This window comes from Xyrauchen texanus, chromosome 3 (assembly GCF_025860055.1).
Source record: "Xyrauchen texanus isolate HMW12.3.18 chromosome 3, RBS_HiC_50CHRs, whole genome shotgun sequence".
NCBI lineage: Eukaryota > Metazoa > Chordata > Actinopteri > Cypriniformes > Catostomidae > Xyrauchen > Xyrauchen texanus.
Genome location: NC_068278.1, coordinates 6,954,014 through 7,014,961, shown reverse-complemented (window position 1 = coordinate 7,014,961; position 60,948 = coordinate 6,954,014). Strand labels below are relative to the sequence as shown.

At 38.6% G+C, this 60,948-nt stretch overlaps 1 protein-coding gene across 2 annotated transcripts; it reads left to right on the top strand.

Annotated features, from left to right (window-relative positions):
- The first annotated feature begins 5,717 nt into the window (after positions 1-5,717).
- Positions 5,718-52,352, top strand: ephb4a (eph receptor B4a). Of its 2 annotated transcripts, none has more exons than XM_052101752.1 (17): positions 5,718-6,755; positions 29,968-30,038; positions 30,402-30,683; positions 31,417-31,807; positions 36,570-36,725; positions 38,629-38,964; positions 39,065-39,189; positions 40,667-40,835; positions 41,090-41,186; positions 45,393-45,457; positions 45,571-45,684; positions 45,890-46,137; positions 46,258-46,473; positions 46,631-46,780; positions 47,661-47,854; positions 48,698-48,856; positions 51,069-52,352. In XM_052101752.1, exons 1-17 carry the CDS (start codon positions 6,677-6,679, stop codon positions 51,175-51,177), a joined length of 2,961 nt encoding a protein of 986 aa, XP_051957712.1. In that variant the 5' UTR covers positions 5,718-6,676; the 3' UTR covers positions 51,178-52,352. The 2 variants fall into 2 exon arrangements, with proteins under 2 accessions (XP_051957712.1, XP_051957703.1); XM_052101743.1 differs by having other exon boundaries at positions 41,087-41,186.
- Positions 52,353-60,948: the final 8,596 nt, after the last annotated feature.

The window sequence follows — 60,948 nt, the reverse complement described above, 5'->3', positions numbered from 1 at the left end:
GCTCTCATCAGAAAAGAGGACTTTGGACCACTGAGCAACAGACCAGTTCTTTTTTTCTTTAGCCCAGGTAAGACGTTTGACATTTGAAGCCCATGTCCAGGACCCGTCTGTGTGTGGTGGCTCTTGATGCAGTAACTCCAGCCTCAGTCCACTCCTTGTGAAGCTCCCCACACATTTGAATGGCCTTTTCCTGACAATCCTCTCCAGGCTACGGTCAGCCCTGCTGCTTGTGCACCTTTTTCTTCCACACTTTTCCCTTCCACTTAACTTTCTATTAATGTGCTTTGATACAGCACTTTGAGAACATCCAACTTCTTTTGCAATTACCTTTTGAGGCTTTCCCTCCTTGTGGAGGGTGTCAATGATGGTTTTCTGCACAACTGTCAGGTCAGCAGTCTTCCTCATGATTGTGAATTCAACTGAACCAGACTGAGAGACCATTTAAAGGCTCAGGAACCCTTTGCAGGTGTTTAGCTGATTAGAGTGTGACACTTTGAGCCTACAATACTGAACCTTTTCACAATATTCTAATTTTCTGAGATTCTGAATTTGGGGTTTTCATAAGCTGTAAGCCATAATCATCAAAATTATATCAAATAAAGGCTTGAAATATCTTACTTTGCTTGTAATGAGTCTATATAATATATTAGTTTCACCTTTTAAGTTGAATTACTGAAATTAATGAACTTTTGCACGATATTCTAATTTTTCGAGTTTCACCTGTATATTTGTAATGGTTTTGAAATATAATGGCTACCTTCATTGTCTTGTTAAGGCTAATTTCATAACTAACATTTAATGCATCCTAAATTCTCACAATTAATTAATATTTTCACTCTTTTTTGGTAGAAAATTTCAGCTTGATTGGAAATGACGACAAATAAAAATACTCTGCTCACAGGTAATATTTACTTTTGATTTTGTTTTCTTTCACGTTGTTTTACTTGGTAAACAAGTACACTTAATATCTTGTGAAAAAAAATATTACGTCAAAATTGGTATTTTTAAATGGTTTATGTTCATTTAACCCTTCCTTTAGATTTTCATAGTTTTCCAAAAATTTAACTAATTATATTTATATGGATTTTCATAGGTTCACATTGAAAGTCTGGGTCTGGGACAGCATTAAAGGCATTTGAAAAGTACCAAATATATATATATAATAAGGGCCTTGTAAAATGTTTCCAAAAAAAAAGTTTAAATCTGTTTGTTTAATAAAAATCAATGTGACATGAAAGTACTCCAGTTTTAAGAAACACCTCTATAGAAATGTGCCTTGCAACTGAGTGTATGTGTATGTGCACGCACAGCACACATTATCCTTTGTGATTTGCTTTTAAAAGTCAGCTTTCCCAACAGACAATTCTGTGGTAAATGGCGATACCATAGTACAGAGTTGGTTTCAGATGGTAAAACCACAGTACTTTGTTGTATATACCATAGTGACGATTGACACCTCCATGTACCATGGTATTTAAATGGTATTTCACAGTACTTCAAAGAATACAATGGATTTTCATGATAACACATATACAGAAAACATGGTATTATTTATTTGTCAGTGTTATAATGTATGCCTCAGTGTGCCCAATTCAATTTCAATGCTCTAAAATAGACCACAACAGATAAAACCGGCATTTTGTTATTTCTGACTATTGCTCATTCTGTCTGCTCTGATAGGTGTCTATACTGGTGTGTTTAAGTGTAATCAAAAATTCACACCCCTAACATATGACATGCCTTTCCTTATCCATGTTCAGCCTTTTTTATTTACTGTAACAGTCATTTCTGTTTTGTACCATCGCAGAAGGTACATTATGTTAAAAGGAAAAACTCACATTTTGTGAGGTAGCCTAAAAATTCTCACATTTGATAGTATCGTCCTCATCTGCATTTAAACGGCTTGTTAAACATTAAATAAAACATGCCACGGCGTGATTTTACTTCCTTTCCAGTGGCTCATCTCTCAAAGGCCCTCAGCATCTCTCCCTCCAACCTTTTCAAATCTCACACTTTTCCTCCATGCCCTTCCTGCAGCAGCTAATGGTTTACAGCGAGAAGACAAGTGCCTGAATTAGCATGACAAGAACCTGAGTGAATGTGCAATCCTTTAGCCAATAACACACCAATCCACATAGGTGTGATGAAGGGGGCTCCAGAGAAGCATTAGCATGTGTGGGGGGTGGGGGGTCTCAATGTGTGGTTTCTTCTAACTTTTGAAAGAAAAAGGGTTTGCGACAGCTAATTTGAACCTCTCATTCACTGATTTAAAGTCAGCGGTTGCTGTAGTCTGGGTTTTCAATAGAAAGCGCTGATCAAAGCACGGTTAAAGGCGCGGGTTTACTTTGGTTTTCCAGGTGCCTCACCGTCTTGTTCATGGTCGAGTGTTCAGCCTTTTAAAGCAGTGGTGTGCACAAACAATAGAAGGGAGGGGTGAAAGGATAAAAAAGGGCGCTGATTATATATATATATATATATATACAGTACAGGTCAAAAGTTTTAGGCACTTGTGAAAAATGTTGCATAGTGAGGATGTCTTCAAAAATAATGACATAAATTGTTTTCATTTATCACTTAATGTCATACAAAGTCTATTAAACATAAAAAAGCTAAAATCAATATTCAGTGTGACCACCTTTGCCTTCAAAACAGCACCAATTCTGCTTGGTACACCTGGACACAGTTTCTCTTGGTTGTTGGCAGATGTTCAAAGCTTCTTGAAGAATTCACCACAGTTCTTCTATCTATTTATTCTCAATTAATAGATAGGCTTTGTGGGGGCCATGACATCAGTTGTAGTGCTTCCTGTTCTTCTATTCTAATCTTTTCTATTTTCATAAGTAATGTTTGAGAGTATAACATTTATATTTCCTATTGACACACTAAAGCTGAAGATATAAATAACCATCTTAAGACAAATGCTTTTGTGAAACATCTTATGTGCCAAAGACTTTTCCACAGTACTGTATATATATATATACCACCAAAAGTTTGGAATCATTGGAAATTGGTACTTTTATTCACCAAAGTAGCATTCAACTGATCACAATGAATAGTCGGGACATTAATAACATTCAAATTTACTATTACAATTTGAACTTCTTAAACTACTTCAAAGAGTTCTCATCAAAAAATCCTCCATGTGCATCAATGACAGCTTTGCAGATCTTTGGCATTCTAGCGGTCAGTTTGTCCAGATACTCAGGTGACATTTCACCCCACAATTCCTGTAGCACTTGCCATAGATGTGGCTGTCTTGTCGGGCACTTCACACACACCTTAGTCTAGCTTATCCCAAAAAATTAAGTGGGATTCCAACTCTTTTCCAATTATCTGTTGTCCAATGTCTGTTTCTTTGCCAACTCAAATCTTATTTTTTTGTTTTTCTGTTTCAAAGGTGGCTTTTTCTTTGCAATTGTTCCCATAAGGCCTGCACCCCTGAGTCTTCTCTTTACTGTTGTACATGAAACTGGTGTTGAGCGGGTAGAATTCAATGAAGCTGTCAGCTGAGGACATGTGAGGTATCTATTTCTCAAACTAGAGACTCTGATGTATTATCCTCTTGTTTAGTTGAACATCTGATCCTTCCACATCTCTTTCTGTCCTTGTTAGAGCCAGTTGTCCTTTGTCTTTGAAGACTGTAGTGTACACCTTTGTATGAAATCTTCGGGTTTTCTGCAATTTCAATCATTTATAGCCTTTATTCCTCAAAAAAATTATTTCTAGAGAAAGCTGTTTCTTTTTTGCCATTTTTGACCCAACATTGATCTTAAGACATGCCAGTCTATTGCATACTGTGGCAACTCAAAAACAAACACAAAGACAATGTTAAACTTCATTTAACAAACCAAATAGCTTTCAACTGTGTTTGATATAATGGCAAGTGATTTTCTAGTATACCACATTAGCAATTTAGCATGATTACTCAAGGAAAAGGGGTTGGAGTGATGGCTGCAGGAAATGGGGTCTGTCTAGATTTGATCAAAAATTACTTTTTTCAAATAGTGATGGTGCTGTTTTTAACATCAATAATGTCCTGACTATACTTTGTGATCAGTTGAATGAAACATTGTTGAATGTACATATTCTTTAATTATACACATATCTAAATAAGAAAATTACATTGTTTCCATTATTACAAATAATAGCCTATTCTGTTATCTTCCTCAAAAAAGCATCACAGTATAAATTGTTTTAGACATGGTCTGTGATTTTGCGATGTTTTTCCATATTAAAGCCATGGTATTTTTTGAAGTACCTTGGAGTACCACAATACCATGAAATATAAAATAGTAATCATCCATTACCATGGTATTACCCTAGCAACTGCACAGTGGTTTTTTGAGAGGGTTCTAATGTTTTTCTTGTCTCATCACTCTTTTCACTTTCTCACATCTCTGCTCCCTAACTTCATCCTAACATCTCTGATGCCTCCACTCTGACCTCATCATCCTCTTTATAGAACTGACACTTATAGTACTCTCTCTTCATTTTGTTTTATATTAATATAATGTTATTTTGCTGTTATTTATATTTAGGACCTTACCCCAATAATGTGTCTTAGCGATGGTACAATGATGGTGTCAATCAGGGCTGGATTGGTAATCTGGCATACCGGTAATTTTCCCGGTGGGCTGACGCACTTTGGGGCGATCAAGTGAGCACTGGCCATCGGGAGAACCGGGCCGGCTGCGAAAAGCTGAAATGAGCTGCCGCGTTATGCAGAACAGGCCACAAAACAGCACCGTGATATGCCGAAGGGGGCAGCGATTTGCAGAAAAGGACTGCGACACCCAACCCCGAACCCCCGAAAATAAAAAATAAAAATATATCATCCATTTTTCCAGATTTCTTCTAATTCTACCTCAGTACATCAGTAACATCCGGACAATCTCAATGCTGATAGGCTTTCGCAACAACGGTGCATGCGGAAAAATTTCAACTTGCGCGAATACGTGAATGAAGCGTTTTCGCGTGTTCGAGTCACGTCATTAGGTTCATGCGTCTGTTTGCTTCTATTCGCATCTTTGCTTTGACTTTGTATGTAATTGTGCTGCGGGAAACGCTCGCTTCGTGTTGTATGTGAACACACCATTAGGGGTTCAGTCTACTTTGGGGGTGGGGGTGGGGGGTATGGGTTGGGGTAAGGCAGGGCCGTTCCTAGGCGTAGGTGAAGTAGGCGGTCGCCTAGGGCGCAACCTGCTGAGAGGCCTCTGCCATACCCCAACCCATACCCCCATGTTGATTTAAACTCAACATGCCCAGACCATAGTACTTTTTTGTTTGTGCGACCCATGGGGAAGTCGCAATGATAAGCCAGATAAGACACAGGAAGCAAAAATGAATTTCAATATTTGTTCATATTTTATCTTTACCAGCCGTAGCTTATCTAGACAGAGGACTGACTTTTTGTCAAAATGAAAAGTGCATTTCAAGGTAAGACTATTCAGATTTCTAATCAATTAAGGAAGAAAAGAAAAAAAATCTTATCAGAGTTTCCAGAGGAACAAATAAGCGACTTCCCACAGCTGAAATAATAACGTCCCATATCTAATTGTTAAGAGAAAACAGAGAAAATGCTGTAATAAACAGATTCTGTTTTTCGGTCCCACATTACCTGTTATTGACGGGCAGTCTGAATGAGCCTATAATGGAGGGAGTGTTTGTGGAGGAGGTGCCCAGAGAGGAGGAGACTGCTTCTCCAGTCTCACCGACCACCTCACATCCACAGCGAGCGCCTGGAAAACTCAATGCATCGCATCAACTTCTAGGAATTCCCGAGATTGTGTTCATATCGAACGCGCACGCTGCGGTTTTCGTTATTATTTAGACGAGTTCCTCCTCTATTCGCCTGCATTCGCTATTGGATAAACGCGCAATGGTCGCACGTTGAGTTAGGGTTTGATCGTATTCAAGCATCGCTTTTATTTGGCAGGATTTTCATATTTTTTAAAGATACAAAGGACGCGCTGGGTTCACTGGCGGAAATCAGAATTCGACCGGTGGAAGAGGACGACGAGATGATTTAACCCCCTGTAAGCAGATACAGATATTTTCGTCCAGTCGGTGTGTGTATGAAGTGGCCTGCAGGACTGTTTAATTAGGTGGGATTTAAAAGCCATCCCATTTCCGAGTGGAAAAATTAGGACAAGTCGACCTACTCCCCTCACAAAGGGGGTCCACGCAGCCGAGCGTACGGCATGTTGCCGCTCCGTATGTTTTGGGCAAATCTGGCACATGCTTGCGTGTGTAGTGGGGTCGTTTTGGAGATTGTATCTGGTTTTGTTCTCTAAAGATACGGACATTATTTTTGACATTCAGTGTGCGCACTAAGTTTTTGCAGATTTTCAAAACTTTTTGTTGTTGCCTTTATTTATTTATTATTTATCGCTTGACTTTTTGACCTATAATTCCTTATAGCAAACTTTATTCTGCTACTTGTTATTTTTAAATATATATATATATATATATATATATAGCCTAATACTGTTCATTTGAGCAATCGTTGAAAGTTGATGTTTCTCAAGACTTGGTGGCTCCCCTCTCTCCTGTGACGACTCCCACCGCGAGATTGAACATTCCTTATGGGGTCAACACCCAGCTGACGATCCTTGCACCTAACTCTGTTTGTCCATTTTTGTAAACATTCATCGCAAATAACACTTGAGAGTCCGCGATGGAGCTCTTCTCCAGGAATGTGGCCGCGCTGTGGATTATCCTGCTGGAGTTCCTGTTCAAATCGTTGGCGGAGGAAGGTAACTCCATCATTTTATTAACACAACTACCTGTTTGCTCATTAAAGAGGGGGACAGGAAGCCAGTTTGCTACATACTATGTGGAAAAACAATATCACCTCATGACATGTAGGATCAATATATATTTTTCTCACTATACAATGTTTTGATTAGCCATTAAGACCAATGCTCTATGCTTTCACAAGTTAAAACTACTCAATGGCTCTTACTGAGCAATCATTCAGGAGTCGTATGTATTATTTCTGAGGTAATGGTACTCTGGGGTTTGTCAAGCTTAAACTGAATTTATTACACAAGGTCTGGCCCTTTAATTGGTGACCAGAGGCACTGCGAGATTGTGAGATGTATTCCTTTATAAAATGATTCTGCAGGTTCATTAACCTTTTCACGAGTAGAGTCCAAATTCCCCTTGAGTGAGTTATTTTTGCACGTGACACTTCACAGCCGGTAGAGGGGGCAGAGTGTAGACGAGTATTTTTTATTTTATATTTTGTTTTTATTTCTTGTCATAAAAAAATTAAACAAAATACTATATATAATACAGTAAACAAATGGGTTATGTCTGCAGTACTGTATTTGTTTTATTTATTTCTTTTTTATTAGCTGTAAAACAAATGAACAAATAATATCATTAGTCCGGTTTACCTATATGCGCAGTTTGACTTTTCATACATTTTGGGTATATGTACACAGACTTGGCTCTGTGCATCGGATAATCACGCTCGATCAACATGTTTTCACTGTGAGTATATGAGCTTTAAACTGTTGTTATGGGGCATTTGTGGTAGTTTGGCTGTCTAAGAAAACAAGTGTGATATATGCCTGAAAAGAATGTTTGAGTTGCTGATTGTGTAAATGAAAACTGCATCTGCACCTAATAAGTCAACGTGGCTGCGTGCATGGGAAGATCACTGTTATCGTGGTACTTTGGTGACAATTAGGCTGTTTGTTACATAAAATAACCATATTATGTGCTTGAAAAGACTCTTTGAGTAGCTGTTTGTTTGAGGAATGACAGCCGCTACTAATGTACACAAATGGCAGCACGCATTGGAGGAAGATCGTGTATGATGTATTGACTGCATATTAGCGCTGTAAACCTTTTATCATGGTACTTTGAAGAGTTTACTCTGCTGTGCCCAGTTATTATCCGTCACGTATTTGTGACAGTATGTATGAAAAAATTTAGTTTCCTTTATGTTGTCATGATGGTGAAGATTTCTGAAAGTCCTGTTTAATTGGCTGAATTTGTTAAAAAAAATTCCCCTTTCAGAAAACGACTCCAAATTATTGTCTTTCACACAGAGGTGTAAGAATGATTTGAAAGGAGGGGGTGCACAGGGCCATTCCTTTAATGATTATCTTCCAGAAAGTGGGAACAAAAGTAGAGACAATGTGGAAATTTCTAAAAGTGCAGTCATAATGGTTGCTACCTGCTTTCACATCTTTCCGTTTAAAATGCTCTTAAATAATCAATAGGGTATAATTACTTTGCCCATGTAATCACCATAGACCATGCACTTAATAACATTGATTTCATTCTTAAGCCATTCTTTTCTCATTGAAAAACACCTCTGGGTGGATCAAGCAGAGGCACAATAAGTGCATCTCATGTAACACTCAAATGTTAAACTACAAAGAGGGCAGCCAATATATAGATTCTTGGGTCAATAGAAATTTGAGTCCTGTAATTGTCATGGGACATTCCATCCAGTAAGTTCAATAAGTAGTTATTCTGATCAATAGAATGATTAATGGCTGTTCTTGGTGTTGACGGTTTCAGTCAGCACAGGAAAGGTTGAGTTGAGGAGATGTTGAACTGGTGACCACATACCTGTTGAGGGTCTATCAGTTTGCCACAGGCTGCTTATTAATTGATGGCGTACGGACGGTTTGTTCCGCATTCAGCCTGGTTTATACTTTGGAAGAAACTGAAAGTTTTTGTCTTGTAATAACTAATTGGTGTAAAGCACCCTACACTAAAAAAAACAAAATTTCACTGACCTTAATTAAACTGAGGAAAACATTTCCATGCTATTAAAATGTTCCAACAAAAATGAATTGGTTTGAAATTACTTGTTCTAGTTCATGTTGTACAAACTTAAATTCATTTTGTCAGAACAATTAGAGAACATAAAATGAATTGTCTTAAGTTGGTCCAATTAATTAAATTTGTATTAACCATAATTATATGCCAGGTGTAACAACTGTGAAAGTGTTGCACTGTCAGTTTAACAGCATCTGCTTATAGAGATAAGCAGCATTCAAATCAAATTTCTCTGGAAGTGAGTCCATCCTGAACCTAAGACCAAGCACCAATCTTCACCTCAGTGGTATCTCCAAAAACTCCAGCCTATCAAACAATCCTTTTAAATGCCAATATAACACGTTCATCTCCTCCAATTCTTACCATACTCTAAAATGCATAAAATAACACTTAGTTTCAACAATTGTTCACCCCATCCAGTCCCCTGCAAAGCATTCTGGGAAATGGAAATCCCCTGCCCAGTTTCATCAATGCTACAAAAAGTATTCATGTAGTCCTAACTTGTAATGAAATCAAGTCAAGACAAAATGTTCTAGAATTGTGTTGCTTTATTTTAATTAAGTAAACTGAACAATATGCAAAAATCCTTTTATATTTTAGTGTTCTTAAGTGCTGTGCCACTTCTTTGCTTTATTAAACTTGTCACGGCCCCTTTCACTTTTAAAAATTCAAATCTCTCTCCACTAATTTTTTGTGGCCATGCTGTCTTTGTAGTGTTATTGTTGCAAATCATGTAAAAAAAAAAAAAATAAATAAAAAAAAATAAAGCATACTTCCACACAATATCTGAGAGACGGGCATCAAAGTTGTCCATTTTAATGACAGTAACCTAGGTAACTACTCCACAGCTGGCACACATGATTGTAAATAAAAGCATCACATCCAAACCACACCCACAAATAGTTTTAACCAATCATCAATGGTATTCATCCAGCCAAGATCTCCTAGGTCAAGAATTTCAGAAATGTGTGCGAACAGAAGAAATCTCACCAAACGAACACTTTGGCAGAACAAAAACGTCACTGCATTTCATCATCATTTGTAGACTAACTAAGCAAAGTCCGTTCGCCCATTAAGTGTAAATTAGCCTTTTCATGGTGCGGTGAACACACCTGCTCACCACTAACCAAAATCAATTAACCGACCTGTGTGACAGACACAAGCAGGTGATGCTCCTCCAACAGCAACACGGTGTCCAATCAATGAGAGATTGATGGGTTTCTGTATCGGTAATTAGTTGATGAGTGTCAGAAATCGTATAGCCAGTGCTCTCAAGTGAGAAGTTGATCAAAGTGTTTAATTCCGGAACAGAGAGCTGTCTTGGTCTGCCGAAGATCGTTATTCCTGCAAATGTTTACATCGAAATCCAAACTAACTTTTTGCTACATTTGCCAATGGTGTGTGAACATTTACCGGCCATAAATAATGTTTACTACCCATTATTTTGCATTATTCATTAAGATATAATCTTATCTCTAATAGTTCTATTGCACATTTCTAAAAATCACAGTGCCAATTCTCATGGCATCATGGTAATTTTTTTATTTTTGTCTCTGTGGCTTAACTAAGAATGTGTCTCCACATGGAGTAATAACAGTAAAAGAATTGTTATAATCTTATAAAAACCCTATAAAAAAAATAAAAAGAAACTTTTTTGTAAATTTACCACTGAGGAGGTAAATGTTGTTTGAAGACGCTGATGATCATTGGTGTCTCGAGCTGTGTCTGAAATCGTGTACTGTCAGAGGATGTTTTGCTTTTGATGAAGTACGCACTTCGCGGCCGGTAAAACGTGAATGCTTGCAGGATGCAGAGAGACCAGTGTTGCCAACTTTTTCTCATGGGAAGTCGCCAAAGGTTTATTGAAATGTCGTAACAAACAGCCTATTTGTCACCAAAGTACCACTATAACAGTGATCTTCCCATGCATGCAGCCATGTCTACTTATTAGGTGCAGATGCGGTTTCGAACTGACAAAGTCTACGGTAACTCGGATAACCGCTCTGTACAATTGTGGTGAGAAGAATATAATCTGAGAATGCTATTCTGAGATGCGGGTTAGGGCTGTTTTGGTGGCACGAGTGGGGCCTACTCAATATTAGGCAGGTGGTTTTAATGTTGTGGCTGATCGGTGTATATTTACATGCGTAATTCCAACAATTGCTAAAATTGATAAGACAGTTCGGTAACTGTTCCAAAAAATTCCAATAAATCACTTAATACAGTGTGCAATGTAGGGAGATGGGAATGGGGGGCTTTGGCAGTTGTAATGACTAATATTGTGAAGTCAGAAACAGAAGCAGCAGGGGGGAGATTGGATTTGATTCTGTCAAACCCTCGGTGTGAGATTAAACTAATGCCAGATTTCTCAGGATCACTGCTCTGATCTCTAATTCCCTTTGTGAGGAAATATAAGCTAAAAAAGAGAGAAGTAACAATGGCTTTCATGTGAGGTCATAGCTCAGGAACTCCTCTGTCTTCCTGCTTCTGTTACCCTGGAGCAAAAAAGAGCTTAGCTAGTAGTCCACCTTCTGTCACTTATTCACTAATGTTTCTCTTTCTCTCTCATCCCTAATCTGTGTCTTTTTGCTGGCTCTTTTTGTCTCTCTCTCTCTCTCTCTCTCTCTCTCTCTCTCTCTCTCTCTCTCTCTCAAACACAAACATGTTGAAATTGACTTACTCTTGTAGCAACAGATTGGGAATGGAATAGAAATTTTGCTAGTCCAATCAAACTGTGAGTTAATGGGGACATTTAAAAATCACGTAGAATTAAGTTGCTGTTCATATTGCTTCTAGCGTTTGTGCTCAGACACACCTCACATACAGACATACTGCGTCTCAAATGGGAATTTTGAAGCTGTATTAAATTACATACTTTTTAAAAAAATACGGCGGCTTCAAAATTCACATTGGATGTATGACTGTGTAATTTCTGTTGTAAAATTAAACATCCATGTATCATCAAGTAACCTTATTTTACACATAAGTTCAAAAACCCCATTATAAAAATCTATAGGAAAATCCTGAGGGAACCCATGGCAAGTTAGACGATTCACCCTCAAATTTACTCCACGGCTGAACGGCTTTATCGGCTATATATATTTTAGCTGTGTCACTGTAGATTCGATAACAGTGCATGAAACACTTGCACATACTGTAGATCGACTAAAGGGCATTTTTCGTTATCCTTTTCTCTTTCTTTTTGTACTTTAGTTGTTTTCTTTTTGGCAGTGAAGTCTTCTACACTTCTATCCTGCTGCAGAAATGTGCATCCCTCCCCTGAAATCCTATTAAATGGAACTGATTTTTATAAGACAGGGATTTGCATTTAAAGCAGCCCTTTCCACCTTCTCTCTCTCTCTGTCTCTCTCTCTCTGTCTCTCTTTGGATGTTAATCCTGTGATTAGCCGCTTGAAAATTTAAACTGCAGCTCTGCTTTTCATCTCTAATCATCAGTCCTGCACCTTTAGTCTCAACAGAGTTACCACAGTATGTTTGTATCATATCCAGAGAGCTTCCTGTGCGCTGGATTGCATGTGAATGGAACTGTTAGAGGAGCTTGCTAAGATAAGTGTCACCATTACTGTTTTCCATAGTTAATGTTAGGGATTTGACCAAACCCCTTACACTACCCAGCTGACCAAACCATATTGGATCAGCATGAATTTCTATGCTGGTCCTAGTTGATTAGTGCTGGATTGGTGCTGGTCTGGTGCTGCTAGCTGCTTAGTAGGAAAGAATTGCCGCATTTCCACTATCTGGCCAACTGAGGGTGTGCTAGTGCATGCGAGGGCAAGTTGCGTTCCCACCGTCACTTCTGGGGCTTCATTGTGCCTCCTGGGCTTTCTCGGGTCCTTTGGCCCACCGATTACCCTTCAGCAAAACGAGGCCAGCCAGGGATTGAGGCAGGTACAATGTCAAAGGCAGAGTTTTGCAGAACTTCCCAGGTTGTGTATTCAGTGCACAATGGTATAAATGCGGGCACAGTACAAATCCCATCCCCATTGAGATGACTGTATTTCGGTCGTGCGAAGGTAAATGTGACCGCGGTTACGTATTAAACTTTGCCACATAACATGATTGATAATGTGGTTTGTTGATGAGATTTGTGCTATTACTTCTCTAAGAAATCGGACTTATAATTTTTACCTGAAGGACAATAAAACGAGCGAAAGAGACCTATACACTTACATTGAAGGATTGATCCGAGCCAAATCTAGAGATCAGAATTTTCCTTTGATTTCCCAGAAGTCCCTAGCCACCATATGGCATCGCACTAAATGGCATTAAAATGCTTAGAACCACTAAGCAACCACATTCAACAACCTACACAAGCAACCTCTCATTGAATCACTTTACTATACCTTAATTGTTTCTAAATGATTTTATGTGGCTCAGTATATTGTGGCAATTTCCTGGTGAAATTAACACTAGAGGTGCTACAACAACAATTACTTTTATTTACTTTCACACAAGTTAAAACGACCTTAAAAACCTCATCTTTTTAGGGGATCATTTAACTTGCATTAGTGCCATACAGTGGAAATTTTACATTTGAACTGCCACGACATGTGTAATGAACAATGTAATGTCATGCGAAATGTCACTGCAGTCTATTTATTTTCATGAGAACAGGCTGCAAATACCCTGGAAACCAGCCACAGCACCTAGCATCATGGCGGTGACTATTTCACAGTCAAGCACCACTTATTTTCTTCAGCAAATGTAAAAAACTAGCTTTCCATATTTTGTTCTTTTGTGTATGTTTGTGTTGGAGTGTGTGGTCTGCAATGCACCGGTTGCTGATCCAAACACTGTGTGCAGATTAATGGGTTGATAACAGTACTCAAGCGGCTCTTGTTGGGATTGGACTGTCTCTTGCTTTCATGTCTCTTCAGCCAGTGCCTCAGTGTCAATACGGCCTGATGGATGAGGGGCTGACTGCCTAAGAGTCTCTCGCTTTATCTTTTTTCTCTCTCTCTCCGTCATTCCCTCTCCATCCTCCTACACGCCTCAAAAAGCCTTTGAGAGTCACCATTTAGCCTGAGAGAAGAACTTTGGCCTTACAGAGACAGACACAATCAGTAGAGAAGGAAGAGAAAAGCGATCATGTGATTGAGGGACCCTCAAACATGTTGTTTCTGTAAGTGGGGCATTTTTGTGGTGACGCTTCAACATGGATTTGCAAGTTCAATTTTGCAAGGATCTTTTTCATGTAATCCAAATAGTTAAAGTACAGAGGTATATAAACAGCCGCTTTCTTCACCATTCCTACAATTGTCCAGCATTGATCCCAATCATCCGTAGGGCCTTCTGCCACTTCAGAGCTCAGATCAGAATCTCAGGGACCCGCACATGGAACTCACGTTTGTTAAAGTGATTGTGACTCAATTTAATATATGCAGTTTCGTGTCTGCCATTTAAGGGGTTTGGGATAAGGTCAGGCTTTCATATAAATTCCATCTAATTTAAGGGTAGGTTTGGATTTTGACAGCACCACATTCAACCTGTTTCCACAGAAACCTAATTCGATTATGCTTTCAGCTACCAATAAGTGTTTGGTACTCTCAGATCTGCTAAAATCCATTCCACAGAACTGCAGCTGTCCTTTACAATCAGTGCAAAAAATGCAAAGAAAAGTTTGCAGATCCATGGACTTTGGTTTGGCATAGGGTTAGGGATAGGGCTAGGGCTTTGATTTGGTTGATGGGAATGTTGTTCCTGGACCTACAAAGGATGTTGATCCAGGAACATGTGTTACTTTGGTAAATCATGTCCCCCGCTTTCACTGTTGGGAGCTTGGCGTTTGGTCTGCCTGAAATAATTCCCTCACCTACTTTGCCTTCAGTCTCCTGGGGCCGCTTTATAGGAATGAAGAGCTGGTTCTGGTTTTATGTGATTAGCCGTCTTGGGTAGCTATGCTGTTGCTGAAAAATACCTGCTCTACATGTTGTGTAATATTTGCCCTCCTCAGTTGTGCTCAACTACTGTTGTTTTAATTGGCACAATTATGGCAGCTGTTTAGAGAATGAATGCTTTAACAAAGCCATCAATACCCTGATGCTTTAGCATATCTACACATTTACTTTTCTACTCTGATTTAGCATCTGTCAAAACATTTTTTTTTAGCTATAGTGTGTTACATAAGCTCTGAAGAGTTCTTTACATCATTACCAGCCTGATCTCACAAAAAATGCGTGACTGTCGGCATTTTTGCTAAATGACATTTCATGGTTCATTACACACATCGTGGTTGTCCTGTGGGGGAAATTTCACTCTGTCGACCTAAAAGAGAGTTACATTGTTTCCTAAACCGATGAGGTTTTTAGGGGTAATGCTCTGCAGAGTTTTAAATTAACAAAACCAACCTCCCTTGCCAAAACCTTAAACCTAAACCCAACTGATTTTGTCATAAAAAGCAAATGTGAGATGAAAATCACAACTGCTGTAGCATCAACGTAAAATTGTGGCTCCTTTTATAACGTTTCGGCTAAAGTGTTGGCTCACGTGCAAATGTTAAAATTATTTAGTCTTATCAGATCAAGTACACTTTCCCGTCTGAACTTTTAGTTTTAGTTCTCCTGTTAGGACTTGGTGTGAGATCCAAATCACAATTTGCCTCATTCGGTGCCCCAAGTGACTTGCACTCCCCAATTTACCCACCGTCGCACACTGCACATTCAATGGCATTCATTTTCTCCGTCTTCACAGCACTTGCTTCCTATTAGTCTGCTGTTTCCTTGTCTGGCTCTCCTGTCTACCTGGACAGGATGATCAGGACCCTAATGCAAAGCAAATGGGTGTTTTTTAACTCTGAAAGGGGATTCATTAATAAATAAATGGACATGAAATATTAATTTGAGTTCCAATGATTTTATTATGCGAAATGAAGCACATTATGGAGTGATACGAGAAAAATGTTCTATAATGTATTTTATAACTGATTTTTAGATTTGTTACTGATAAACACGCGTGTCTTATGCATGCTCACACTCTGATCTTCAGTGAAAGCTGGTGAGAAATGGAGAGATCAGGAAAGACAGGCAGTGCTAGAAACAAAGAAATGAAAGAGGAGAGTCATGCCGAGAGTGTATTATGTATCGGAGATCTGCTGGGGTTATGCTGGGCCAGTGTTTGTGTGTGTGTGTATAAAGAAGAGAGGAACAGTCTGCTTCTCTTTTCACACACCAATCAAATCAGCATGCCTCCTCCCTCCCACTGACACTTACTCAATGTGTGTGTGTGTGTGTGTGTGTGTGTGTGTCTTTGTGTGTGCTTGTTGCAGTGGATATGATTAAGGGTCAGTCTTTGTGTGCATTTATGATGTAGTGTGTGAGCAGCCATATGGGGATGTAATGATAATCATAGGAATGATGGTAGATGAGACCAACAGATTGCAAAGGCTGTCCTTGACTATGTTTGGAATGGAATACTTGCATACTGCATACCATATATTGAATACTGCATATTGTGTTTTATAGCATGCACTGAAAAACATTTCAAAAAGTAGTTGGAATACGATGTGTTTGCAATTTTGAATAAACTCACTGAGCACTTTATTAGGAATACTGTGGTCCTAATAAAGTGCCCAACATGGTTTTCTGCTGTTGTAGCCCATCCGCCTCAAGGTACGACGTGTTGTGCATTCAGAGATGCTATTCTGCTCATTACAATTATACAGAGGGGTTATCTGAGTTACCATAGATACTGCCCATTCTCCATTGACCTTTCTCATCCACAAGCCATTTCCATCCACAGAACTGTCACTCACTGGATGTTTTTGGCACCATTTTGAATAAATTCTGATGTTGTTTGTGAAAATTCCAGGAGATCAGCAGTTACAGAAATACTCAAACCAGCCCATCTGGCACCAACAATCATGCCACAGTCATGATTTGGACTGTGGCATGATTGTTGGTGCCAGATGGGCTGTTTTTTCCCAATTCTGATGGTTGATGTGAACCTAAACTGAAGCTCCTGACCTGTATCTGTGTGATTTTATGCATTTCACTGCTTCCAAATGATTGGCTGATTAAATAATTGCTTGAATAGGTAGGCCTACAGGTGTTACTAATAAATCTCAGTAAGTGTACCTCTTTTGGAAATGTGTGCTGTTTTGGGTTAGAAAAACACGATGATTAATCATTCTATAGTGTGGGATGTAAAGGATATGCGTTTTATTTAACGGAGGAGTGCATGTGTGTTGGCCTTAAGACATGCATATGAATGTGCAAGTCTGAGTGTGTAATATATATGTCATATTTGAGTATTCTGAGCTGAAAGCCAGGCCGACATGACTGAGCAAATGAAATTTGTACCCACAATTCAAAAAGCACAAGGATTGAAATTCAGTACTAGACAGGTAACTGCATGCTCAGCAAACGTTATTGCTCATGGTGAGCAATCATTACTCAATGTCTCTCACTCTCTAGTCTAAGGTTCACATTTACTTTCACACGTTGTCTAACATAGTGTTTGTCAACCAAAAATAGGTTGCTGTCCATTTTAAAAGGGTCTCGGACAGCAGGTAAAAAAATGCTGAATACAGCTTATTAAATGAAACAAGCCATATAATTATATATAAAAAAAAAAGGCTTATTAACCTTATAGAGCCGAGGAGAAAACATTTTATAAACCATTATAAACGGCAAATGTGAAGCTGCGTTCACACTGCCAGCTAATTTGTCGCTGCATGCCGCCAGTGGCTGGTGGTTAGGTCTCTAGTGGTGTGTATGGAGACTCTAAACAGCACTGTTTCTTTACAGTTATTATTATTATTAAAATATTAGTATCACGTGAGCTCTACCATCTTCTTTTGTATTGGCTGTCGCTCCCGAAAGTCGCTCTTCATTTGCATAAAGTTAAACATTACTCAACTTTGTCGTGTTGCTGGACATGCCTACATCCAGTCGACAACGGTCGCCGTCTCTCGTGTTGCCGGAAGTCACTAGCTAACTTATGTTTACAAACTATATAAAATCGATATTCTACATAATTAGATAACATGACTCCTCAGCTTGAGCTTCCCTCTTGCTTGAAATGGGTGTGTGTGTGACACTGGTACCAGGGTGGCGTGTTAAGGGCGGATTTTAGGGCAACCCTGCGGGGCTATTGGCTCGATGGTAGGAATGCAGATCGATTTTGGGCTCTCGGCTCGAAGACTGAGTTTATTGGCCCCGGCTGGCCTGTTGAAAGTCCTGGCTTGCACTGGTCCTATAGTGGAAAAGTGGCTAATGTGATCTTTAGGCCCAAAACATGCATGTTGCGTCCTCAGTCTTGCCACAAGGGGCGCTACAGTGGACATTGGCTAAAACTTTGGAGTTAACATCTATGGTCAGCGTTTCCTTTAAGATCAACTACTGACATGGCGGAGCAGCAGTTTGAAGAGATTAGTGCTTAGAAAGTTAGTTGATGGCAATTCCGTTTAGTGATGCTAGTGGAACAGTTTTTAGAGCTAAAGTTTGTCATTGGTATAAGGCAAGAACACATTTTAAAAAAGTACAACTGGACCGTCCATTTGCCATGCGCTAGCCAAGCAATTCCATGCTTCTGTAGTAGTGTGTTTCTGGCCATAAACTTTTTTCTGTCCAAACGCAAACAGTTTCTGACATAGTTTCCTATTTTTCCCTCTTTTTTAATTTTCTCAAAGTCAAACAGCAATAAACGTGTAAACACACTTTAGTGTACTTTACTCATAGAGTGACTAGGAAATGAATCCAAGCACAAAGATACGTTGGAGTAATGAAGTATGTAAACAAGTTGAGACGAGAGAAGTATTCATCATTTGTTTGGTGTGGACTTAAGAGTGATCTGCTTTCCCTTTCACGAGTCCCTGTTCAACCATACCATGGCAACAGAGGCAAAACATTACTGTGGTGGTCTCATTTTTAGACAAATCCATGTTTTCATATGATAGCTAGGGATGTTTGCTGTTTATCTGTGTCAGTAGCAGATGTTTCATCCTTTTCAGACCAGCTGGCTTTTCCTCTTGTGTTGTAAAAGGTGCGTGCGTGGTTTAGTAAGATCTTTTAAATGCATTTATGAGGCTTTAATACTAAAGGTTTTAGTCTTGATCCTTTTACAAGTTAGCCCATTCACAGATTGTGATTTTTGTATGTTTGTTTGTGTTTTGTTGGCATTGAGGAAATTGTATTGCTCACAGATTGCTCTGTCATAGCTCAGAGTGGGTTTGAGCATCCTGATAGTCCAAAGGCGTGGCCACATTTACCTTCGCAGGGTGAAATTCCGCGGACGAAAAAGGTGTGGACGGATATTGAGCGCGTGTGAAACCAGCCAAAAACAAAATGCCAAGCAGCCTATTTTTAATGCTGCACTTTATACCTCTGGGAGAGTGAAGTTAAAAAGAAACTCACTGTTGAAATGTACAGTACTGTGCAAAAGTATTAGGCACATAAGATGTTTCACAAAAGCATTTGTCTTAAGATGGTTATTTATATCTTCAGCTTCAGTGTGTCAATAGGAAATATAAATGTTAGACTCACAAACATTACTTTTGCAAATAGAAAGATTAGAATAGAAGAACAAGGAGCCCTGCAACAGATGTCATGGCCCCCACAAAGCCCCCCACTGAACATCGTGTCAGTCTGAGATTACATAAAGAGACCAAAGCAATTGAGACAGCCTAAATAGATAGAAGAACTGTGGTGAATTCTCCAAGAAGCTTGGAACATCTGCTAACAACCAAGAAAAACTGTGTCCAGGTTTACCCAGGAGAATTGGTGCTGTTTTAAAGGCAAAGGTGGTCACACCGAATATTGATTTAGATGTTTTATGTTTACTAGACTTTGTATGACATTAAGTGATAAATGAAAACAATTTATGTCATTATTTTTGAAGACATCCTCACTTATGCAACATTTTTCACAAGTGCCTAAAACTTTTGCACATTGTGCTTGTCCATTGGGATTATTCTGAGTAGCTATTTACGAAGCACTGCCCACACAGAGGTAACTGCCAAAACAAGTAACTTCCTGTTGGTCAGTAAGGCAAATTCCCCCGTCAAAGTTCACCAAACTTGAACTCCATGCAAAAATCTGCGATGGGAAATTCTTCACCTACGGAAACAAAATTCCCGATCGTACAGTTTCCAATTGACTATATTTCACCTGCGGAATTTCACTGTGCAAAGGTAAATATGACCACACATTACTAGTAACCGTTTCATGGTAAAACCCTTTCAGAAAAGTTCCATCTCAATTAATCCACTTTAAAGTACCATTGCTACATCCAACAAAGCACAGTTTTGTAACAAATTAACCAAATTTAAATTTCAAGACAAATACTTTAAGACTTAACGTCACCTCCTGAGAAATGTTCTTGCTATTATCCATAAGTCTACATTTGTTTGTGAGAACCATGGTAGTTTTGTTTAATTGTCATTCATAGTGAAAGATGGCCAGAACGATTAATCGGCTGATATTTGTCCAGTTTGAGATTTCTGCCAACAGCTGATACCCGTGCCAGCTTGGCCAAAAGTTCATGTAAGTTTCTGTACATTTGGGAATATTGAGTAAATATTGTGTGGGTCAAAGATGCCACTAAATTGTTTTTGTAGGGATATATTGTTGATCCACAATAAATGTAAAAAATTGATAAATAAATACATAAAATAATTATTGTGTTATTCAAAGATACACGAAAAATGCAATTCGTACAAAACACTCTGCTCTCTATATATTGGCATTGTTTATTGAAACACCCATATTTGTCGACCACTTGTCATTTGGCCTGTTTATCTGATCAATATCTGTCAATCGTCCTATTGATAGACTGCTTAGCACCCATATATCCCTATGAAATGCTTCTGGTCGTCTGGTGGGCATGACTCTAAACCAGCCTAACTATACACGACTTTCTCAACACGGATTAGTCAAGTAATCTTTCAGACAAACCACGGTTTGCACATTCCTAGTGGAGGCATGTTTTCAGTCCAGGTGTGCTTTAGTAATTAATGATTAGACACACATACTCGGTCATGCAACAGTAGTTGTGTTAAAAACACATCACTCTTCAGTATCAGTTCATCTCCATCCCTCTATCCATTTCCTCCTAATCCCTCTTTTCTCGCTATTCTCCTCTTTCTCCTTGGCCTCTTTCTTTAATTCCCTTTCCGTTTTCCATCCCTACCCCTTCACTTTCACCACTCTCTTTCTCTGTCAGTAATTTGCACTGTCTCTTTTCTTTAATTAAAGTGAAAGAGTAATTGTAGACCAGCGCTGGTCTTCAGTCATTTACCTTTGAGAGAAAGAGTGCAGCTGTGTCTGTAATTAAAGAGGTTTGGAGTGTACACACACACACAGGAATCACTCTAGGCATTACATACGACTCAAGGTCATGTTTCACAATGTCTGTTAAACCATTAAGGATTCCTTTAGGAATTAATAATCACATATAAAACATTTTAACATTTTCATATCTCAAATGTTTCTCCTAGACAGCAATGTGAGCTGTGGAGCAATGGAGATATTCGCTTAAAGGATAAGTTCACCCAAACATTATAATTCTCTCATGATTTACATTTAAATTTACATTTAAGCCATCCCAGATGTGTTTGTCTTTGCTTCTTCAGCAGAACCGAAGTGGAGCACATTTCAGCTCTTTTTAACCATACAATGCAAGATAATGGGTGCCATTAGACTGCTGGTGGTTTGATGTTCAAAATTCATATTTAGGCTGCTTAAAAGTAATCCACATGACTCCAGTCAATTAATGTCTTCTGAAGCAAATCAATAATTAAAGCGTATTTATCGTTACTTCCTGCCAGAGCTTGGAAACTGTTTGAAATGACCTATCTCTGTTGTTTACAAAATGCACACTTCCGTCTCCTTGCATGAACAAGCCATCACTCTTGCGTCATGCGACATCTCCTTAATGGTTCGACTGGAAGCAATTTTTAAAAGGTTAAAGTTTTAATTATCTATTTATTTTTTTACACAAACCTATTCATTTGATTCAGAAGACATTTATTGAATAACTGGAGTCATGTGGATTACTTTTATGCAGTCTAAATATGAAATACCAATTTGTCTTTTAATTCATTACACTTTTATGTAGGCTAGCAATATTCCCAGATAGCAGTGGTATTCGGTTGAACTTTGTGGTGAAGCGGCTCAGACTATGCGCACAGGCCAGGGGCTGTTCAATCAGACAGAAACCAACAGACTGGAACCGAACACGAGGTTCTCGAGAGACACATTTCCAAGTTATACATCTTTCCTGACAAAGCATTTTAAAAACTCATTGCTTAACCTCAGAAACGCTTCAAAATACCTCCAACTGTAAGAGGCTTTTCAAACAGAACGCTTTTGCAATCTTCCATTTGTTTTTCCATGTAAACTCGCGCTAGACGAACGTCTTCGTTTTTGTTTATTCAGGGTCTCGTGCAGGAGCGTGTTTTTTAGAAGATGCGTCTAATTAAAAATACATTTAAAAAGCATTTTGAGACACCTGCTTTCTTTTAAACTGTATTTCCTGTGCTGTGTCATGTCTTTTCTTAGTGCAAAAATCATCCAATTACATCAGATGCGTTTCTGATTTATGTTTCTCTCAACTGCATGAAGATATTAATTTGCTTTCTCACGTCACTATCTTTAACCCTAACTCTCAAATATGTAGTCTAGCATGTCAAAACAAACACAAGGCATCAGTGAAGTGATTTATTTCGCCTCTAGAGGCCGCTCTCATACTGTATAATGACAGCGGACCCTTCCCAGCCACTCCAGCACTGGACGCAGCGGGGGAAACTATCGGTGTGCATTTTTGCACATATCAGATAGTTTCAGAAATCTGTTATCGGTTCCGATTAATCTGCACAACCGATATATCGGTCGACCTCTAATCTGAATTACTATAGACTTTGTCAGTTCAAACCAGTCTGGCCATTCTCTGTTGACCTCTCTCATCAACAAGGAATTTGCATCCACAGAACTGCCACTCACTGAATGTTTTTGGCACCATTCAGAGTAAATGTTGTTTGTGAAAATTCCAGTAGATCAGCAGTTACAGAAATACTCAAACCAGCCCATCTGGCACCAACAATTATTAATTTGATTGTGGTAGCATTGCAAGTGCTTGAAATCATGCAGATACGGGTCAGGAGCTCAGTTAATATTCTCATCAACCATCAGAATGGGGGAAAAAAAATCTTAGTGATTTCGACCACGGCATGATTGTTGGTAAAATATTACAATAAAAGCCCAGCCAATGATCTCTCCTTTGACTCAAGTTTCAGAATAGATCTAAAAAATGTCTCCAACTGTGTTCAGAGATTTGAATATGAACTTGAATATGAAAGTTGTCCACATTATCTACATCAATTTTATAGCTCTACACTCCTCTGTCTATTTTTTCATACTACTTCAGAATTTGAAAAGTAATATCTAAAACAAAGTTGATCCTTAACATAACCGAGAGCTCCATTAAGTGTCCTGAGCTATCAAAGAGCAACAGCTGAACAATCAAATGTTCCTTTGGGTCTGCAGCATCCGTTGGATTGATCACGGGAGTGAGTGTGTATGTGTGTGTAATCGGATATCTTCAGGCTTTTATTGTTTGAATAATGGCACAAATGAATCTACGTTTGTATGTGTGCGAGCACATTGGCATGTCAAGGCGTGTGTATGTGCGTCTCGTTTGTTTCTCGTCTCTGCAGGCAGGAATGACAGTATGTCTGCTTTTTTTTTCCAGTTAATGGCTGTTTTTCCATATGAGAGTGTGAGTAAAAAAGTAATCATTAGAGTCATCAGAGATTGGGTGCCATTAGACGGCTGTCGGTTTGACGGTCTAAATATGACGTTCGGACATCAAGCCGCCAGCAGTATAATGGCACACATTATCTTGCACTGTATGGACAAAAAGAGCTGAATGTGCATATACAAATCTTCACTTCGGTTCTGCTGAAGAAGGAAAGACATACACATCTGTGATGGCTTAAAGGAAAGTAAATCATGAGAGAATTTTCATTTTTGGGTGAACTAACCCTTTAAGCTATCTGAAGTCTTAATAAGGTCTCAAACTTCACTCAGATTTGCCAACATACCAAAGTCTGCAATCGAAAGAGGTTTCAGAATTAATTAAAACATTGAAATATCCAGATTAATGTTATAGTTTACTGTATGTCAGCAACTTATCTGTCTTGTTATTTTGCCGAAGGAGCTTAAGGATTAACATCTGATACAAAGTTGCTACCTACACAAAACATAAAAAAGCATTAGGTCTCCTGAGCTATGGATGGGCAATCTCTGATGACTCTTATGATTTTACTCACACTCTTATATGGAAAACAGTCATTAACTGGAAATAACATGAAGCAGACATACAGTCATTCCTGCCTGCAGAGACGAGAAACAAACGAGACGCACATACACACGCCTTGACCTGTCAATGTGCTCACACACATACAACGCAGATTCATTTGTGCCATTATTAAAATAATAAAAGCCTGAAGATATCCGATTACACACACACACACACACACACTCACTCCCGTGATCAATCCAACGGATGCTGCAGACCAAAGGAACATTTGATTGTTCAGCTGTTGCTCTTTGATAGCTCAGGACACTTAATGGAGTTCTCGGTTACTTTGTTTTAGATATTATCTTGGATCATTGTTGGTGCCCGATGGGCAGGTTTGAGTATTTCGATTACTGTTGATCTCCAAAAAAAAAAAAAAAACATTCAGTGAGTGGCAGTTCTGCGGATAGAAATGCCTTGTTGATGAGAGAGGTCAACAGAGAATGGCCGGACTGGTTAGAACTGACAAAGTCTATGGTAAATCATATTAGAGGTCGACCGATATATCGGTTGTGCAGATTAATCGGCACCGATAACCGATTTCTGGACCTATCGGATATCTGCAAAATCCACACCGATATTTTTTCCACAGGGCGTCTGGTGCTGGAGTGGCTGGGAAGGGTCCGCGGTCATTATACAGTATGAGAGCGGCCTCTAGAAGTGAACTACTGATACCTTGTGGTGTTTGTTTTGACATGTGAGACTACACTCTGCATGGAGTTAGGGTTAAAGCTAGTGTTAATGTTTATAAATAAAACCTTATTGTAAAGTGTTACTGAATAACCTTTTTTTATTATTTTCACACACACACAAAATAAAAAAACTGGCAATGGAAATCATTTGTTTTAAAATATTGTTAACATTGTGAAAACCTTTGTCCACCAAATCAATGTCAGGTGGTGTAACCAACATGCAGGTATCCAGGTAAACAAAATCAGATAATTTGACATTTTCAAAAAAGATTTATGGCACATTATGACTCAAGTCATGATATTTGTAAAACGACCAAAAAATACATATTATATTTATATATATTTTTTAGATATTCTTAAGTAAAGAAAGTATTTTAATACCTAATTTACTTGATGGTTACCCCAATTAAACATTTTAAAGTCATTATTATTTAATTTTTTAAGAAAATGCTATAACTGTTTTTCAACAATGTTTGAAACCACATTTCTATAAACTTGACACAGATTTGTTTTGGTTTTACCATCCTGTCAACCTTATTTTGTTGATGACCCATAAGTCTCCATTTAATCTAATTGCGGTCTAGGAGAAACTATTAAAATTATGAAAGAGATTTCTTATGTTAATTAAGTTAATCACTACATGAAGGTGAGGTTTAGAGTGAGAGTTGTGCGGTATTGTGCCGCTATATGAGTCTATTGCATTAAACGGGTGAAAGAAATGAGCTCGAACAGAAATCACCCACTGCGAATCTACTCCATCAGAACAGCAGCCGTGGCAATGACATCAGGCCAAAGACACACTGACAGATGTGCAGGTGTGTGTGCCAGGTGAATTATAATCCCTGTGTCAACTTTTTAGTTGGAGTCTAACCTATTTTATGAGATGACACACAGACACACACACACACACACACACACTTGTTCCAGTCCCAATATACAGAAGTTACTAGGTAATAACAGAGCAGACAGCAGGATATAGAACACTGTAATTACATATAGGCAAAGCGTACACACGCACACACTCACACAGTAACACACAAACGCCATACGTCTTTAGTAACCTAGTGTTCATACACAGGAAATGTATAGGTGAATCTCAGGAAAACCTGTCCTATATTTCACATTGTTTTGTAGTTGCCATTGCTCAATTGTGATTCTCATTAGATTTTCATTACTGACATTTTTTGTCCTTTAATGTAGCAATGATAAATTTTTATTGATACTGTACATTTTAAATAATTTATAAAATAATGTATTTCTTAATTAATGGGAATAATGTTTTTTTTTGTTTAAGTTTAATGAACGTGAAAATATGTAAAACACCGATCTTAGAAATAAATAGATTTTTGTTCATAAAAGCCTTTGTCCTCTTTGAACAGAGTATAATTTCTTATTTTGTTATTTCGATTTTTGGGTGAAATATGACATGTTCGTTCCAGGTTTCATTAGATTCTCCCGTGTGTGTGTTTATGTGAAAGTTATAATGCTGATGAGCCTTTCATTTGTTTTTCCTCTGAACTCGGAGCAAAACTCACAGTGGGAAATCACCGTCAGATATCTGTCCTCTCTCATCCCTCATTCTCTCTCTCTCGCTCTCATATCTCTTTCTCTCCTTTGCCCTCTTCTCCTAATCTCCCACCCTGCGTCCTCCCTCGCCTAGCACTCTTTTCCTCTCATCCCTCTTTCATCCTCCTCTCCGGCCTCCTGGGCGTCCCACGCTTTGATTCTCAGAGCTGGACGGCGGTTATCATCCGCCTGCAGCCCTTGACATCAGAGGGAGAGAGGGTGAGAGAGCCGGGTGACATAAAGAGTGAAGGAGATAAAGAATGTGACGGGGACATATGGAGTTATCAAGAAAAGAAATGGAAACTGAACGGATGGCAAGAAAGAAATTTGAAAGGAGGCAAAGCTAAAGTGATGAGAGGAAAGTAAGAGAGGTGTCTGAAAGATGGATGACATTATGGAGGTGTGCATGGTGGTGTCAGAAATAGCAGCATTTTCCCTCAGGCCATACACACTTTATATGTGTGTGTGTGTGTATATATTTTTTTTTTTTCATTTAAAATATTAATATGTGAAGCGGTAAAGCCCGACAACAGAAAGCTTCCAGTCCCAATGACAAGTTCTGACCCAGATACCTTCAGATAGAATCTACAAGCCGAAACATACAGTGCAACAAATATAGGCTGATTCCCAAACGAATGAGTCTTAAGAACAAGTTATTTTGAATCTACAGTGCAAAATGCACAATGCGACATGTGTAGTCCAAATCCCGAATGAATGACTCTTATGGGCCTGTTCTTTTGAATCTACAGTGTGAAACACTTAGTGTGACGAGTGTAGTCTGATTCCAGAACGAATGACTCATCTGAGTCAGTTATTTTGAATCTACTGTGTGAAGCAAGCAGTGCGACAATTGTCATCCGTTTCCATATCGCATGACTCTTATGAGCCAATTCTTTTGAATCAATAGCTCAAAACATGCAGTGTGATCACTGTAGTCCGAGTCCCAAACGAATGATTTCTAAGAGCCGGTTCTTTTGAACCTACAGCTCGAAACTCGCATTGTGATCACTGTAGTCCGATTCCCGAACGAATGACTCATATGAGCCAGTTCTTTTGAATCAACAGATTGAAACCGACAGTGTGAAAACGGAGTCAGACAGAGACGCAAAAACCATGTATGCAATGCATAGGGGTGCTATATTAATGGGGGCGCCAGTGTCCCACCAAGGGGGCGCAATTGGGATCCCCCTCCCCTCATCAGAAGGCAAAAATGTTCAAGGGGGATCCCACACCCACACCCAGCATACATCCTCGAAAATTGGCAGTTGCACCCCTGTAGTCAGATTGCACAGTATGCAGTATCTAATGTGTGTGCACTAGTATGCAGTAAATAGTACACTTGTATTTCACACTGCACCCAGCCTATTTCTTTCCTGAGGCCACAAAAGCTTGTCTTTATAGTTTTGGTATTGATGCTTTTCTGAGGTAGAAACCAATAACAGAAAGCTTCCAGTCCCCAAGACAAGTCCCGACCCAGATACATTCAGACAGAACACATTGATTCCACCTCAGTCTGCTAAAATCCATCAAAAAGCAGGAGTATTAAAGGTGAGACATGGATAGGGAGGGAGTTTAAACAAATAATAGAAGCAGAGAGAGAATTATTCTGTGGTTGTATTTGTAGATGAAAGGAAGTCTCTGTGATTGGAGCTGGGTTTGAAGCTTGTATTGGCTTCAGGTGGTCATATGACCAGCACACCTTCCATAGGAAGGATCCTAAGGCCAGATCAGAGATTCTTTTCTACTGAGAAATTAACTTGGGTGGCTCTACCATTGAAGAGAGTGGAATGGTCAACTAGCACGTTACGACAGTATGTCACCATTTGTGGTGCCATACAAATGAATGGGGAGAGCTGTAAACTGACACCTACCTGTGGCAACTTCTCTTTATAAAACAGCAATTTTTTCATAATAAACTCCACACATAGTTCACTGGGATGAGCCGTTTCCTCACAAATGCAGTTTATCTGGAATACTGAGGCATTTCCTCCATTAGCATCCATTCAATACGAATGGCCTCTGGTCTCCTCGCCAGTGTACCGCCACGTTACGCTATGTTTAGCTAATCTTGAAAGCTCCCCCTTGGTAGAGGGGCTCTGGCCAGATGTGTACACGGATTCCTGGAGGGGGTGACCGAATGAATGCCTGATTAAAACCCAGCAACCATCAATATGGGATGACCCAACAGCCAGTGCAAACAAAACGCAATCAAATGTGTAGGTGCAGTGGAGATTAATGGAAAAACTAAACTACCATCATTCACCAATAGGTTCAAACTCTATATAGTGGTTTTGTTTCAAATTTTTGTCTGTGTAAATTTAGGCTGTGCCCATGTTCCCATGTCCGCGGGTTTCCCTGTTGAAACGTAAGGCACAGTATGAGTCAGCTAGAAAAAATATGGATGTAGAAAGAAAGTCTGAAACCGTTTTGGAGATTTCAGTCTTTCCCGATTTAAAGGTATTTTTTTTTCCATGAAAAGCTGTGCAAAAATTTGAAATAAGTGTCCCGATATATCTTGATATTTTTGCATGTTTTCCAAGTGTTGTAGTTGCAGCAAATTATTGAGGCATAATGCATTTTTATGCCTTGTTGTTCATAACAGCTGTCAGTTGATGGTGCTGTTTTACTACTGTTGTTTCTAACAACTGTTTCTGCTCTCAACAAAGCTCATTTGGTATCTTTGGAGTGTGGGGTTTTGGAAAGAGGGGGCGTGGCTAATCCAACGGCTCAGTCTCGTAGAAGTAGAACGGCTGAAATCGCTTTAAGTAACCTGGCAGAGGAGCTGCTTTTGTATGCTGCTTGTTTACACAGAAAATTAGCTGGCTGGGAGCTTTCCAAAGATGGCCGCCAGTGGACTGACTTGTTGGAAAGACTTTGCCATAAACTTTTCGAGGTTACAGTCATGTTCTGGGTGGTTGCTAGGGTGTTCTGAGTGATAGCTGGATGATTGCTAATTGGAACAAGACAAAAGGCCTAAGCCATGTACACAGCAATGCATTTTTGTTTGAAAACACATAGATTTACACCTCTGGTTGACACTAGAATGATGTTGTCCTCTACCGAAACGGAATGTTTTGAAAATGCTTTCCATACCACATACTTTTGAAAACGATGACGTTGAGAAACTGAAAATAGAGTTTTCAACAGAAAAAGGATTGTGGATGTGGCCCTTGTCTCCAGTCCCTCTGGTCTTGGGAAATTTTGGTCTCTATATATGGCTCAAGTCGCTTATTAAATGTAAGTCTACAGCCCTTTTTTTTACGGCCATTAACAAGTCATGCAAATTGATTTAATTCATCTCCACATAAGTTACACTGCGATATGTAATACTAATGGTTAGATCCCTAGCCTTACAAATAATGATGCTTTCCTTAGCAAACATTTTATGAGAAATGTTTGATTTCCCATTGAAATCTCTGGCTGTTTTAAAGCTAATCTCTGGTATCTAGATGTTTGGTTTGCTCTGGTGAGCAAACGTCTCCATTTGTTCTCCATCTGGTCTCATTACTGCCTTAGAGAAACAATTGAGATGTTAAAGAGATCTCATTGATTTCTTTTTTTTCTAAATCTCTGCTTTTCCTATGTTTCACAGAGGTCCTCATGAACACTAAGACAGAGACATCAGATCTGAAATGGACAACATACTCTCGATCTAAACCTGAGGTGAGACCTGCACACGTCCAGAATTTGACCCGTTATGTAGCGCAGTGGTTCTAAACTGGTTTTGCTTCAGGATCCACATTTTACCCACCACAAATAACCTGTATTTAATGTTGTGTTGGTCAAGTTTTGCATAACAATCATGTTACGCAACCTGTTCATGTTTGCTAGAGTGACTGATTCATTTACTCCAAAAATAGAGTTTGATTGGAAAGTTATAGGAAGCATATTCCGCAACCCTATCAGAACAGACCTGTGACCCATTGTTGGGTTATGAACCATAAGTTGAGAAGCACTCAAAAGTTACTACAATCTCTATTAACCAATCAGTGGGTGTCACTTCCCTTTTTCCCCCTTCATGCACAGTGGGAGGAGATAAGCGGTCTAGATGAGGAGAACAACAGCGTGAGGACCTATCAGATCTGCCAGATCGACGGCTCGTCCAGTCATTGGTTGCGCAGTAAGCTCATTGAGCGGCGAGGTGCTTCGCAGGTTTACGTGGAGTTGCTCTTCACCATGATCGAGTGTTCGTCACGCAACTTGCTCCACCGATCCTGCAAAGAGACCTTTAACCTTTACTATTACCAGAGCGATACGGATGATGCAACAACTACACACCCCGTGTGGATGGAGAACCCTTATACCAAGGTGCACACATTTGGCATATTGGGAATTGAAATCAATCAATCAATCTTTCACACATCTGAACCTTTAACATCCCCAAAAGTAAATGTCATTACTCCAAGGTTGCTCTTTTCAGAAGTTAGGCCCGGGTATATTTTGTTCTTCTGTGCCATTCAACTGCAATGCCTTTCAAAGTATGCTCTTTTGACCACGAGCAAATCCGAACATGTTCGATGCATGCGCACTACAACTGCTTTAAGATACTCTTTTAGTACAGTCAACGGCAGGAGTGTGCGGCGACGATGCGTCAGACAATAAATGTCCGCATGTCGAGAAAATCTGGGACTCGCTCGGACAGTCTGTGCAGACTGTGCTGATGACTCAATTTGCAGAGTGATTGGCAACAAGAACAACTAAAGTATACTTTGGCCTAAAGCTCTGCTTTCTCTGAAATTCCTCAGGAGAAATAAATAACACAAATGAGACATACATAAAAAACTATAACATTAATGTTAATAATATGAGAAATCTTGGCAAATCTGTGCTTAAAGACATTGTTTAGATCTTGTGAGATTACTAGGGTCTTGTTCTTCATAAGAAACATCTGAGAAGTAGTATATTTTGGCAAAAAGTATCCATTTGCTCTCCATTTAATCTCAATACTATCTATGAGAAACATTTGATATAAAGAGATCACATTTGTGGTTTTCCTAAGCGACCATTCATCAGACCTTTTCCTTTTCTCCATTTCTATTAGGTTGACACTGTGGCTGCAGACTTCCTGTTGCGTAGAGGCGGAGAGAAGAAGTTTAATGTCAAGACGTTGCGTTTGGGCCCCCTGACCAAACGGGGATTTTACTTGGCGTTTCAGGCCCAAGGGGCGTGCATGGCCCTTCTATCCGTACGCGTCTTCTTTAAAAAGTGCCCAGCTCTCACGCGCTCACTTTCAGTCTTCCCGGAGACAGTTCCACGCTCGCTGGTCCAGGAGGCAGTGGGCCAGTGTGTGGCGAATGCAGCACAGCTTGGGCCCAATCCCAGAGCGCCCAAGATGTTCTGTGGAGAAGATGGACAGTGGGTGGACCAGCCCACCACCACCTGCACTTGCCTGCCGGGCTTTGAGCCCAGCCATGAAGAACTGGAATGTAGAGGTGAGTGAAAGAGAACAGACTACTCTGAAGCTGATTTGAGCTTTCTAGAAGCTTTTCTGAATTCTGTGTGGGTGGAGGTGTAGAAAAAGAAAGAAAAGAGAAAGGAAAAAAAGAGGAAAAATATTTAAATATAGAAAGGAGGAAACGAAAATGGAAAATGGAAAGAAAGAAAAAAATTTAAAGAGAAAGATAGAGAAAGAAAGAAGATTTGGGGTACAAATAGGAGAAAGAAATTAAAGCGAAAGACAGAAAGAAAGAGAAAAAATAGAAAGAAGGAAACAAAAGGATAAACGGAAAGAAGTAAATAAGAAATGAAACGGAAAAATGGAAAGAAAGAAAACAGAAAAACAGAGTAAGAAAGAAAAAATAGGAGAAAAAAAATGTAATTGTAGAAAAAAGAAAAGAAAGAGGAAAAATATAAAAAATAATCAAAATTAGGAAATGAAAAGGAAAAACTGAAATAAGGAAAAAAGAAATGAAAAGGAAAGAAAATAAAAAATTTAGAAAAAGAAAAAAAATAGAATGTAATTTGAAAAGGTAAATGAAAATATGAAAAGAGAGGAAAAATAGAAAAAAATTGAAAGAAGGAAATGAAAAAAAAAACAGAAATAATAAAAAAAAAGAAACTAAAAGGAAAGAAAAAGCAGAAAGAAAAAATTTAGAAAAATAAAAAAATTAAAAAGAGAAAAATTCAACAATTATAGAAAAATTTAAAAAGGAAGAAAGAGGAAAATATGAAAAATAGAAAGAAAAAAGAAAAATATATATTTTTTTTAAATAGAAAAAGAAAGAAAGAAAGAGAAAAATAGAAAAAAGGAAACAAAAAGGAAAAACAGTAAGAAACAATTTTTTTAAAAATGGTACAAAAGAGAAAAAGAGAAAGAAGAAAAGAAAGAGGAAAATATAAAAAAAACAAAAAGAAGAACATGAAAAATAAATGAAAATAACACGGTACAGTATGATGTCTTTAAACAAGAACACTTCTGTTTTTCATGTGTGATTTCATATTAATCCCAGTTTAAAAACAGCCTCAGCTCTATCAACAGCATCTGCGGCATAATGTAAATTACCACAGACAATAATGTTGATTCATCACTCTGTTTATACAAACAAAAGGCAGACAGATGTACAAAAGCCTAGCAGGCGATCATACAAAGTTCTAACCCAATCTTTCACCTCATGTCATGACCACGTAAAGCCGCTAAACCTAATAACCTTCATATGATATCCTCTGCAGTGAAGCACTGTTAACATGGAGAATCATGACAATAACTCCGAAGTAGTCCCACTTCAAAGAGACGATTTAGATTAAGTGCTTCAACAAAAAATAAAAGCGGCTCTTTTCTGCTTTTAAACTCTTCGGCTGTCTTGCCTGCTAGACAAGTGTATTACTGTTTTCCATTTGTTTACCAACTGTTTTTCTGTGGTAATCGACAGATGCTATCGATAAATCTAAAGCTGTATTAAACCCGGAATATTCTTTTAAAGACATGACTCTAATTCCAGTAACCGCAGTTGCTCTGTGCAGAGGATCAGTCCAAATCCTGCCTGTTTGAAAGCATGACTTCAGCTCTATAATGATGTTCTTTTAGATGGGTGTGGTGGGTTTGCATGTAAAGAGCAAACTGGTGTGTGTAAAGGCTTTTGCTCATCTGTTAAACACTGCAGCTGTGCTGTCTGAGCAGTTCACACACTCGCACGCACACTCAATGACCTTCTCCGCATTCATCCACTCTAACACAGTACATCTGCTGTGCTCCCCTCTCTTTCACACCCACACACACCCACGGAGCCATTATAGTGGCGCATGTAGGCAGGGCTGTGTCCACTACAAAGCACCCTAATAACATGACCAATTAGATGTGGGCAGCAAGACTGAAAGAGAGAATACTGCAGTTATATTGGGCTGGTAAAAGGCTGAAAGGAGTGTGTGGTCTGAGAGGTCATGGGGGTCACAGGTGAAGAGTAGGGTTGCAACGGTATGAGATTTTCACGGTATGATAACCGTCTCAGAAAATATCACGGTATACGGTATTACACGATTACTACTATCAGTGAAAACAGAAGGGTTATTTTATTTATTTATTTTTGAGCAAACGCTTTATTATAATTGAAACTTGAAACCATTTATTTTATTGAAGTATGTGTAAAAAAAATTCTCCCTTTTGAAAATAAATAGAAAAATATGAAAGCTAACAGAATTATAATAATAAATCGAATTATAAACATGATAAAAAAATAGCATGTAACTATAACATGTTATATAACTAAAGCATGTTAGTTTATATGTTAAATGAACTACTAAATGAAAAATAACATCAGCTGTGTGAGCTTTTGAAGTAATGTCAATGTAATGATTATTAACAGTTAACATATACTGCTCCTGTCAGTCCCTTTAACTCTGTGGTTCTCAACTGGTTTTGCATCAGGACAGATTTTACATTGGACATCAAGTGTCGACCTGTCATAGATTAAACATAACCTGTATTTAATGTATCCTGGGTTGCATTTCCTTTTATGTTGCATAGTTTTGTTCATGGTTTTCCAGTACAAGGACATGCATCAAGTGACATTATTTTTGTTGATGTCAACTTTGCTAATCAGCTAATAACATCTGACAACTCAAATTTTATGTCAACTCATGTTCTGAATAACACCGGCTGCATGACTATGATAAATGAAAGAGTTAGATTAACATACAGGCGCGAAGGGACTTCAACATTTCTAAATTGCACAAATAATAAATACATATACATATTTGTCTCTGGCTTGCTTTTGCTTGCATGTCAATGATTACTCCTCCGTGTGTCAATGATGCCAAGATCTACTTTAATTTTTTTTATTTTAATCACTGAGAAGGTTTACCTGGTTAAATGTTGATTTAGTAAAGGACCCTGACAAAAATTAACCATAGTTTATAATAGTAATATTGTAGTAATCATGACTGCTATCACAGATTTTTTCTGTGCAGAAATCATTGTTTTGATACAATTAACCATGGTTTTATAACAGTAATACTGTAGTTTCTATATAGTAACCATGATTTTACTATATATTGTAACCATGTTTATATTGTGGTTACTATGATTTTACTACAAATGATATGATTCAATTATGGTTACTGTTGTACAACCATGATTGTTATTTAAGGGCTATCCAGTCAAAGTGTTTACCAAATAGATTATTCTTTGGATTTGGCAGTAATATTTTTTCTGAACAAAGGAAACGCTTCCTGTTTCCCATTTTCCGGCATTAATTTAATGCACCACGACAACACCGTTCGATATATTAAAAAAAATCTGTTTGCAATTTAGCATCTTCAATGCCTTGGCATAATGTTGTCTAAATGTGGTGACAGTGTCATGAATCACCTAGGAAGAGTATTTAAAAGTTCAGAGACTGCAATATTCCAAAAATCCAAAATGGCCGGTCATAACGCCACCACCTGGCATCAGGAAGTGTGGTTCTTACAACAGACTTTAAAATAGTCCTCTTATATTTACCAAATTGCTTCAGAATTGTTTAGAATAATGTCAAATGCCTAATGCATATGTCAACCTTGCATTGTTTTTCGAAAACCACCGGGTGGAAATGGACCAGCTGTGTTTAGGCCCGTCATCGCCGCTTGCAGTTATATTTTAATTATTGGTATCACCCAATTTTAGTGTTTTTATTTTTTTATTATTATTATTTGTATTGGCCAATATTCAAATTTTCATTATTAGTAGTATCACCCAATATTTGCTTTTTTCTTTTCTTTTTTGTTCTTTTATTATATTGGCCAATGGTAGCTTTATTATTATTGGTATCACCCAGTGTTGCTGTTTTTTATAGTATTGGCCAATATTAGAATATTGTTATTATCATATCACTAAATATAAATATTTTTACTCTTATTGACCAATATTAGCATTATCTTTTTATTATATCACCCAGTGTGAGTGTTTTTTAATCGTATTGGCCAGTATTAGGATTTGTTTTAATTAACATCATTAGGCTTGTCTGATTAGTCCAGTATTGGAAGCCGATTAGGGCTGTGAGCTTATGAGGACTAATTCAGACTATAGACTTTTTTCTACATCAGGAATCTTTTGTATTGTACAAAATAATGTTGTGATGTCTGTTTCCACTTAAAGTATTTGATTTTTACTTAGTTTGAACAGTATTTTCTGATTAAAATAGACAAAACGGTGTAGATGTCGGCCATCGTGATATCTGTATCGGCCAAATTTCACATTTTGGCACAACACTATATCCTCTGCACAAGACACATACTGATGTCAAGAGAGTAAATAATGACATCTTTGTCTCTGTGTAGTCCATCAGAGGGCTAATTAAAAACAACTTCAACCTGTACAATCATACACATTCATTGTGGAAATGTGACACACACACACACTCTGTCAAAGCAGTGTAAACCCCTTTAACAAGGAGTATAATTCAGAGCATATGTTTTGGTCTGAGTGAAACTTAATCTGATCCAGATGTGGAGAACTGGTTTTGAAATAAAACTGGTCTGGTGAACTGTAAGCACATCTTTGCATGGCTCTTGAGACTCTGCATTCATGTGTTTGTGTGTAGTGATGGATTTGAGTCAGTTTTGTACATCTCACATTGAAGAAAGACTGAAGTTTCTTGTATAACTTGAAATGTTTGAAAATGAGCAGTATACAGTATATGCTGAAAGTATGAATGGGAAACTATACAGGTTGATGAATATGATCATATTTTATGTCATTGAACTTTCTCTCCTTGTGTGTAGCGTGTCTTGCAGGTCATTTTAAGATGGGTTCTGGCGCCGGCCCATGCACCGCATGTCCCGATTCCAGTCACACAGGAGAGACGGGCTCTACCTCGTGTGTTTGTCGCCCTGGTTACCACCGTGCCCCCACTGATAGTCCAGATACACCCTGCACACGTGCGTACCGCTCAAAAACACACACTCCTTTTTCTTTCATGTGTTTGGGAACCCTCCTGTTCCATACACACCCTTTTCTTTTATCTTTCCCTTATCCAGGACATGTCTGCTTTCTTTTACTTTGAATATACTGGCTTTATTTGAAGAAATATTCTGGCATATTTTTACCTTAATCTCCATTAATTATATTTGTAAAGCTCTGTGTATGTACATGAATTTAGACTTCTCAAATAGTTTAATTAACACACATTTCAGTATATAAGGATTAAAATAAATGTTTTAAAAAAAATACAAGCTTTATGCTAATGTTTTTAAACATACAAATGCCCTGTAGACTTCCATAGAAAGTACACTACTAAAAATAAGTTTTGACTTTGATTTTACCTCTTGCTTTAAGCATTTTGAGTCTACTTTGGCTGTTTGATCCAAAAATCCATTTTGAAATAATTTCATACCTCAAAAACTGGACAATAGCTGAAAAATCTTTGAATATTGAACATTTTAGCTCTATTGTTTAGCCCTTGAATAAATACAAATTTCAGCAAAAGTATAATTTTTTAATTATGAAATGTAATCCGGTATTGATTTCTAAATTACACAGCAAAAATTGTAGTAACAATATTTTCAAATACAATTTTGAAGGTAATCTGATTACTTTTGGATTTCTCATAGAATTTCTGTTTGCAGAAATCTAGAAAAAAAAAAGGTACTTAAAAGGATAGTTCACCCAAAATAAAATTAAAACTCTCTCATCATTTACCCACCCTCATGTCATGCCAGAAAGATTTTAAGAATATCTCAGCTCTGTTGGTCCATACAATGCAAGTGAATGGTGACCAGAACTTTAAATCTTCAAAAATCTAATATAGGAAGCATAAAAGTAATCAAAACGACTCCAGTGGTTAAATGTGTATCTTTGAAAGCGATATGATAGATGTGGGTGACAGATTTAATCAGATACATTTTTGTTAATCTTAATAAATCAGATTTAAGCAGATTAATCAGATTTAAGCAGATTAATATTTAAGTCCTTTTTTCTATAAATCTCCACCTTTTACCAGCCCAGACCAGTACGAAGAATGCGAATTGCCAAAAAAAAGAAGAAAGTGAAAGTGGGGGATTTATAGCAAAAATGTACTTAAATATTGATCTCACCCACACCTATTATATCGCTTCTGAAGATATAGATTTAACCACTGGAGCCGTATGGAATACTTTTATGCTGATTTATGTGAGTTTTGGAGATTCAAAGTTCTGAAAAAGTCACCATTCACTTGCATTGTATGGACCTACAGAGCTGAGATATTTTTGTAAAAATCTTCATTTGTGTTCTGCTGAAGAAAGTCATACACACCTGGTATGGCATGAGGGTGAGTAAATGATGAGAGAATTTAAATTTCTGGGTGAACTGTCCCTTTAAAGGGTCATGAAAAACTAACAATAAGTTGCATGAAATGGAAGACAGTGATTACAAGCATGTATTTTTTATTTTAAGAGAATTGTTTTGGGAATTAGGAATAGGGATGAATCTACAGTATGCATGAAGCCTGATTAGTGCTGTTGCATGTATTTCAGACTGCTCTTTTAAAATTTAGGAGCGTAATCGTTAAATTACACACTGGTGTTTACTATTGGCTGATTTGTAATGCAATCAAAAATGTAATCATGTGGTACATAAAAGTAACTGCATTGTGATTACACACATTTTAAAACATAATGTAATATACTCTTTGTAATCTTTGTAACACTCCAGATTACATGTAATCTGTTACTTCCCAACACTGTTGTCTGATTGATATAAACTGTTTAATATTTTGTTATCCTCATGTGGAAGATTTGTGCGTATCAGATAAGAGAGTTGAGATAAATGAGCTAATGTTTGTTCTGTATCTGTTTTGTTCAGGTCCTCCCTCAACCCCACGCAATATGGTTCCTCAGGTCAACGACACGTCTGTCACGCTGGAATGGAGTGAACCGCTAGACAGCGGCGGTCGTTTAGACCTCACTTACAGTGTGGAGTGTCGTATGTGTTTGACACCCGGGAGCTTGTGCACGCCATGCGGGGATGGCTTGAACTACCGCCCGTCTCAGACCGAGATCCAGGGTCGACGCGTCAGCATTTGGGGTCTGCGGCCTCACACCACCTACAGCTTTACAGTGGTGGCCTTCAATGGGGTCTCCCAGCAGAGTGTACAGGAGCCTGAGGGCGAGACCATCAACATCACCACCAGCCCTAATGGTGAGAGAGTTGGAATGAATGAATGGGTGAATGAGATGTTGTGAGAGTTGACTACAGAGGGTTATAGCTGCTCATACTGTATATGTGTTGTGCTGTACAGTACCGGTGCTGGTTTCTGGTTTAAGGAAGAGCACAGCCACAGAATCCAGTCTAACGCTGCACTGGGCCACACCCACTCAATCCCACTACAGCATTCTGCAATATCAGCTACGCTACTGTGAAAAGGTAAACAACTACACTATACTAATCTATACAACTCTGTACAACACTATGACACTATAACATACAGTATTACTTTACATCATAAAACAGTATTCTATACTTGACTTTACAGCACTACTACCCTATGATATTCAACACTATACTACTCTAAACAACACTATATTATAAACACTTTACAGTTAGTGCTGTCAGTCGATTACAATTTTTAATTACGATTATTTGCATAATTTTTTGTAGATAATCAAGATTAATCGCTAATTTAGAAAGTGATGAAATTTGACACTATATATACTTCTTGTCAAAATGTATTTATTTCCATCTTAGGAAAGAAAAAAAAAACAGTATCTAGCAATATAATGATTTATAAATATTTTCCAAACAAATCCTTCCACAATATAAATACAATGCACTAAAATAGCACCAATTCAAGTAACATTAAATGTTTCCCAAACTCTAAGTGGGTAATTGAAATAACTAGTCCCCACATAGGTTGCATATTAATTGCAATGGGGATTAATTCCCTTAAGCTCTCATCCTCCACAAAATTAATTTGCCGGTAGACTGTAGCCATCCACTTTCCTACAGCAATCGTGAAGCTGCGTTCATGATTTGCGGCAACGCCAGCGTCGTTCGGTGCTTTAAACTCACTATGAAAAGCGCTTGCAAACAAATGTCTCATTCTGCGTTTTGGTGATGGTTATGATTTGGATTTTGTACATCAAATAGAGCTCCTTTCTCCATAATTTTATCACTGACAGGGAAGCGCTATCAGAGATCAACTTTTTTACTGAGATGACAACCTCCAGTCCATTATCATAGGATAGAGGATGTCAACGAGCGGGTTAAGATATATCCACCAACATTATGCTATTTTATGCTTAGCTTGTAGGATCTTCTTGGTACAAGGGCTCTGGTGCTGTGGAGTCTTAATTATTCTACTCTACACTATCCAATACTACAGCCTATATAATACTCTATAGAACAGTAGTAAGGCACAATACGACACTATACTATGAAATGCTATACAACACTACACTAATATTATATAAATACAATACAACACTATATATTACACATTACTACTCTATAAAACACTATACACTGTATACAACGCTATAATACACTATACTACTCTGTACTTCACTTCACTGTACTATACCAGAAAACTGTGTATCAAACTGTAATCAGCATTGTTTTATACCTCTTATTTCCTCTGCTCTTCTCAGCCTGAAATACGGTTCGTTGACTCTATTTTTATGAGCTCCCCTACCAAACCCCCCTCCCTCCTTCTCCAGTTTCCTCTCCACTTTTGTTTTATTGATCGCTTTCTTTGGCATATCTGTTCTCTGTGTACACTACAACAAACCTGCCAGACTAATTAACAACTAATGCATTCAAACAGCTTCCAACAGCACTTGATGAATTAAATAAATGATTTTAATGGGGAATGCTTGTGTGTGTCTGTGTGTTCTTTTAAAAGGAGCGTGGCACGGAGGAGAATTTCTGTCACTATACGGAGAGCGATATCAACCATGTCGTTTTGAGCGACTTGCGCAGGGCGACGCAGTACGAGGTTCAAGTCCGCGCTCGCACATTGGCCGGCTACGGCAGCTTCGGTCAAGCCGTCATCTTTCGAACCCTGCCTGACGGTAAGGAAAGTTCCAGTCTGCTCATGAGGTGGGGGTGGGGGGGTAGCTCTGTGTTGTGGTAATTTATTACTGCCCAACTCCTTTATGGCCCCAGAGTTTTGTTTGAGAAAGCTTTTTATTGATTTTTTTTTCTCTTCCATGTGCAGATCGAAGCCAATTTTTTTTTATTATTGTATGGCACCTTTTTGTTGTTTTTAAGCCCTCTCTTTCTCACACTCTGGCTGTCGGTCTCTCTCTCTCTGTTTTCCTAGAAGATGATTCCTCGTCTCCGCTTCTTGTTACTGGGGTCCTTATTGCCATGGGCATGCTGCTGCTTATAATCGTCATTGCTGCTGCGATCTACTGTATAAGGTAAGACATAAACATGAAATAAAGAACGTGAGGTTGTTATAATGGACATCTGTGCCGAGAGAGAATTCTACAGAACTCAAGCGGCCATCTTTCAAATCCTCCGCCCATTGAGCCCTTGTTCATTGGAATATATTTTGATTATGCTGACGGCTGCCAATAGTGTATTACTTTAAGTTCCATTTGACATATTTTACAATATTTAAAAATGAAGTATAATTTTTTTCAATGTTAAAATACTGTCCCACACATACATCACCGAGATGTCTGTTTTAGATCTTTCCATCTGGTTGGTGGGAAGATGGTAAGTTGACTTCCTAAAGAGTGTAAACACTGAGGCTCTGTGGTGCTATCAAAACATTGCTCTGTTTGTTTGAGCGCCCTAACATGTCTACTTCTGATTTTGGGGATGGTTAACTTAACTGGGAGTGTTTGGGATACCTGTTTGGAAACAATCATTTTGCAATTCCGTTAGTTGTGTAGAAATGACATATTTCATCGTATTTTTATTATTTGATAGGAAGGCATGCGCATAGACTACAATGGAAACACATTTACCAAATATACAGTATTCTTTTACATTTGATATAGGAATATAGATATGCATCAAAAATCTATGACTTTGCCTCAATAAACTATTTAAATTCATAATTCACTCAGAGAATATTAATCGCTATCATCGCGTAGTATCTGAAATGTTGCTCTGTTTATTCTGAAATGCCGGACACAAAGCCTGTCATCAAAATGTTTGGTTATTATCACCCCCCAGAACCGCCAGTAATGTAATTCATGACATTTAATAAAAGAGCCTCAGTTGCTGTAACTTCCACTTTCATTTCTATTTTGCAACAATTTCCCCTGAAGTGACGCTTTTGTTCCCTTAAACGCAGTGGAAACGCTGTTTTATTCGGCAAATATTTTTGTGATATTTACTTTTCTCCCCAATTTGGAATACCCAAAGTCCTCGTGGTGGCGTGGTGACTCGCCTCAATCTGGGTGGCAGAGGACGAATCTCCGTTGCCTCCGCGTCTGAGACCGTCAATCCGCACATCTTATCAAGAGGCTTGTTGTGCGCGTTACCGCGGAGACATGGTGCATGTGGAGGCTTCACGCTATTCTCCGCAGCATCCACGCACAACTCGCCACACACCCCACCGAGAGCAAGAACCACATTATAGCGACCACAAGGAGGTTACCCCATGTGACTCTACCCTCCCTAGCAACCGGGCCAATTTGGTTGCTTAGGAGACCTGGCTGGAGTCAATCAGCACCCTCTGAACTCGCCCCTGGAGACTCCAGGGATTGTAGTCAGCGTCAATACTCGCTGAGCTACACAGGCCCCCCATGTTTTTGTGATATTAAGATTTGCATAAATTAAGTTCGTAACTTGGATGGAAACATCAATGATTAGATCTCATTCTCCCTTTCGTTCTTTTAGTGTAAAACTATAGGGGAAACATGCCTTTATTTATAAATAGATTTTATTTAATGCCTTTTAAATATTGAATCTACTCTTTCAGACTTTCAGAGCAAATACATAATTATTGAGTTATACAGTATATCGAATCTCGTCAATAGGATGAAAAATATTGAGATGTGATCGAAGTCTCTGAACAGCTCTGTTGAGTTATTTCAGCTGCATGACTGTGTGGGAAATGAGAGAGAGAGAGAAGCAGAGGGAGCAGAGACAGGATGCAGTAGTCCCAGCCCAGACTTTACAGGCCAAATCAACAGAACAATAGCTGTGACCCTGGGGCAGCAAACACACACACGCTTCTTTAAGCTCTTATACAATGAACGACTTTTAGACATGCACACACTCCAATGTACGTAGAAACTCCGATATTTCCATGGCACATACACATGTATGCACAGCTAAGATTGTAGGTATGTATTTTTTTCTGGGTAACATACAGGGGTGAATTAACTGAACAGTTGTGCCTCTTTCACGTGTGGTATTTCAGCATTAAAAGCTACTGTACGTCATATTCACTAACCACCCGCAATCTAGTTTAACCAACGCCAACAGCTACGTCTTGAGTATTTAAATGAAGTCATTATCATTGCTTTCCACTAAAACATGCCTCCTTTATATGTAAATTAGCCTCATTATAGATTGGGCTTCATTCACAAAATGTTCTGGCTCAGTTTAGATCGCGCTATTACTGCCAGAAGAAAGCAGGCTGTAAAATGTTGTATTTTTTTTTTAAAGATCATATTGTGCACATTTTCTATTAATCATATAAGCAGTAATTCATCATATAATGATGGAGAAGAGTGTAACCTGGCATTCTGTATATGCATATGTGTGGTGTAGTCAAGCACACTTCCGGCATGTTAAAGAGATGCGTCTGGATCACAGTAGTGACTGATGCTGTTCAGTTCTACCAAAGTGTGTCAGACAACGGTTGTCTGTTGCATCCGACGCTATATAGTTGAAGCACAAAAGATGCTCTAAAACATTCTCAAATCATGCAGGATAACTTTGAGCATCAGGTTTAGCACAAACTTGTGGAGTCATGCCAGCTCGAGTGCATGCCGTCATCAGTGTTGGGTAGTAATGGATTACTTGTAATCTACATGACAAAACAAGTACTTGTAATTAGATTACTTTTTTAAATGTGCGTAGATTAGTTACTTTTATGGATTACATAATTACATTTTTGATTACATTACCTATCAACCAACGGCAATAATTAGTTCGCGATTTACAATTAATAACTTTTTTAAAAAGCGGCCTAAACCGGAGCCTGAAATCCGTGTGATGGGCCAGATGGCACTACATACATTGAAGACAGTGCGGCCCTGTTCCTTATTTTACCCAAAAGTGTAATCTAAAAGATAGTGTTACTGATTCAAATTGTAGCTTTGTAATGAGTAATCTGTACTGGATTACATTTCAGAAACTTTCCAACACTGGCCGTCATTAAAACTTTTTTTTATTTTTTTTTTATTTCAGTTCAGCATTTCTCTCAAATTATTATTCAGATAATATAATTTGTAATGACATATTAATTTGAAAATCATTTAAAATAAAATACATTTTCATTAGTGGTCTCAGACTTTTGCACTCATGTGTATTCAAACACGTAGACACACTCCCGTTCATACTCAGTTAAGCGGAGAGTCCCTACACTCAATCATATACACAGAGGGAGCGTCCGGTCCAGACCTGCCACCAGCACTGGGTGGGACAAACATGGCTATTTTAGTCATGAGAAATGGACTGTTCTTTTATTCTCAGTTGTGGTTAAGTTTTCTCTCTGTTAATGTCGACTTTTATTTCTTTCTTACAATACTTTGAGACCAGCAATTTTTTTGGACAAAAGTTGGCATACAATAAGAGTATAGAGCTATAAACATTAATGTGGAAGGCGTTGCTCATGTAAATCGTTTTTAGAAGAATAAAAAAAAAAAAAAGTTTTCTCTTACATTGATTGCACACTTTAGTATCGAAGCACACATTATTCTCACTTTGTTGAGATCTCCTCTGAAACTCCTCTGAAAGAAACACATTTGAGATGACTGGGGGCTTTTTCTCTGGAGAAACATCTTAGAAGCATCTCACTGCTGTCTAAAGGAAAATAATTAAGATACTGCAGAAATGTATTTTTGTATTATTGTTATTCTTTACTGTAGAGTTACAGCAAAAAATAAAAGTTCTCTGAAAACAATAGTGAGCCGAAAGCAAGTGTTCACAAGTCTGGAATTGGAAGGAGAAAGAGTGAACAAGAGAACAAGAATAACAAGGTGAACTGGAAAGAGCAGTACGAGTAATTTAAGCCTTGTTCTTGTATAAAAACTGAAATGATCTGAATAAGGAAGCAGAGCCTGAGGTAGACACAGATACAGGAAGAGGAAGAATAGGGTGGAGAGAAGGATTTGGTGTATGCATTCGTTTTTTTCTTTGTTCAGGGTAATATGACAACGCAAGACAAAACGTGACATATGCATAGCACAAAGCCTTACACCATATCCTAAGCATGCACAACAAGTTTCTAACATCAAGTAACTTTTCTGAAGCCATGTCCAAACCAGGCATGAAAACGACAAGCTGGTTAAAAAAAAAATACGTAAAAAAAGATGATCAGAAATGAATTATGGCTTGTCGCTTTATCGCGTCACGCCTGGTTGGTTTGTACATTGCTACTTGCAGTGGCAAATCTACCATGCACAGACATTAATATCCACAATTTCTCTGTTTCACAGGAAGCAAAATCTCTCCAAAGATCCAGAGCTGAGCATCAAAAATGGTCAATATCTCATGGGTCAAGGTGAGTACTTCAACATGCACACAATGTCTTATTTTAATAGCGCATTCTGGTTTATTTGGCCATTTTTGGTGATAAAGGAGTTGTTTAGTAATCAACTGTTTTATTTCTCCAAGGAGTAAAAGTTTATATCGATCCATTCACTTATGAAGACCCTAACGAGGCCGTGAGAGAGTTTGCTAAGGAGATTGATGTCTCTTTTGTCAAAATCGAGGAGGTTATTGGGGCAGGTTAGTCTATCTCCGTCTTATTTTGAGGAATTAGCACCATGTCCTAACAATTTGCGATGCAACAAGTTTGCAACCAAAGACATTTTTCTGTTATGTTTGATGTTTTATGTGCAGCTATGTGGTGTGGGATTTTGGGGAACCAATTAAATTTCACTTCCACAAAGCAAAGTCCTTAAAATCAAATTCTTTGGTTTGCCGTTCTCAGGCGAGTTTGGCGAGGTCTGCCGAGGAAGGCTTAGGGTTCCAGGTAAGAAGGAGAACTACGTTGCCATAAAGACTCTTAAGGGTGGATACACAGACAAGCAGAGGCGGGACTTCCTGTCAGAGGCGTCAATCATGGGCCAGTTCCAGCATCCCAACATTATTCACCTGGAGGGCATTATAACAGCCAGCTGCCCAGTCATGATCCTCACAGAGTTCATGGAGAACGGAGCTCTGGATTCTTTTCTAAGAGTAAGTATGCATAGTATGTTGTAGTTCATATATTTGTTTACATCAGTGTCCATCTCATTGACTGTCGTCAACCAGCATTCAGCCTCTGACATGCAGTCTTTTTCTCTGTTTCATCTTCAGCTAAATGATGGGCAGTTTACTCCAATACAGTTAGTCGGTATGCTGCGTGGCATTGCATCGGGCATGAAATATCTTTCCGAAATGAGCTATGTACATCGTGATCTGGCAGCACGGAATATTCTAGTCAACAGTAATCTGGTGTGCAAAGTGTCCGATTTCGGTCTGTCAAGATTCCTGCAAGAGAATTCATCCGACCCCACATACACCAGTTCACTGGTAAGAACAAACACAATAATGTCGTTGAGTACATCCCAGACGTACTGGCTTGAACAACCATACATGCACTATTTGCTGAATATTGTAGGGAAAAATACAAAGAAGCATTCCTAGATGTATCCCAATTATGCCAATTGTTCTGTCCTGCTTCTTTTAGGGTGGTAAAATTCCAATCCGTTGGACGGCACCCGAGGCAATCGCTTTCCGTAAATTTACTTCCGCATCAGATGTCTGGAGTTATGGAATTGTCATGTGGGAAGTGATGTCATTTGGAGAGCGACCATATTGGGACATGAGCAACCAGGATGTAAGTTTTAATAATGTTTTAATGTAAATATTTTATTGTGACTGCATTTGTTTTACATTGATCATTTTACTTAAAATTGAACAAGGAATACATTGATATAGAAATTTTGTCCAGTACTGATAATTTTGTTTTGTTTTGGCCGATAAATAATGTTTGACAATATTGAATGTGTTTCAGTCTAGAATTGTACACGTTTTGAGTAAAATCACCAATAATACATTATTATTATTATTATTATTATTCTATATTGAACTAGGGACATATTGATAAATACATTTTCTCCAATACTGCTAATTATCTTTTGTTTTGGCTGATAACTGATATATGTTTGCCAAAATTGAGTTTTAATAAAATATTTGCCATGTTTCGAGTAAAATCAGCATTCACTTTTTTTTATTATTGAACTAGGCATACACTAATAAAAACATATTTCCAATACGGATAATTATCTTTTGTTTTGGCCGATAACCGATATATGTTTGCCAAAATTGATCTTTAATAAACATTTTGACATATTTCGAGTAAAATCAGCATTCACTTTTTTTATTATTGAACTAGGGATACACTAATAAAAACATATTTCCAATACGGATAACCATCTTTTGTTTTGGCCGATAACCGATATATTTGCCGATATTGAGTTTCAAAGTAGTATTTTAGGAGTAAAATCAAGCATTAAAATGATATGTTCTTCATTAAAAGTTAACTTTTTAACATTGCCTCAAATATCGGCTTAATCAGACCAATAGTTAATATAAAATAGCTACCGATATTTTCACCTATATATAATGCATGGCTTGAACATATTCATCTCAATTGCTCACTTTCATCCTCCCCACATTAACATAGCAATCATTCGTTATCTTTTTTACCCAATCAGGTGATTAATGCCATTGAGCAGGATTATCGGTTGCCGCCACCTCCTGACTGCCCCACATACCTACACCAGCTGATGCTGGACTGCTGGCAGAAAGAACGCACTGCTCGGCCACGCTTCACAAACATCGTCTCGGCACTTGACAAGCTGATCCGCAATCCAGCCTCACTAAAAATCACTGGCCAAGAGGGGGCAGGGTAAGTTGATATATTAGCAGATTATTTGAAGAGTAATCTTGTTACTCATTACTCTACATATAAATTCATTCATAAAAACCATTTCAACTTTTACAATGGACAATAAAATACAAACACCAAAGTCAGTTCTTGCCTACACAAACTACACAGTTGATGATGTTAAAATAAGTCCTTCCCTGTTAATATAGCTTCATGGTTCTCACCATCACACCAACTGTAAGTGGTATAAATAATGGTTGACAAATATGGGTTTTTTAATGGCTGATGACGGGATCGATATTTAAAGAGCAGTGTGGCCGATATATTGTTGTTGGATGTTAAATGTAGATATGAAATTATCCAATGTTCATTGAAATCGTATATGTAACACTAGAATAATGCCAATATCTTTATAAGAAGAGTCACTGCAACAGAATTACTTGAACAATTGGGGAAAAAAGAGCCAACTAAATCTCCATCACAGATAATTGGATTACTGTAATGCATTTTACCCAACACCGCTTGTCAATCAAGAACATTGCAGTTCCTGTTCTAGTTTCAGTCACATGCCTTTCCGTCCATCATTTCATTAGCTCTGCTCGTGTCCGCACAGTATGGCCTCTTGTATGTTAGTACTGCCCCTCCCCTCTCAACATGTTGGCCTTTCAGTCTGTCAATCAAAACGGCTCCGGATGGCCTCATGTTTGTCTGTCACATTCTTGCCCCGCTCCTCCCACCTATCCCTCAAAGTAACACTGTCAATCTCATGCTCTCATTGGCTTTCATTGTACTGCTGTGTAGCTTCAGGCCAGCTTAAGACAGCATCTTAATATGCATTTTAACACCCCTGTCTCTGTGTCTCAGCCCCTCTCACCCCCTGTTAGACCAGCGCTCCCCTCTAACGCCCTCATCCTGTGGGACAGTAGGTGATTGGCTCAGGGCCATTAAGATGGAGCGTTACGAGGAGAGTTTTCTACAGGCTGGATACACGTCCATGCAGCTACTCACCCACATCACCACAGAGTAAGTAAAGATCACAATATTTATTATTTGTCAAACATACATACTGAAGAATATAAGATGTATAAATACAAATTAATTACAAGGAAGATGTTTAAAGGAATAGTTCACCCAAAAATTAAAATTCAGTCATTGTTTACTCACCCATGTGTTGTTATAAGCCTATATGACTTTCTTTTTGTTAACACAAAGGGAGAGGATCAGAAGTCTAATAAATTATTCCATGAGCCTCATGATTTTTATGAAAGCATACAATAAGGTTTGGAGAGAAACCGATATCGAATGTATTATTTAGTGAAAATGTTCACTGACCGTTGATCTACTGTGCACGTTCATGATAGGGCACAAGAGCAACAGTTCACGCAGCCTCCTCTTGACATTGAGGCGTTCAACGAAAACTTGTTTTGTTTATCTAAGGTCCACCACGGCAATAGCGACTACAGAACACAACCCAGCTGTACACAAAACACAGAACTTACTAAACATGTCTGAAGAGTTTGTAATCGAAGAATTAATGCATTTCTATGCCCAGACTTATTTTTTTAACGTTTTTGGACCGGTGCCAGTTCACATTGGCCACAGTTACCCATGCGATATTGAAAATAGAATACAAGGGAGCGATAGAATGTACCGTCGTTTGTCACAGCTGGTTAGTACAAAAATTTGGATTACCATAGAAAATATACCCTTCATCACGTGTTGTTTGCCGTCAGGTTAGGACGCGGTTTGCCTATGGCTGCCTGTAGCCTCATCTGTTTCTGTTTGATTTCCGAGTACTCCGTTTGGAAAAAAATAAGGCTGGGCATAGAAATGCATCAATTCTTCGACTACAATCGCTTCAGACATTTTTAGTAAGTTCTGTCCTCTGTTTTGTGTGCAGCAATGTTCTGTTCTGTCACACTGTGAAGGACCTGTTTTTAGATGAAGAAAACAAGTTTTCACTTGTATGTCCCAATGTCATGAGGGGGTTGTGTGAACTTGCTCTCGTGCCTCACTATAAACAGCCTTTGTATGACATCACTGAGAACACATTTTGTTTTACAATTTCTCCCTTTGTGTTCAGAAAAAAGAAAAAGACTTTTAGGGTAATAACAACACAGAGGTGAGTCAACAATGATTGAATAAAATGTTTTGGGTGAACTAATACCTTAAGAAGAAAAAATTATTAATCATATGCTTCTAATTCAACAAGAAAAAAAAAACATTAATAATAATTTTCATATAAATAAATAATAATGGTTGCACAGCATTAAAAGTCCCTTAAGTAGAATATTACCCTCTTCAATTAGATATACACTTCCAGTACATATTTAAGTCAACATGAGGGGCGCTGGGGTTTGTGTGATATAAACGTGAATCGATCCTCAGAACCACAACTGCTTTCGGGTCCTTGAATAACAAATATAATGTGCGTGTAAGGGCAGCAGGTGGTCTTTCTGCTGCCCTTCCATGGGATGGGTAAGATGGTGCCATACGCAAACTGTGTGCGTGTAGGGAGTGCGTACTGGCTGGCTACCACCTCTGGAGTTCGCTAGTTCGAATCCCAGGGCGTCCAGCCAGGTCTCCTCAGCAACCAAATTGGCCCGGTTGCTAGGGAGGGTAGAGTCACATGTGGTAACCACCTTGTAGTTGCTTTAATGTGGAACGTTCTCAGTGGGGTGCTTGGTGAGTTGAGCATGAAGCCTCCACACGTGCTCAACAAGCCTTGTGATAAGATGTGTGTGTTGACGGTCTCAGACGCGGAGTCAGCTTGGATTCGTCCTCCGCCACCCGGATTGAGGCGAGTCGCTACGATGACTTGGAGCACATTGTGAATCGGGCATTCCAAATTGGGAGAAAAAGGGAACAACAACAAAAAAAAAAAGTCCCTTAATTTTTTCGTTCAATTTTTATATCGTTTTTATACAGGATATAAAGAAATATTAATTAAATAGAGCTACATATACATGTAGAATACTACTCTCTCCTATAAGCTATATACTTCCAGTACATATTTAAGTCAACATTAAATTAATATTGACCCCTTTTACTTTCTAAATACACATTCCTGGTCTTATTTTGAATGATTAAATGTTTGAAGTCTGTAAAATAATTTTCCATCAAAGTGGAAAAAAATTCAATAACTAAAAATTCATAATTTTTGAGTAGATGAGAAGCTTTTAGTTCAAATGTTAAGATTTAACTGTCTTTGTCTTGTGCTTCTTCTATCTCTCAGGGATCTTTTGCGTTTGGGAGTGACTCTGGCTGGTCATCAGAAGAAGATACTGTCCAGTATTGAAGCTCTTGGGATTCTAAACAAAACTCCAGGGAATGTGCTTTACTGAGCAGCTGGCGTTTGCTGGAGAACCTTTATGTAAACCTTCCATTCACAATCAGGAACATTTGTACTTCCTTTTTTACCGGGTCACTTAAGGATCAAGCGTGCTTATTTGCTTCCAAGACTACCTGAAGGAAACCTGTCCAGGAACCTGCCGGAACTATTACTATTACCACTAATATCACAAAACTTTATCTGTGGTATCAAACGGGTTTCATGTGGATGTTACCTGCATCATTTCACCATTTTGGGGAGTCACACGGCATAATCCAAAAGGACAGACTTGCTCTGACATCATAATGCAAAGACTGATGTCACAATGCAATCTTCAAGATAAAGGCCATGATAAAGTATTTCCATTTTTGCAGAGTATTTTTCTAAAGGAGACTTTCATACTGAAGAGACTGAAAGAGGATAACGCAACATTCAGTGAGAAATATAATGCAAGAGTTTGGATATAATTATCAGATTATTAATTATGACGTCTTGATTCTTCATATTATGGATGTTCCGTGTGTGTGTATACTTTGACGGATGCCCACATACACACATATTAAATTGATAATAGTGTGTGCAAGGAACACATATTTTGTTTTTAAACAATGCACTCTGTGTGTGTGTGAGTGTGTAAAATAAGCATTTTATTTTTTTTAAGAGAGAAAGAGATTGACGAGGTGGAGGTTTCACCGATGGACCAAATTCTCATGTCATACGTGCTTATACAAACACACACACACACACACACACACACACACACACACACACACACACACACACACACACACACACACACACACAGATATTTAAAGATCTGCAACACTTGATTGGCACTAAAAGCGACCAAATAAAAGACTGTCCGCTGTTTTGTAAGTGGCTAAAAGAGACAAAACGTCCTACGAAGGAGTGCCACTCTGTTTTGTTTATTGTGAGAACTGTTTTGCTGGTTTGATTTATTAAAAAATTTCAAAAGCCCCCTTTTGATACCATACAAGGTTTTCAGGGTAGGAGGATTTGGTCTTCACATTGGAGATCGACATGAACAAACCAAGGACTTGACTTTATTTTGTTGCCTATTTTTTGTATAAATATAACTTGATTTATGTAAAAAGTTTCATTTTCTTTGCAAGTGTAATCCATGTTTCTGTTTCAATAAAAAATTACACATTTATTCTTGTTTTTTAAAGTGCTTTTAACTCTTTCTTGCCTCTCTTTAAAGGTCATATCATGAATATGTTCAATCACAGTTAAGTTTTTCAAGAAAAAGATCAAAACAGGTATACTGTTTGTGAACATTCGAACAACGCCCATGCTGCTGGGCGCAGCCTATAACGGAGCATTTAAATATGACACGCACACTGTGCTGACAACAGACTACATCTAAAACATTAACCAATGTGACATTAAAATCAATTACTTCATTCCTTACTCTATGAATGGAATCTACATGATTAAACTAAGCCATTTTAACCAGTCTGATCGTTAAAATTATGAATATATTTTTATAAACACTGCCTGGCCAAAAAAGTCACTGTTTTGAGCCTATGATTGGATCATTATTGCAGTGATTAATGTGATTCAGCTGGCAACAATTCTTTTAACCCTTACTGATGCAGTGTGTAGCTTCTCATTTCTTAAACAACCATGTCTGAAGACGTATCCAATGGTCGTGGAAAATATGTTACTGTGTTTCAGAAGGGGTAAATTATTGGCCTGCATCAAGCAAAGAAGGTGATTGCTGAAATCACTGGAAATGGGTTAAGAACTGTTCAACTGAAAACCTGGAAAGTTAGTGGTGAACTTTCACCATCACGGAAGAAATGTAGAAAAAAATCTTGAATGATCGTGATCGGAGATCACTAAAACGCTTGAAGTCACATCGTAAAAAATCGACAGTAGAACTCATGGCCATGTTATAGTGTATGTAAGAGGACTTACAGGATTGGGCTAATTGGACAAACTACTTAAATTTGCTAGGGAGCATAAAGATTGGACTGTGGAGCAATGGAAAAAGGTCATGTGGTCTAATGAGTCCAGATTTACCCAATTCCAAAGAGATTGGTGCGTCAGGGTAAGAAGGGAAGTGCATGAAGCGATCCACCCATCGTGCATAGTACCCACTGTACAAGCCTCTGGAGGCAGTGTTATGATCTGGGGTTGTTTCAGTTGGTCAGGTCTAGGCTCAGCAACATTATGCTGCAATAAAATGAATTCAGCTGACTACCTGAATGTACTGAATTACCAGGTTATCCCATCAATGGAATTTTTTCTTCCCTGACGACAAAGGCATATTCCAGGACGACAATGTCAAGATTCATCTACAGAGCAGTTCGACTCTCCCATCATTAATACAATATCTCGGCCAAAACAAAAGTTCAAGCAACTCTGGATGGAAATACGTAAATGTTGTGACTTTGAATACGTTTTTCGAACCAATGCCACGACGAATGCACGCTGAAATCAAAGCTATAGGCGGTCCAATTTAATAATGGAGTATGCAACTTTTTTTTTTGGGCCAGGCAGTGTGTGTGTAAAAATACGGTTTGTATTTCAAATACTTAAAGCTGTCACAAGTACTCCATTAGCCTACTCCCCAACCCTGTTTAATGTGCAATTATCATGTTTAAATTCTGCATTCATGGCGCTAGTGCTAAAGCTAACATGCTACATGTGGTCATAATATGCACAGATTACAATCTGTATTGTCTCTAAGAGAACTATTGTACAGATGTAGGAAGGTTTGTAGCTCTGCAACTCTACACTGTGTTCATGTTGACAACCTTCTTTTTACCCAGATTTTGTTTGAAAGCATGTCACACCCATTCTTTCTTTGATTTCTAAATGAAATATATCTTGCAATTAAGGAAGTAGCACCAGCTAGGACTGGCTTGTAGCTGTTTTTGTTATATTGACATTTTAATGCTTGTGATTAAGTCAGACAAGGACTTTTTGCTAAGAAATAAGATTTTAAACAATCAGAATGAAGTAAACAATTATTATGAGTTATCTGTGCAATGTAATGTATTTTTTTCATCATTAAATGAAGCAAAATCAGCGAAACTGGAGTCTGCCTTGAGTTGCTGCGGCAGCTCAAACAGCAGAATGTACTCATATTCTCATATTCAGTCGTAAAGTGAGTACAGTGTTGCCCAGGAAGGATAGTACAGGAACTTGGTTCAAGTCTGAGACAATTTATCCAGAGGAAGGGATGCTGTCCAACTCTCGGTTAGAGTCCATACCTGTGGGTCAGATCTAGGATTTCTACGACAGACCTAAAAGCAAACCCACTACATATTTGTAAATGCATTTCACAAGTCAAGATGGAGTTTACACAGAAGAATACAGCCATATTATTAGGTACACCTGTACATCTACTTATTAATAATATGTAGATTATCTAATCAACCAATCATGTGACAGCAGTGTAATGTATAAAATATATGGGTATATGCAGATATGGGTCAGGAGCACCTCAACAGTCATGTTCACATCAACCATCAGAATGGGGAAAAAAAAAATTATCTCAATGATTTTGACTGTGACATGATTGTTGGTGCCAGACAGGCTTGTTTGAGTATTTCTTTAACTGCTGATCTCATGGGATTTTCATGGAAAACAGTCTCTAGAGTGTATAGAGAATGGTGTGAAAAACAAAAAACATCCGGTAAGAGACAGTTCTGTGGACAAAATCACCATGTTGATTAAAGGGGTCAACAGAGAATGGCAAGACTGGTTCTAGCTGACAAAAAGGCTACAGTAACTCAGATAACCCCTCTGTACAATTGTAATGAACAGAATAGCATCTCAGAATGTACAACATGTTGAAACTTGAGGCGGATGGGCTACAAAAGCAGAAGACCACGTTGGATTCCACTTCTGTTAGCCAAGATCAGAAAGCAGAGGCTGCATTGGGCATATCATTTGTGTACCTCAGCAGAAACCAGATTTGTCAGACCAGATGTTTTCCAATTGTCTACTGTCCAGTTTTGGTGAGCCTGTGCCCTCTGCAGCCTCAGTTTCCTGTTCTAAACTGACAGTAGTGGTACCCGAAGGGGTCTTGTGCTGTTGTAGCCCATCCACCTCAAGATTCGACATGTTGAACACTCATAAATGCTTTACTGCATTTTCCACATTCTGATGGTTGAAGTGAAGCTCCTGAACCATAAATGCATGATTTTATGCATTACACTACTGTCGCACAATTGGCTGATTAGATAATTGCATGAATAATTAGATGTACAGGTGCATGAAGTGTCCGGTGAGTGTATATGGCACATCAACAAAAACAGCCTGTTTAATTCTAAAGGCCAAAGTATACTTCAGGACAGTACACGTGACGTATGTGTGTAGCCCTCAAGGTCCACCTGGTATCAACTTATACAGTTGGGCCGATGTTTTCAAGTAGACGAAGAAGAGGGTGGACACCAGGGCTGTACTGGTAATCTGGCATACCGTGCATTTTCCTGGTGGGCCGACACACTTTGGGGCCGATCAGGGGTGGACTGACCATCTGGAGAACCGAGCGGGCCAGTGGGTTGGCTGCGATAAGCTAAAATGAGCCGCCGCATTATGAAAAACGGACCACAAAATGGCGCTGCAATATGCAGAGAAGGTCAGCAAACTTCAATGAATGGGAGGAAGTGAGGAAGTATTTGTATATTTCCAGGTTTTCTGTGCTGAACACATGGAGCGATACGAACTGGCAAACCGTCAAATCTGAGGGCCGACATACACATGTACTGTTAGTATCTCTTGCACCAACGTACTTAATTCCCCATCAGTTGTCCTTCTCTGATTTAGCACACACCATCTTATTCTTATTATTTTTTTTTTATTTTTTTATTTTACAACTCTGTGCTTCCCTCTACTGGTCAGGTGGAATATTCCAAAGCAGTAAAAGTGTGAATGCGTAAAACAAGTCAGTCTGCATAGTGTCAGTGGAGTATACTTTGATAGGCTAAAGTGCTCGACATGTATTGCACGCATATAACCGAAGTATACTTGAGTGTTAAAGGGATAGTTCACCCAAAAATGAAAATTCTCTCATCATTTACTCATCCTCATGCCATCCCATATGTTTTTGACTTTTTTTTCCTGCTGAACACAAAGAGTTTTAGAAGAATATCTCAGCTCAGTAGGTCATCACAATGCAAGTGAATGGTGACCAAAATGTACAGCTCCAAAATGCACATAAAGGCAGCAAAAAAGTATTCCTTAAGACTCCAGTGGTTAAATCTATATCTTCAAAAGCATTATGAAAAGTGTGGGTAAGAAACAGATGAATATTTAAGACCTTTTTTTTTTCCCTATAAATTCTCCTCCCTGCCCAGTAAGTGCCGATATGCACGAAGAATGTAAATCTTGAAAAACAAAAGATGAATGATTGATGTTAAAAAAGGACTTAAATATTCATCTGTTTGTCACCCACACCCATCATACGGCTTCTGAAGACATGGATTCTTAAGGATTACTTTTATGCTGCCATTATGTGCTTTTTGGAGCTAAAAAAAATTGGTACCCATTCACTTGCATTGTATGGATGAACAAAAAATCTTCGTTTGTGTTCTGCAGAAGTCAGTCATACATATGGGATGGCATTAGGGTGAGTAAATTATTTGGGTGAACTATTCCTTTAAAGGTCAGAGAGAGGGTGGAAAATTGTCATGAAAAACAAATTAGGACTTATTTATGGCACAAAAAGCCTTGACATTATAAGTGGAGCTCAACAGGGAAAAAATTAATTCTTAAATTAAAATGTTTATGAAGCCTTTAATTCTCACACTCTCTGATTTTTAAACTCTGTCCCGGATTTCTTGATCCTTTTGTCTGTGACTGACAACACTGCTGTCTGTACACACACACACACACACACACACACACATGTCGGATGCATATTTCCATAATTGTTTTGGGGTGATCCGATTTCTTAGACATTCTTGTTTTAAGCATTTCTCCCTGAAGACACAATGACCTTCTCTACTCGGCAGAGTTGAGAGTGAGACTTGGGAATATGGTTTAGAGTTCCCCTCCCCCATTTGTGTCACCACACCAAAGAAGCTCTTGTTCTCATTCCCTTCTAGAGAAAGAGCAGTTTCGTTCCCCAAAGAATCCTCAAATTGCCCTTGACTTTGTTAAACCTTCCATCTTCTTACAGTACGTCTTTTGCTCCTGTCTTTCCCTCCAATGTTTTCTCATCCTTTCAGGCCGGGGAGCCCCTTCCGGGGAGGCCCTTCCGCCCCGTCTTCCAGCAGGTCATCCCCGTCTACCTGGATGTGGGAGGGGACAAGGGGAGGGAAACAAAAAATACTTACTCGCCGGCCCCTGGCGGACAGAATGCCCAGCTGCATTTTTGGTGGATGGTAGGGGTCTCCTCTGACCCCTGGCAGCGGTAACCGCTCCAGGTGGTTGGTTGGTAGCCCCACCTCCCCTCGCAGTCGACGGCCGTTCCTCCGTTTCCAGGCGGCCGGGCTCCTCCGGCAGATGCCATGGCTGTATCTTTTGGGGTGGATGGTAGTGGCGAGAACTCCACTACGGTGTATCCATCCTCCTTCCCGGTTTTTGGCAACAGTGTAAAAGGATTAATGGAAAGGACGAGGCGAGAACCGGCAATATAAATAATATTTTAATTATAAACGTAACTAAAAAGACAAACACGCAAAGGTGTCGGACAGCTGCCCGTAACTCTCTCTCTGTCACACTGCAGTCTCCAGTCGGCCTTTATCCCTCTCTGAGGCTTGATTAGCCTGATTAGAGGTCAGGTGTGCGGAATCACGACCCGGCCCCGCCCTCCGCCCTGCCACAGTAGACTATATGGCACTTTTTGGTTGTCAAATGGAGTGTTAATCTCGTCAACAAAATGAATGACGCCATATTTAATTTTTAAGTTAATGAAAACAAGGCTGTGAAGAATAATAGACTTACAGTCTCTTCAATGGCATGCACTCTATAAAGCTGTATAAAGCTCCTAGATCACATCGAATTTTACACAACTCGTGTTTTCTGGAGGTTTTCATGCTGTTGAAGAAACTGTCCCTCAAAGCTTGGCTAAAGATGGCACTATTGTGAATAAGGTCCATAGTTATTGAGTACACTTTATGAGGTGCGTATCCCATGCTTGTAAACAGACATCTGGTACTGCATTTGTATCAGGGCTGTAACCACCATAGAAAATCCCAATCCTGAATATATGGTTATATCCTTGATTTGTATTACTGCGCTTGAAACCCTACAAATTTGAAACCAATCTCTATCGATGTTGCTGTGTTGGATTTTAGGGTTGTGTTCAGAGTCTATGATTTTCTGCTTTTAGTTGTGTTTTTGTGTGCTCCAGGAGTCTTTATCTTTGAGGATGAACACAAAGCACATTCCTGAGGCATTCTATCCCATCACCCTCCTCCAATCTTTGTGTTTAAAACAGCCTCCCTTTGCATCTCCTCTTACCATGCAGCCCGGTGGAAGACAAAAGACAAAGATTTCCCCTTCCTTCCCGTCAGCACACTCCTCTCTTCCTTAACATATAGATTTATGATCTTCAGTCACTGCTCAACCAAATCTCTGAGCGGCCCATCTTCAATAAACCGGTCAGATGAAATGTTCACATTCAATGTGCCAAGAGATTCTGTTTTAAACTCGATCACCAAAGCATTTAAAGTATATTTCACCCACAAATTGCCATTCTGTTTCCATTTATTCACCCTCTTGTTGTTCCAAACCAGTTGTTGACCTTTTGTTATTCCAAAAGGAGATGCTAGGCAGAATCTTAGCCTCAGTCACCATATACGCATACGCATATTTTTGCGCAACTAACTATTAGTATTATTATTTTTGCCTATTTATCTTTCATTAGTAAGGACGTATGTTGACACGTACATATAGAATTCAATTGCTGTAAAGTCACATTGTATCTCTGGATATTTTGCAACAAATTTGGCATGTGAGCCCTCTTACAATTGGTTATTACAGACTTTAATGACAATGACAATAATATTTTTATTTTTTTAAATGTGTTGGAGAAACCAAATATCTTAACCCTGCCGTCTCAAACTCATATGACTTTCTTTTTTATGTGGAATACAAACAATGATATTTTGAAGGATAAATTATGTGTTTTTTTTCCATACAATGCAAGTCAATGGGGTCCGAAACTTTCAAACTCCAGAAAAGAACATAAAGGCAGAACAAAAGAAATTCATATGTCTCGAGTGGTTTAATCCATGTCTTCTGAAGAAATCCAAACTGTTTTAGGTTAGAAACAAACCAAAATGTAACTTTACTTTCACTATAAATCTTGACATCTGCAGTTTTCTAGGCACAGTCATGAGAGAGTTCACGCTTGTGCTTGACGCATGCGCAGAATGCTGTACATGCTCCTGAAAAAGCTGAGAAAAAGCTTCTGGGTTACTATTTTCATAATCCCAAAAGTCCTAAAAGCGAATAAATAGCATTCAAATATGTCCAAAAATACCCAAAAGCTCCATTCTGCAACTCAATTGGTAGAGCATGATGCTAGTAATGCCAAGAACATGGGTTCGACTCTCATGGAACACACAAACTGCTAAAATGTATACCTTGAATGCACTGTAAGTCGCTTTGAATAAAAGCATCTGCCAAATTCCAAAAAGCATTCAAATATATGTCCAAAAGACCAAAACTGTTCCCAAAAAGACTTAGTCAATCCATTTTTGTTTTCCAGTTTATTTTATTTAACTAATTTAGGGTTAAAAAATGTAACTATACATAATGCATTATAGTTAAAGTCTCTGGGGCAAGACATTGCACAGGGTTAAACATTGAAAGCAGAGCCAAAACAGGCACATTTTAACTAATTCTGTGACTTAAAAGAGATGTAGTTGTTAAGGAGACTTGTTCACATTAACAAACTCTCTGAAACAGCCAGTAAAGAGATGCTGTTTAGTTTTAGGAGTCTCTCTTTTTTACTGTCTGTTTATAGGAGGCCATTCTCTTGTGCTTTAGTGTGTATTTAGTGTATACATCTGTGTGCGACACACTTGTCAGAGGGTTGTCTCTGGTGCCTGAGTGTTGACAGAGTGTGTATGTGACCTCTGTGTGAATGGTCATCCATTATAAAATGATGGGGGAGATATGGACAGAGCTCTGTGTGTGTGTGTGTGTGTGTGTGTGTGTGTGTGTGTGTGTGTGTGTGTGTGTGTGTGTGTGCACTCCACTCTATATGTCTAGTCTTCATTCTTGTGTGCAGTGATGCATATGGGTAGAACTGACTTGAGAGGGGACGTACCTGTTGATAAGAGAGATATAAAACCAGACACTATGCAAGGTGTGTTTGAATGGCCTGTGTGTAATTAACATTCCTTGAGGGCCATTGGTTGGTCATTGCAAGGGTTAAAGGAATGTTTTCCGGGTTCAATACAAGTTAAACTCTACCGTCAGTAGAAGTTGTCTCAGAAAATTATTTTATCTCATTCCTAAGTTTATAAAAACAAGCAAAACTGTGTTGACATAAAACACTTTTAGTGGACGTCTACTGGGTTACTTTTTATCCCCTTTTCTCCCAATTTGGAATGCCCAATTCCCACTACTTAGTAGGTCCTCATGGTGGCGTGGTTAGTCACCTCAATCCAGGTGGCAGAGGACAAGTCTCAGTTGCCTCCACTTCTGAGACCACCAATCCCAGCATGTTATTACATGACTTGCTGTGCATGACACCGCATAGACTCCCAGCACGTGGAGGCTCATGCTACTCTCTGCGATCCTCGCACAACTTACCACGTGCAACATAGAGAGCGAGAACCACTAATCGTGA

Excerpts from the sequence above, each read along its gene's own strand:
- ephb4a (XM_052101743.1), top strand. The coding sequence starts at position 6,677 with ATGGAGCTCTTCTCCAGGAATGTGGCCGCGCTGTGGATTATCCTGCTG. Across the intron at positions 6,756-29,967 it reads CAAATCGTTGGCGGAGGAAG|AGGTCCTCATGAACACTAAG; the intron begins GTAACTCCATCA and ends TATGTTTCACAG. Across the intron at positions 40,836-41,086 it reads CTTTCGAACCCTGCCTGACG|AAGATGATTCCTCGTCTCCG; the intron begins GTAAGGAAAGTT and ends CTGTTTTCCTAG.